Here is a 72,089-nt window from a genome sequence, read left to right as displayed (position 1 = left end):
AACACAATGTTGAATAATAGTGGTGATAGTGGACATCCTTGTCTTGTTCCTGATCTTAGGGGGAAAGTTTTCAATTTTTCCCCATTGAGGATGATATTAGCTGTGGGTTTTTCATATATTCCCTCTATCATTTTAAGGAAGTTCCCTTGTATTCCTATCTTTTGAAGTGTTTTCAACAGGAAAGGATGTTGAATCTTGTCAAATGCCTTCTCTGCATCAATTGAGGTGATCATGAGATTTTTCTGCTTTGATTTGTTGATATGGTGTATTACATTAATTGATTTTCTTATGTTGAACCATCCTTGCATACCTGGGATGAATCCTACTTGGTCATGATGTATAATTCTTTTAATGTGTTGTTGGATACGATTTGCTAGAATTTTATTGAGATTTTTGCATCTATATTGATTAGAGAGATTGGTCTGTAGTTTTCTTTTTTTGTAATATCTTTGCCTGGTTTTGGTATGAGGGTGATGTTGGCTTCATAGAATGAATTAGGTAGTTTTCCCTCCACTTCGATTATGTTGAAGAGTTTGAGGAGAGTTGGTACTAATTCTTTCTGGAATGTTTGATAGAATTCACATGTGAAGCCGTCTGGTCCTGGACTTTTCTTTTTAGGAAGCTTTTGAATGACTGATTCAATTTCTTTACTTGTGATTGGTTTGTTGAGGTCATCTATTTCTTCTTGAGTCAAAGTTGGTTGTTCATGTCTTTCCAGGAACCCGTCCATTTCATCTAAATTGTTGTATTTATTAGCGTAAAGTTGTTCATAGTATCCTGTTATTACCTCCTTTATTTCTTTGAGGTCAGTAGTTATGTCTCCTCTTCCATTTCTGATCTTATTTATTTGTATCCTCTCTCTTCTTCTTTTTCTCAATCTTGCTAAGGGCCCATCAATCTTATTGATTTTCTCATAGAAACAACTTCTGGTCTTATTGATTTTCTCTATTGTTTTCAATTTCATTTATTTCTGCTCTAATCTTTGTTATTTCTTTCCTTTTGCTTGCTTTGGGATTCATTTGCTGTTCTTTCTCCAGTTCTTCCAAGTGGACAGTTAATTCCTGCATTTTTGCCTTTTCTTCTTTTCTGATATAGGCATTTAGGGCAATAAATTTCCCTCTTAGCACTGCCTTTGCTGCATCCCATAAGTTTTGATATGTTGTGTTTTCGTTTTCATTCGCCTCGAGATATTTACTAATTTCTCTTGCAATTTCTTCCTTGACCCACTTGTTGTTTAAGAGTGTGTTGTTGAGCCTCCACGTATTTGTGAATTTTCTGGCACTCCGCCTATTATTGATTTCCAACTTTATTCCTTTATGATCCAAGAAAGTGTTGTGTATGATTTCAATCTTTTTAAATTTGTTAAGACTTGCTTTGTGACCCAGCATATGGTCTATCTTTGAGAATGATCCATGAGCACTTGAGAAAAAGGTGTATCCTGCTGTTGTGGGATGTAATGTCCTATAAATGTCTGTTAAGTCTAGCTCCTTTATAGTAATATTCAGATTCTCTATTTCTTTATTGATCCTCTGTCTAGATGTTCTGTCCATTGATGAGAGTGGAGAATTGAAGTCTCCAACTATTATGGTATTTGTGTCTATTTCCCTTTTCAGTGTTTGCAGTGTATTCCTCACGTATTTTGGGGCATTCTGGTTCGGTGCATAAATATTTATGATTGTTATGTCTTCTTGTTTAATTGTTCCTTTTATTAGTATATAGTGTCTTCTTTGTCTCTTTTAACTGTTTTGCATTTGAAGTCTAATTTGTTGGATATTAGTATAGCTACTCCTGCTCTTTTCTGGTTATTATTTGCATGGAATATCTTTTCCCAACCTTTCACTTTCAACCTATGTTTATCTTTGGGTCTAAGATGTGTTTCCTGTAGACAGCATATAGAAGGATCCTGTTTTTTAATCCATTCTGCCTGTCTATGTCTTTTGATTGGGGAATTCAGTCCATTAACATTTAGTGTTATTACTGTTTGGATAATATTTTCCTCTACCATTTTGGCTTTTGTATTATATATATCATATCTGACTTTCCTTCTTTCTACACTCTTCTCCATACCTCTCTCTTCTGTCTTTTTGTATCTGACTCTAGTGCTCCCTTTAGTATTTCTTGCAGAGCTGGTCTCTTGGTCACAAATTCTCTCAGGGACTTTTTGTCTGAGAATGTTTTAATTTTTCCCTCATTTTTGAAGGACAATTTTGCTGGATATAGGAGTCTTGGTTGGCAGTTTTTCTCTTTTAGTAATTTAAATATATCATCCCACTGTCTTCTAGCTTCCATGGTTTCTGCTGAGAAATCTACACATAGTCTTATTGGGTTTCCCTTGTATGTGATGGATTGTTTTTCTCTTGCTGCTTTCAAGATCCTCTCTTTCTCTTTGACCTCTGACATTCTAACTAGTAAGTGTCTTGGAGAATGCCTATTTGGGTCTATTCTCTTTGGGGTGTGCTGCACTTCTTGGATCTGTAATTTTAGGTCTTTCATAAGAGTTGGGAAATTTTCAGTGATAATTTCTTCCATTAGTTTTTCTCCTCCTTTTCCCTCCTCTTCTCCTTCCGGGACACTCACAACACATATATTTGTGCGGTTCAAATTGTCCTTCAGTTCCCTGATACCCTGTTCAAAGTTTTCCATTCTTTTCCCGATAGTTTCTGTTTCTTTTTGGAATTCAGATGTTCCATCCTCCAAATCACTAATTCTATCTTCTGTCTCTTTAAATCTATCATTGTATGTATCCATTGTTTTTTCCATCTTTTCTACTTTATCCTTCACTTCCATAAGTTCTGTGATTTGTTTTTTCAGTTTTTCTATTTCTTCTTTTTGTTCAGCCCATGTCTTCTTCATGTCCTCCCTCAATTTATCGATTTCGTTTTTGAAGAGGTTTTCCATTTCTGTTCGTATATTCAGCATTAGTTGTCTCAGCCCCTGTATCTCATTTGAACTATTGGTTTGTTCTTTTGACTGGGCCATATTTTCAATTTTCTGAGCATGATCCGTTATCTTCTGCTGGCATCTGGGCATTTAGTCAGATTTCCCTGGGTGTTGGACCCCACAGGTTGAAAGATTTTTCTGTGAAATCTCTGGGTTCTGTTTTTCTTATCCTGCCCAGTAGGTGGTGCTTGTGGCCCACGTTTGTCTGCGGGTCCCACCAGTAAAAGGTGCTGTGGGTCCTTTAACTTTGGAAAACTCTCGCCCTTTGGGAGGTTTGCCAGCCGAAGCGGCTTGGAAGAGTGCCAGCTGGTCTGGGGATCCGAACGCAGGGAGGGTCGCCGGCCGCCACAGCCCGGGAGAGCGCCCATCTGAATCTCCTACTTGGCCCGGGGTGCCAAGCGTGGTGGGAGGGCGCCAGCCGCCGCGGCTCGGGAGAGTGCACCATTCCCAGCCGGACTGGGAAGTCACATGTTTGGAAGGGACCCCAGTCACCGTTCTCCGCAGCCTGGGGATCTCCGATCCAATTCTTCCAGTTGGTCCGGGGGGCCACGTGTGGGGGGGGCACCAGCCACCGCGGCTTGAGGGGACCGCCTGTCCAATTGTCCCAGCTGGCCCGGGAAGGAGGAAGGGAGGGACTCTGACCGCTTGCCGCCCCGGCCCGGGGAAGCCCGCACCCCTCGGCGATCTCACCGGAGCAGGTTCTCTCAGCCAGTCAGCTGTTCCAGGATGGGGTACGCTGTCTTTTTGATCTCTGTCGTGGCTCCGGGAGCTGTTCTGTATCATTTCTACTCCCCTAGTAGTTGTTCTGGAGGAGGAACTAAGATCCGCGCGTCTTACTAAGCCGCCATCTTCTCCGGAAGTCTCTCCTCTTTCTTTTTGACAGGAGTATATTCACATACAGATATTCATAATTTTGGGTCTATATCCCCAGTAGGATGTAAAATTTGGGTTTAGAAAGGAGGAAGAGATCTTGTTTGGCTCAACTCACATTCTCCAAGATGATCTATGTGAGAGATTTGCCCAGCATACAATCTTCTTTGGGGCATGTTTAATGGGCACTTCAAAATGTGTCCTGCAGTTGTTGGATATGGAATTTTATAAATGTCAGTTACCTTAAGTTGATTAACAGTGTGGCTTAATCTCCTATATCCTTATTGAATTCTTTGTAGATTTGTTCTATCAATAACAGGGAGATGAGTGTTAAAATCTCCAACTATAATTGTGGATCTGTCGCTCTCCTTTAAGGTTTTTTTTTTCTTTTTCAGTTTTTGCTTTTGCTGTTATTAGGTGCATACACATTTAGAATTGTAGTGTCTTAATGAATTGACCTTTTTATATTTATGAAATGTCTTACTTTATATCTGGTAATAGTACTTGTCTTGAGTTGAACTCTCCCTGTTATTAATATAATCAGACCAGTATTCTTATGATTTATGTTTATGGATATCTGTTTTCATTACATTACTTTTAACCAAGTATCTTTTTAAAAAATATTTTTATTGAGATATCTTCACATACATACAGTCCATCCAAAGCATACAATAAAAAAATGGCTCACAATATCATCACATAGTTGTATATTCAGAACATTTGTATCACTCCAAAAAAAAGAAATAAAAAGAAAAAGCTCATGCATCCCATACCCATTATTTCTCCCTCTCATTAACCCCTAGTGTTTCAATCTACTCAACTTTTTTTACCCCATATTTCCCCTATTATTTATGTATTTTTGTCCCTATTTTTATATCTTCTATCCATACCCTGGATAAAGGGAGCATCAAAAACAAGGTTATCACAATTGCATGGTCACATTATAAAAGCTATATAGTTATACAATTGTTTCCAAGAATCGAGGCTATTGGAATACAGTTCAACAATTTCAGGTACTTCCCTCTAGGCACTCCATTACACCATGAACTAAAATGGGATTTCTATATAATACATTCCTATGTATATAATACATAAGAATAACCTCCAGGATAACCTCTCAGATCTGTTTGAAATCTCTCAGTCACTGAAACTTTATTTTGTCTCATTTCTCTCTTCCCCTTTTTGGTCAAGAAGCTTTTCTCAATCACATGATGCCAAGTCCTGGAGCATCCTGGAAGTCATGTTCCACATAGCAGGGAGAGCAGTGAGTTCACCTACCAAGTTGGCCGAGAGAGAGAGAGAGAGAGAGAGAGAGAGAGAGAGAGGCCATGTCTGAACAACAAAGAGGTTCTCTGAGGGCCAGTCTTAGACATAATAATAAGTAGGCTTAGCTTTTCCTTTGTAGGAATAAGTTTCATAGGGGTGAGCCCCAAGAATGAGGGCTCAGCCTATTGAATTGGTTGTCCTCACTGCTTGCAAGAATATCAGGAATTCCCCAACTGGGGAAGTTGAATATTTCCTCATTTCTCCACAGTCCCCCAAGGGGACTTTGCTAATATTTTTTTTGTTCTCTGCCCAAATTACTCTGGTATGTATTGGGGCATCACATATTAGCCAATTATCTTGTTTATAATACAGCATATAGTTGGGACTTGCTTTTTTATTGTTTTCAATCTCTGCCATTTTACTGAGGCTTTAGTCCATGTACATGTAATGTAATTGTTGATGTAGCTGGGTTTAATTAATTCATTTTGTTCTTCATTTCCTATTTGTCTCATCAGTTCCTTCTTTCTTTTTACTTTCTTGCATTTTTTTGGACTAATCCAGAATTTTAAAAATATTTAATTTTATCTTCACTTTTGGCTTTAAAACTGTACCTATTAGTTTTATTCTTCAGTGGGGATTACAGTTTGCATCCTTAAATTATCACAAGTCACATGAATTAATATTACATCACTTCATGTATAATATATACACCTTACAACAATTTACTTCCATTTATCCTTTTACTTCCTTTTTTGCTATTGTTGTCATATCTTTTATTTCTATATGTTATAAATCCAATAAAACATTGGTAAAGTTTTTGCTTGTAAGAGTAAACTGGTTTTAAAGAAAAGAAGAAAAAGTAAAATAATCATTTCTATGTGTTTAGTTATCTACTATTTTGACCTTCTTTCCATTCTGTAGATTGATATTAGTATCTGGTATCATTTCCTTTCACCCTAAAGAACTTCCTTTAGCATTTTTTATGGTATAGATCTGATGATAATGAATTCTACTGGCTTTAACTTAGCTGAAAATGCCTTTGCTCCACCTTCATTTATTCTCTTTCTTTTCTTTGAAATAAATTTACAGAAAGTTACAAGAAATATACAGGAAAGTCCTGTGCACTGTTCACCCAGCCTCCCTGAAGTAATTTTCAGTTTTGAATGGTGTGTATGTAGATATATAATTCTACATTGACATTTTCTCACTATTTTAAAGAAGTTGTTCCATTGCCTTCTCATTTGCATTGTTGTGCTGAAGAAGTCAATCATTACTCTTTTATTGTTCTCCTGTATGTAATTTGTCTTTTTTCTCTGGCTACTTCTAAGATTTTTCTATACATATTCGGTTTTTAGCAATCTGATATCATGCTTAGATATGGTTACTTTTGGGAAAAAAAATTGGCCATTATTTCCTCAAATATTTCTTCTGTCCCATTCTCTCTCCTTTCCATCTCAGAATCCAAGTGCATGTGTTAGTCAATTTAATATCATCTTATAAATGAATAGTGCTTTATTTATTTTCCTTTAAATAATTTTCTCCTTCTGCTTCAGTTTGACTAATTTCTGCTGACCTGTCTTCAAGAACATTGATTTTTTTTGTCTGCAATGTTCAATGTGCTGTTTAGCCCATTCAATGAATTTTTAACTTTTATTAGATATTGTGTTTTTCAACTCTAGGATTTCAATTTGGTGAATTCAAAATATAGTTTTATTATTCTCCTTATATATCTTTATCCATAATATCCATGTTTTCCTGAAATTCCTTAATATGGTTTTTTTTTTTTTTTTTTTTTTTTGGTATGGGCAGGCACTGGGAATTGAAGAGGCAGACGAGAATGCTGCCTGCTGAACCACCGTGGCCCGCCTCTTCATAGGTTTTCAACAGCTGTTTTAAAGTCTTTTTCTGAAAATTCCAGTATCTGCATTTGTTGAATATGTTTTCTTTTAATTTTGGTTCACATTTCTCCTGCTTATTCTAAGTTCTCAAAATTTTGTACTGTATTCTGGACATTGGGTATAAAAGCGGTGGTGATTGAAGAAAAACTTTGTTTTGTTTTGCTTGTTTCTCAAAGCATTCAAGCCCTTTCCTGTATCTAGCCATTAGGCTGAGTTCAGTTCATTCAGAGTTCTGCTAGAGTGGAGCTGAACCAGAGCTAGGCTGCAGCTTTAATTAGATTGAAAACACCTGCAATTATCCCAGGTCCGAAACTCCTGTTTCTCTACTGTCTTTTATATTTCATCAGCATATAAGCAGGGAAGGAGTTGGGCTGAAGTTCCAGATATTTTTAGTTGACCTTTGAATTAAATTCTGGCAGGCTCTAGAATCCAAGTGTAAGACTATGCAATTTTTCTCTCATTTCCAGCCCCTTTTTCTTCATTCTATTTCTTCATGAAATTCAAGGTAGGATGAGAAGAATTGTCAGGAAGTTTGCATTTGAGTCTCTTCCCGATTCCAATCTATCCTACCAGGACCATCCTTGTCCCTGAAAATCTCTTCATCTCTGGCAAGTCTAAGGCAACTTCTCCAACAATCCTCTGCAGATTATACAGTTGCCCTGGAGATGGAGGCTTCTTTGGTTCTCTTCTGATTTATGAAATACTTATTTCTCTCCGGAATTTGTTTCAACAAATCTTCCTTGCATCTTCAGTTCTTTGTTAATTCTGTTGACGAATATAATTTTTATTTTTTTCAGATGTCCTATTTTATTATTATTGCTATTTTTACAATGAAAACACAGGTCTTTGCTTTCTTCTTCATACTAATTATTTTAGATAATCACATAAAACAAATAATTCTCTCATTCATTATTTGAAATAAGTAAGACTAGGGCACACTTAATTGCAAAGTAAATCATTCTTACTATTAAACCTTTTAAATAAATTCCTATCACTATGCCATGGATGATGGTTACAATGCAATTTACCTTGCTTTCTAGCTAATAGTTGAAATCCGTGAGTCACATGAAGGCCTCTCTGGCTACATTGCTTATATAGGGCTATTGCTGATTTTGGGTGTACTGGACAGGCACTCCAGTTAGGGTGATTTCTGTGAATACCTTCTGTATTAATTTGCTAACTGCTGGAATACAACACACGAGAGATGTATTGGCTTTTTTTTTCAGTATTTCAAATTCTGATGATTTCTGTTCATACATATACTAAGCAATTTAAATGCAATATACACACATACACAGACAATGTATTAGGGAAAACAAAGAGTGATATTTAGTTTATCGTTAATACTACATTTTTTCACTTTGCTATTGTTACAAAGAAAAGACAAAATCATTACTTACAATATGGATTCATTAAATAATATATAAGCAAATAGGGCGGGCCGCGGTGGCTCAGCGGGCAAAGTGCTTGCCTGCTATGCCGGAGGACCTCGGTTCGATTCCCGGCCCCAGCCCATGTAACAAAAACGGAGAAACAGAATACAATAAAACAAGAAAATGTTTAAAAAATGTTTCCCTTTCTTCCTTCCTTCCTTCCTTCTATCCTTCCTTCCTTCTCTCTGTCTTTAAAAAAAAAAAAAAAAAAAAAAAAAAAAAATAATATATAAGCAAATAGAAAACAGATGGAAATAGGGAAGCCATAGTTTTCTACTAGAGTGAATGTATTCATCCCTCTCCAGGAAGGGGAGATATTTTATTCTGTTTATACTTTGGGAATTTGACCAAAAATCTATATCCATTTTTGCAGCAAAAGTCATCTAAAGCCCCTCTGTCAATTATTATCAAAATACTTTATGAATTCGTTTAAAAAAGGCAATATAATAGAGGATTGGCTTTTAATTAAAGGGGATTAATTTCGTTAAAAATGTGTAGTCTTCAGAGGAAAGGCAGCTAACTCTCAACTGAGGTTCTTTCTTACACGGGAAGGCACAGGGTGATCTCTGCTGGCCTTCTCTCCAGGCCTCTGGGTTCCAACAACTTTCCCCGGGGTGATTCCTTTCTGCATCTCCAAAGGTCTGGGCTGAGCTGCAAGTGCCGAGATGAGGTATGCTGAGCTGCTTGGGCTGTGGGATGTTGAGTCTCTCATTTAAGCACCAGCCAATTAAATCAAACTTCATTGCAGTAGGCACGCCTCCTAGCTGACTGCAGATGTAATCAGGAACAGATGAGGTTCACATGCCATTGGATCATGTCCACAGCAATAGAACTAGGCACCTTCACCTGGCCAAGTTGACTCCTGAATCTAACTACCACACCTTCTTAAGAGTTTTACAAGGAAAGAATCCCCTCAGGTTTTCTCCCCCTGCATCCCTTTTCTTTTACTTTTTCTATATAAAAAAAGAGAAATCTTTATACTGAAAACAGAACCTCACCCAAACCTCACCCCATAACCATCAGAAGCCTTTAATTTCTCTTTGACTGTGGATTAAGAGACAAATATCTCTCTTTTCATAACTTTCCTAGCCGGGAATGAGTACTTTTAATGTCATTAAAATTCATTTATAATTGCTCTCTTGGAAGCTCTTTAGCAATGATAATAGTCCCAAATTCAAAACTTCCATGGCTGTTTTTGGAAAGAGTATGTAACTCTATTAAGGTATACATTGAATGAAATTTAAACATATTTTTAAAAGTTAATTTATAATGGCCTTATGACATTGCCGTTTGAATTATATTCATCATTGTTATACTACTTTTAAACTGACTATGTTAATATCATTCAATTTTATGCATAATCAGAAAAGGAATTTAAAATGGAAATCAAACCCAGATATATTTATTAATAACAGTTGCTGAAAACAGCAAACTCCATGAGTTCTCCATGACCGTGAGGAGATTTGGGGCTCCTCTTCCTTTCCTTCCCATCTTGAGTCCTCTTCTGATTGTTGAATAATGCTTGCAATCATTGCCTCTTAGCTTTTTCTACAGTCTGAGCCTCATTGTGGGCCAAGTAAGAGGCAGAAAGGAGGGGATTTAGACAGAGGGGAACAAGAGATTTTTACTACCTAGTATTTAAATGGAGTCAGAGGATAAGAGCCAAATGGAAAGATTCTATCTTTTTTATTTTCTCCTCCATGTTTTCACCACCCATATGTTTTTTTTTTAATGTCATTTAAAAAAAAATGACATTAACATAAGACCAATGAGGTACTACACATCATCTCCCTTTTTCTCCCTAGTTCTTTCTTTGATATTCACTTCAATCTTTATCTTGGCTATAACCAAACCAGTGTGTCTGACACTACTAGAAAGGAATAAAAGAAATTTGAATTACTAAACATGTAGCCATAATTGCTAATTTTCAAGGAGAATATCAAAAGGATGATAAATTCTATAATATTCAGTATATGCCAGGCTAGAGTACTCTTTGAACGCAGTTATTAAGATTGTTACACAAATCAAGATATTTCTCTCAAAAACAATTGATTATACATGCATACATAATATATTTTTTACATACCCTTCTTCTTTGCAGTGTCCTTCTTTTTGTCTACTGTGAGTTTGTAATATTTTGAGGCAAGATCATTGTATGGCAGGAATAATTAAATTAGTCTCTATTAGCACTGGAGAGCACCCCCCCCCCGTATCAGTTTGGAATTGTAATGGATAATTAAATAACTGATAAAAAGTAAAACTATTAAAAGGATCATAAAAAACCATGGCTTTAGTAAAATAGAAATTTATTTCTTTCATACCTAAAAGAAGTCTGAAAGTAGGCAGGTAAGCACTGGGATGTTAAGTCATTAAACACCCAGGCCTCTCTTATCTTTCTATTTTGCCGTCCTAGGGATGGCTTCCAACCTAAAGAACACCTCTATTTAAGAGGGTTGGTGAGGCTATGACCATCATGTACTGAAAGTAAGAAAGGGAAAGAACGTAAGGAATGTTCTGCCAACTGAGTCAAGAACCATTAAAACTGTAAGTTCCACAGGTTACTCTCAATTATATTTCATTAGACAGAATATAGGTATATTCCCACAGCTAGTCACAAAGCAGGGTGGGAAATATAATCTTCTATCTAGATATAATGCTATCTTCTGCTACTAAAGAAGAAGGGGGAATGGGTAGGGGAGAGCAGGTAGCAATCTCTGCCTCATTCGCCCAAGCCTAAAAACAGAAGATGGCTCTTTGGATCATTGAAGACATCAGTTGAAATTATGCAACACCTCTATATAACTTTACCTTCAACTTTAAAATGTCTGAAGACTGAAGACACTACCAGAAAATATCTAGAGAAGGATGAACAGGAGGTAGAGAATGTTGAAAGCCTATTTCCAAAATAATAATAATCATTAGCTGTTACCAAGTACATAAAAAGTTATAGCCTATAAAGAAGAATTAGACTTATTCTATGAGAACCAGGAACAGCTTTTAGTTGAATGGGAGCTGTCCAACAATGGAAAACTTTGCCTCAAAATGTGCAATTTCCCATCAAAAATTCAAAAAGAAGTTGAGCTCTAGGAATTATTTTGAAGAACTGACTGGAAACTTTTGCCAAGATATATGATCATAATTCCAATGTTTAAAACATTAGAAAATATGAAATAAGCCATTTACCCAACATGAAGGATTGGTTGAATAAGTTATGGTAGATCCACACGCTAGGCAGGCTTTAAACTGACTACAAATACTTATCGACTGAGACAGAGGTTTGATACATATGATAGATTAAACAGATAAATTACAGAGCAAACCTTGCAGTGTGATTTCATATGTGTCTATAGACAGACAGCTATGTACCAAAGAATCTAATGGTGAAATTTTGGAGACATTTTTCTTCTTCAGGGAAGTGTTGAATTAAGAAACCATTATCTAAATGTTTAGTAATGAACAAGGATAGTAATAGCTAGGTCAGGTAGAAGAGAAAGCTGATTCTCCCAACTCTCAGATTACATGATGCCAAAAATGCATGTTCATGACTCCAGTGCATCAACTCAGAAGCCTCAACGTCATGGGAAAAAGAAGACAGTATGACTAAAATATCACCTCTTTGATGGTTTCCAACGTGAATAGTCCACATAGCAAATAATCAAGGAGAGACCCTGCGGGTTTTGCAGGCAGAGTTTAGAAAGGTTCAATACCTGATCTCTGAGCCTGATATATAGCCTGGGATCTCAGTGCTGTGTCTTTCTACATTCTCTCTCTATCTTCAGCCTAGATTCTTTAACACAGCATTGGACAACCATCAGTTGTGGTTTTCTAAGATTATTTTCAAGAACAATCTACCTAAACCTATTTTGTTAATGTCTTGTTCCCTTTTCTTCCTTAAAAGCTACAGCCCTGCACCTAAAAAGCATACTGGCCAGAAACTGAGACCTTAAAATAGTTCCCTTTGGCACAGCTGGAAGGAGAAATGCTTTTCTAATGTCCTGCTTCTCTGAGAGGGAGCCAAGCAACAACAAGCAAAGCAAAAACTATGCAGAGCTTCTGGAGGATGAACCAAAGGATGACTTTGGAAAATATAATATTCTCCTCAGAAAATTTTGTAGTTTGTGATGATAAGTTATGTACTATTTATTTTCTCCTCAGAATTGCGAAGGAATAAATGTACCCATCTTGTGCATGCTGAGGTTCTTTTCCCAGGAGTGCTGGTGGATTTCCACAGATCAGTCCACTCGTACGCTCTCACCTTGTTCTCCGCCTGACACATGAGAAAGATGACTAGTTGGGCTTACACATACATACGGCTCATAGTTACGGAAATGATTCATATTAATTCCATGTCAGGATTTCATCCATAATCTTGGCTAATAAAAGAGAATAGATTCTTTTTTTTATAAATGTAATTTTATTGAGATATATTCATACACCGTACAATCCATCCAAAATATGCAATCAGTGGTTCACAGTATCATCACATAGTTGTGCATTCATCATCATGATCATTTTTAGAACATTTGCATCACTCCAGAAAAAGAAATAAAAAGAGAAAAGAAAAGCCCAAATACCCTCCCATACTCCTCGCCCCTCCCTCTTAATAAGAGAGAATAGATTCTTGATGGCAAATATGATTATCCTTTGAATCAACACATACACCCTCATACACATTTTTTAAATAGTTAAGATTGATAAAGATATAAGAAAACATATGGAAAGGCTATTAAGTCCTTTTAGCAAGAATTATTTTACATGTAAGCTGACTCTGATTTCAATACATGTATATCACATAAGATTACTTGGGTTTGGGTACAATTGTTCTATTATTGAAGAATTTTAATGAATAGTGGGCCCATTTGTTATTTATTTTCTTCCAAATATTAATAAACAGCCCGAGTGATAATTACTGATTTTCCATATTTATGGTAAACTGGCATTTCATAAATATCAAATTGTGATATCATCTACTCGTATGCTGGTTTTCTATGAATATATAAATTTGGTAATTACCTCTAGAAGTGTGAGTTAATTTTTTGTGTGTGGATAAATCAAAAAGGTGAATAACAAATCTGTTAAAATGGTGGAATTTTAAACATTTCTCCTATAGTGCTTTTTAAGGAACTTATCTAAACTTATGTAATGGAGTGGTACAAAAAATTCTAGGATTCAAAGTTTTCTTTTAAAGCCACCAAGATGTTCATCTAAACTAAATCAGCATGCAGACATTTGACAGGGACAGTACATAGAGCTTTCTCAAAAGACCAAAAGGTTAAGAAGACTTTCTACGTCCCAAATAATCAATGTTTAAAGGAAAACAATTGTGCAGAGGTTATACTAATTCAAACCAGTAAAGGATTTCTTCTTAAAAGCAAGTTTTGGCTTATTTTAATTCCAAGTAAAGAAATTTTCACTTGATATGTTTACTATTAAAATGTATTCTCTTGCCCGGTGCCTGCCCATGAAAAAAAAAAAAAAAATTCCCTTGGATAGTATTGGCAGAAACTCCCCATGAATATTTATTTTTAGAACTCTGCTCCATTTCATGGCTCAGTAGAGAATTCATATTTAGTAAATATATATCAGCTTCTTTTTATGTATTGTGACTCAAATTCACCCGTCTTTCATATGCAAGATTTTTTAATTATATGTTTTATAATGACTGTGTGTTTTATTCCCTTTGTGGTATAACCCTTTACTATGGACTGCTGACAGCATCTTTTCTTTCAAAGTTGTCATGTTAAAAATGGAGTGAACGGGTGCACGGGTGGTTCAGTGGTAGAATGCTCGCCTTCCACGTAGGAGACCCGGGTTTGGTTTCTGGACCATGTACGCCCCGCAAAAAAAAAAAAAAAAGGAGTGGATTCATTCCGTGTTCATGGATTGGAAGACTAAATATTGTTAAGGATATCAATCTCAACTAAAGGAAAAGAAACTAGAGAGAACCTGAGTGATTGGCTAGAAGAAACTTGATCTCCTATATACGGGTTGTGACGTCCTAAAATACATGAAAATGACCAATTATGACAGGTTAATCCCAAATCATAATAACACCCGGTAAAAAAAAAAAGGTTTAAAAAGGAACTAGACCTTAACGTGAACAGTAGCAAAATTTTCTTAATAGGTAGCCCATGTTTCTTAGCAGATCACGATATTAAAGTGACCTTTCCAGGGTGTTTAAATCGAACTGGATATTGACAGGGCTGTGAAGGATGCGTTTGGTAGTGGTAGTGGGGGATGATCTACAGTAAATAATTTCCTCTGTTAGCACAGAGACCACCAACCTGACAAAATCCATGCAGTTAGGAATACAGGAAGGAGTTTCGAGGTCAAAATTTCCCTTCATCAAAGGAATGTGTCCTTTCTCCAAGTGGTTTATGAATAACCTGGATGGGACCTGTTTGTGATCCATCCTCCCATAAGCCCCTTACTCAGCAGGGGAGAGCCAAATGCGGTTAACAACCTCCACAGGTAGCGTTAGAGCCCCACGCGAACAGCTGGCTGGAACAGGAATTCAGCAAGAATTCATCATAATCAGAGGATGGCGTGCCTTTACTTACTAAGGAATGAAAAAAAAAAACTGCTTTGTATTTAAATACAATCAGGTGTGGCCCAAGTGAAATTTGGAATGCTACAGAAGACATGGTGGCAGGATCCAGGTTTCTGTGGCTAAAAACTGAGCAGATCATTAACTATGGCTTTGGTCCTCAGAGTTTAAAACAAAAATAATGGATAAAGTGGTTCATGAGATGTGTGCGAAGAGAGGGGCAGCATCGATTGTGCCTCTGAGAGTCCCCATATAATAGTTCACCAGATCTGTGTTTTCCGTAGCCATCAAATACAACCTGTAGAATATATTATTGAATACAACCAGGGCAAACCATTGACTCTCAAAGTGTGTTTGTGCTCAGGGCAAGAACAGAATTTTCCTTAAGGGAGCCCCTGAATTCTAACCCATGTGCTGCTACAGTAGGGATTTCTTCTCTTGTTTTGTGTTCTCTATTTGCATAAAATCTTTCAAGTTGCACTGCTTTTAAAATACCTTTTTTTTAAAGTTAAGAACTAGTATCCTTTATTTTATCCTACATCTTAGCTTTGATTTTATTTATGGATTTTTTTGAGTTTCAGAGGTAGATGAAATGGGTATTGACAAAGTTGTTCATGACGGGCAGAGGTGGCTTCTCTACCTGAAAACTCCGTAGGAAGGCAAAACTCCTAAAAATTCACGGAAACTATTCATTATAATGTATCACAGGAACTCTCTCTATAAATAAAAATCATGGCTAGTACCTTTCCCATATATGTAAAATGCCCAATTATTATTTGAAAATATTATTTTATTTCTCTGAGTCTCTTCATAATTCCTCACAAGTGGGCTTGGTTTGGTAAAAAATTAAAAAATCACAGCCTATAGTAAACATCTTTGTTGATCATTGTCTTCATAGCCAATAAATAACTGGTAATGATAACTGCCTCACCGGGCCCTCGGGGCACTCCTTAGGGTCCACTTTCTAAAGCTTTAGTATTGCTAAGAGAGTAATTCCTTAGTTGGCATTCTGATGGGAAACCACGAAATTTCTTGAAGGTAATGATGCCGGTTTTTTAATCCTGAAAATTTATGGGGCTGCACGTAAGTGAGATATCAACTTCTGAACCTATATTCACATATGGATTTTTAGCTCAGCTTGCCCTTAAAACTGAACATCACTAGGTAACCGAAAGTATTGACTGAATTCTAAATGACAGGTTTTTCGGGAAGAGATATAAGGCTCATTTCTCTTCATTAACTGTAAATCAATATGGGGACTACAAGTATGTGAGACCCCAAATAATAATAACAGAAATAATAGTTACTAACATTAATTGAGGACTTTTTATGGATTAGCTCTATCATCCTCAAAAAACTATATGAGTGAGGTTATATTATTATTCTAATTTTATAGGTAAGAAAATAAAACTCTTGGGGGTAAAGAAACTTATCCAAGATAAGCTAGTCAGGGCAGACTTGGCATTTAAACCTAGGCAGTCTGATCTAGGAAACCATGATCCTAATCGCTCTGCCTTCTTAACCACTATCCCTTCCTGTGAAATGGATTCTGTCCAGTCTGGAGGCTCTCACACTTGCTAGAAGGGAGCATTGATTTTTTTGGCCTTTGGTCCACTACAGGAATATATGCTGAGCCTTTACGCAGGACGTGGGGTCAGCAGGACCCTTCACTTTGAGTCAGAAGGAGGGAAGAGGTTTGTTCTAGTTTGCTAAGGCTGCCAAAATGCAATACACCAGAGATGAATGTCTTTTATAAAGGGGATTTTTTTTAACTTACAAATCTGTAGTTCCTCTGGGTTTCTGTGTCACATGGGATGGCACACAGTGATGCCTGCTGGCCTTCTCTCCCAGCTTCTGGGTTCAAATGGCTTTCCTCAGGGCAATTCCCTTGTGCATCTCCAAATGTCTGGGTCTGTGTCAGCTCTGAGCCGAGTTGTGCTTGACTGGGTGGAGTTCCACTGAGCTGTTCGGAGCTACTTCTTTCTCTTCTGATTCTCTTTGTAAGTCTCCAGCTAATCGAATTAAATGTCATTCATCATGGAAGCCACTCCTCTTAGCCGACTGCAGATGTAATCAGCTGTAGATGAACTTCACATCACATGTTGATGATTTAAGTCCACAGCAACAGATCAACAGGGTATCATCAACTTGCCAAGTTGACACATGAATCTAACTACTGCAAGGTTTATTGAGTTTCATTCTCAAAAATGAAAGCAGAGCAGGCTATCAGTGGGGTTTTCAGCTGCCATCTCAGATTGACCAAGCTATCAGGAATTTCAGCGTGGGGCCATATTTTCTGAAATATATAAGATTTCTTAAATTCTAATACATCCCATGTTTATCATTTTTCATATTCCCTGTTTTCCCATGGATATTGTTACCAAAACCCTTAAACTTAAGAGGGTCCATGTATTGATGTTTAGAAGCATCAGAAAACCAGGGCACTGGGGAAACAGGTTCTGTTTCTCAACTTATCTTGCGGGGACAGTAACTCCAAAGGATAATGTGGGTGATGGAGAGATACAAAGAAGAATGGAAATGCATATGACTACATACAAAAAGATTAAGAAACAGTAGTGATTGCGAAAAGCAAGATGCTGGATGATAATTATAGTGTGATATCATTTGTTCATATATAAATTATAAAATAACACTATATAGTGTTTGTGGATTCCTTTGGCTATGGAAGGAACAAAAAATGGAAAGGAAAGATAAACAATAAACTCACGATAGTGGTTACTTCTAGGTAGGTAACAGGGGGACTTAAGTTATAATTACAGTATTTAATTTCTTTTAATAGAAGGAAATGTGATTGTTATTTTGGGGTGGTGAAATGTGTTACATATTTTTATAATCTTTTTCATAGTCCAAAGTTTTCTCAAAATAAAGTGAAACATAAAATAGAAAGAAAGAAGACGAAGTCACTGGGAACTTCAAAAGAATGGGCTGTTTGGGGTGTTCTTCTGTAATTCTATTTTAATTTTTATTCTTATTTTTATTGCTTTTTTAGTAGTAAAAATGTTTAAAAATCTATTGTAATAATGAATGCAGTTATATGATGATACTGTGAACCATAGTTGTATGCTTTTTGATGATTATATGGTATATGAATATATAGTATATCTCAGTTTAAAAGTCACTAAAGAAAAATAAGGCATGGGGCACCATATGGGTTTGGCAATTGGTCCTGGTGTTCTTTGGAGCTGATGCTTATCTATACTTAAATAACTGAAAATTTCCTAGGCATGTTCCAGATTATTTTAGAGGTTAAAATAAAGTAGGACCCTTGTTTGTGCATGGGTGGGGTGGGGGTGAGGTAATTTGGTTTCATGGGGAAGGATATTTTTTGGAGGCAGGGTTTAGTCACATGCATGACCAGCATTACTAGTAACCCAGGTCCTTAGAAGAGTCAAAAACAGTAGCCTAGTAAATGTTTGATTTCAATATGTGATATTTTTGCTTCCTTTGATTCTTTCTACTTCATTTTTTCTAGTAAACGGCAAAGCATTTTCCAGGCTTTCTCCGTGATGCACGATAGTAAGTTCCTTGAGAGCAAGCAGGCTCGACAAATGCCATTAGCTGCCCTGGGGACTCAATGCCAGTTTCTTTTGCTTCAGTGGATTTTATACAATTCCCACTCTGTTTCTATGTTCATGCAAAATGCTCTGCCCTTTCATTTAAATCCTGATGAAAGAGCCAGCAGAACTTAGGAAAGGTCAAACCGGAAAAATTAGATATGGCTTCAGAGAACAGTGTGATCAAACAAGCTATATACAGAGTATTGCATTTTCATCTCAGCGTGCGGTGGAAAGCTAGGGGTATTTATCCTTTTTTCTTTCAGTATCTCAAAAAAAGAAAGTAAAAAGGAAGGAAAAAAAAGGAAGGAAGAAGAAAGAAAAGACAGAAGGAAAGAGAGAAAGAGGAAGGAAGGAAGAGAAGGAGGGAGGAAGGGAGGGGTAGGAACCCCAAAGCCTGATAAAACATAATGGTAGCTCAATGGAATGATGTTCCTTAATCAGCAACATGTTTTTGTTTGTTTGTTTTGTTTTTTTAGGCAGGAGCTACCCAGAAAGAAGGAGTTATCTTAGAGTATATAAACTATGACTTTCACTCTGAATATAATAATCCAAGTGAGATATCACAAGAAACCAGAAGGCAACATTTTCTAGCTTTCTCATGCCAATGCTACTAACAACAGTGAGGCTGAGAATCCAGTTGTAATCTCGGCTCTCCAAGGAATATATAAAAGGCAGCTTTGTAATGAGTTCCTCCCCCTTCCTCCCAAACTGGTCCTCTTCAGATCAAGGCTTAGCCTGTGTCCCCACAGTGTCAAACGAGGACAGCAGGCTAGCATGCAGCTCCTGCAGCGTCCCCACCTATCCTCTTTGTAGGGTAACACTCTGTAGTCAGAAGCCAAAAGCAGGAGTCAGCAAAATAGAGCCTGTGACTCCAAACTGGCCCTCCACCTGTTTCTGTATGACTTGCAAGCTGAGTCATTTTTACATTTTTAAATGGTCGCAAAAAAAACATCAAAAGACTTTTCATGGTGCATGAACATTATATAAAATTCAAATTTCAGTTTTCATAAATAAAGTTTTAATGGAATACGGCTATGACTATTTGTGTTACGGACTGTCTCCGACTGCTTTCACACTACAATGGCAGGGTTGAGCAGTTGTGGACAGAGAACATGTGGCTTGCCCCCCCCCCCCAAATGACCATTTTTAGAATAAGTTTGCCAACCTCTGGTGTAAGACATTATCTGCCACCAGTGGAAAGAACTTTGAAACAACTGCAGCCAACTAGACAAACCACTTTGAGAATTTTCTGGTTTGCTTTGGTCTTGTGGGTACAATCCCAGTTTGAGTGCTCCAGAGACTCTGCAGTGGGTCAGGCATGCTGTGCCGTGACTGAAAAATCCACAGACTTACCTAGAGACATGCTCAGACCTCCTTAAAGCCATTTTCTTAAATTTCATCCCCCACCCCCACTGGCCCTGCATGCTGTCCTGCACCCCACCCACCAACAATAGGGCTGCTGTGTAAGACCATGGATGTCACATACTGGACAATTTCAGGGTTCGCCATTCATATAGACCGTACTGCGAATGATGTGAATGGTGCCCTCTGGAGTTGTGTACTACAAAGACCTTCCTTCTAAAATTTGAGAAAATAAATACCTATTAAATAGGAGTTGGGCAGTGAATGAATATATTAGCTTAGCTTGTCAGAAAAACAGATATCATGACAAAATTGGATGGGCATGAGATTTATTGGGAGAAAAATCCATGAGGGTTAAAGTTGGGAGGGAGCAGGAGTTGGCGGGAAGAACTTCAGATTGCAAAGGAGATCTGAAGCCTATGAAAGGAGAAGGGCAGGAAGGAAGGTCATGTAGGAAGAGCCTCAGACTGTGATACAGGTGAGAAAGACTTGACCAGGCTGATAGGAATCCCCAGAGCCAAGGCTTCCCGTTAGAGCAGTGCCCCTGTGGTAGGGATGGGCTTAGTTTCCCTGCTGTGCTCAGTCTCAGCTTGGAGCAGCCCAGGGAAAACTTGACCTCAGCATGAACCACGTGGTGCCAGAGGTATCCAAATTGGATCCAAGGTGTGGCAACTGGAGGCTGTCGGCCAACCAAGCTCCTCCGGGCAGGGTCTCTCTTGAAGGGAGAGCTGAGCGGCATACTCCCCTGGCTGCTACAGTGAGATGAATGAGTTGTGTGTGTGTGTGTGTGTGTGTGTGTGTGTGTGTGTGTATTGGGAAGAGGAGTGTTGGTATCAGGGAAAAGATGTGAAGACACAGTGTGGAGTACCCTGCTCCCATCAGTCTGCAAATAATTTATGCCACTGGCCATCATGGTACAGCATCTTCCTGCGCAGCACAGGAGCAGGTGTAGAAGCTGTAGTTATTTCTAATCGGGAGATAGAAGGTCAGCCTTACTTCTGGTAAAATCCCTAATTCTACCAATATTTTTCCAAATGTACTCCTTGATTTCCCAGGCAGCTTCCTTTTCCCACAACTCCTAAGATCCCTTAGAGATGACCCAGAGATGACTCCCTGCAGCGAGTGAAGGATCCCATGAGGCTCACGCCACCCACTGGCCTTCTTATGTTGGGGAGCACTAATGCATTTGCAAAGCACAGGCATTTCCTATGGTATGATTCTGTCCTTATACAATCTCTAGAGGTGAAAATTTTCAGTCATTTTACATTCTACAGATAAGGCTCAAAGGTCAAGTGAATTTTCCAGAGTCAGAACTCAGGTGTTTGACTCCTGGTCCCGGGCTCCTTTCATTGGATCAAGCGGGCTCCTTTCACTGGACCAAGCAGCCTCCTGTCCAAGTAAGCTGCCCATCAAGTGATGAGGACAGTGTGTAAGAGTTTGTGCTGAACTCCACACCCAGGGTCCCAAATTAGGAAATATCCCATTGTAGTGCTCTCTGCTTTCCCGAGGAAGTTTTATTACATCGGTCTGTAAAATTGCAGCCATACGTGTGCCACATGGAAGTTACAAAGATAGAATTCCTAGGAGAAGAATTTTATATCAATGAAGAACAAATAGGGTGTGAAAATGTGCCCCACCCCCAGAAACTTATCCTTCAAGAGAGAAAAAATAGAAAGAATGAAACCATAAGAATGAAATGGGATAACTGGGTAACCATTTAAAAAAAGAAATAAAGTTGACTCCATAAACTGAAATATATTTTATAGGAAGCAAAGATTTAAATGTGAAAAATAAAACCATAAAATATTATATTACAATATAGGAGAATAACTTTGTAACCGTAGACAAGAAGATACTGACAGAGTAAGATTCTTCATCAAACCACTGTTTCTTTGGTTCTGTGGTCACCAAATAAACTGAAAATTATGTATCTTTTCATGAAGTTGTCGTTGTAGTAAATAATTACTGAACAACTTATGTGATAAGTATGTTATGAAAATTTAGTCATTTGCATCTCACAATAGCCTCATGAAGAATACTCTCATACTGCATCCACTGCACAGATTTGGATAATTGAGTCAGAGCATTTAATTGACCAGGAGTGGGAGAGCCAAGATGGAAAATCCAGGCCAGGTCTCCTGTTTTTCTCCACTAGCTCCATTTTCCTACAGGAGAATGTGCTGCAGAGCTGTGCTGAATTCCTGTCCACTGGGAAAGTGACGCTGCTCGTGATAAACCAGCATTCTCTTTATCATCTTCTCCTGAGCTCGGTCAGCATGAGCTAAACTCCCAAACCTGACGACACTGGGCACAAAGACCAAACTAATGTTCTAAGCTTGCAGAGATGAGGCACAGGACTTGGCATGGAGAGAATCTCTGTAGGAAAAGACTGTGGGGCGCCAGTGGCTATCGTGCTTCTCTCTTGGACAACTTTATATCCTCTTTCCTGTGACTTACCTGTAGAGTAGTACTTCTAAGAAGACAAACCACATCGCAGATAAAACATAACGTGGATAGCAGGAGATGAGTTGCTAATCTGGTGTATACCAGCCCTGGTCTACACTTCTGGCTTCAGAAGGGCCTACTATCAAATGAATGGTCCCTGGGTTGGTTGTCACATGGCATTACATAAAGCATGTACAGAGAAATGGGTTTTTTATATCAAGAGCAAAGAACATAAAATGAAGCTTGAAGTCTAATGAGCCTCCAAGGAATATTCGAGTTGCCCGGATTGTGGTGTTCTTTTGGATGATTCAAAGTGTTGACCTAAGTCAATTGAGATCTCCAGGTAATATATGTCGTCTAACAACTCAGTACACGTGGTATCATGGTTGTTTGTCACAAGCTTTCCGAAATCAATAAATATAGCACTGGCAAATTTTCCTGGCAGGGGAACTGTTTTCAGTAAATCTTAGAAGGGCAGCTGCTGAGCAGCAAGAAGGAAGCCAAAATGACAGCGCTGCCAATGACCTTAGACAAGGGTCCATCTCCAAGATTCAGTCCTGATCACAGAGAACGATGGCTGCACAAACAGACAAACAAAAATGGATTCATTTGATGGAAGAAAGGGTGTTTTGGAAAATTTAGCTAGGAAATAGCTAAGATATCTTGAACAAGTGTACCTACAATTTTATTAAATATGCAACACTTGGGATTATTGATTCATTGAATGTGTTACAAACACAGCTAGTCTTTCTGAGGTTTCTTTCTAGAGCATTTGGCTTTCTGTAATGAGAAGTCTTTATGCTCTGACTTCTTCGGTAGATATTTCCCAACCCCTTCTAATCTGCCTTCTGCCACACCGTTTGTTGACAGGGTTCTCTCGAGTTACCTTCCAACTGGTATGTTTCACATCTCTTTTTCTGCTGTTATCCTTGGCTTCTCAGCAGCATTTATAATATTAACACTCCTCTTTTTTTGGAGGGATGGGGGGTGCGTGGTCCGGAACCCGGGTCTTCTGCGTGGAAGGCGTACATTCTACCACTGAACCACCTGTGTACCCTATCACTCCTCTTTTGAGTCCCCTTATATCCCTCCCTCTCTGATTGTTATACCTCAGTCTGCTTCCCCAGCTTATTTCCCTGTTCAGATCTCATAAATATGGCAGTCCACCAAGGCTTTAACTGGTCCTCTTCTTTTTTTTCTCTTTTCTGCCTCTTCAAACCCATTGTCTTCTGTGGCTATAAAAACACTCGCCTGGAGGTCCCTCCAGCCTCCTAAACTCCTGCCTCACTCTCCAGTTCCAACAGCCTGCCAGACACATTCCCCTGGACAGGCCCCTTTGTTCTGTTACCAGTTTCCCACTTTCGCTTAACTTCCTAATAGCCAAGTTAAATGTCCTCTTGGTTTATCAACATGTCAACATTCTCATCAGCATTTTTCTCCCCAACCGCTCTCCCCACCCCTTACATGTTTTTACTACTTGTGTTGCTTAAGCGGCTTGTACTCCCAACATGGATGCAAATTGTGGAGCCACAGGGCCAGGGTTGCCCCTCCACATTAAGAGTAAGTTGCTGCACATAGCCACCTATGTGACCAGACAGAAGTTAAAGGTCAGCAGATCTCCTCAGGAAGGAGAAATGTATGGATGGTATTGTAAGCCATTTATCGTGTAAAATATTAAAACTGCTCTCCCTGGATCACTGTTGATAACAAATATCCAAAGCCCTGTGTCATGAAACTGCTAAAACTGTTCTCATACCCTATGAAATGTCTTTATCCTAAACCCTTATAAGCTGCCCCGTGTACCTTTGTGGAGAGCTATTTCCATTTTCCACATGGCTGCCCTGGGAAAAATCTCCTGCTCATAAGTCCTCATAAAACTCATGTCTGATTCTGTGGCTAGTGTGTTCTTTGGTCTTTGGGCCCTTCAAGGGCTGGGTGAGGACACAAATGCCTTGTTTGTCTTTTAAATTACCAAGTGAGGGCAGGCCATCGTGACCCAGCACGCAGAGTTCTTGCCTGCCATGCGGGAGACACGGGTTCAAGTCTCAGTGCCTGCCCATGCAAAAAAAAAAATCATGTGAGCTGATAAAGAACCAGACAAACATGGAAGGAAGTATGTAATGTCAGTATTGTCGATTTTCATCCTCCAGTTTAGAGACTAAAGGGAGAAGCTTTGTTTTATTTGACTTTATTTTATTGTGCAGGTACCAGGTCAACCTCTAACCTTTGGGCATTATGGCATCCTCTGCAAGGTCTTTCCAGCGCCACAGAAGGTCCCAGAATTTATGATTGATAAACTAGGTTCCAAGGCCTGGATGTTTTAAGACACATTCTTTATTTGAGGACTTCTTCATCAGGTCTTCTCATTTACAGATTGTCAGTTCTTTTTAGTCCTTACATTATTTGCTTAATTTCCAGTTATCAAATGTCTCTGGAAAGACTATTTAAAATATTGAAAATAATAAGGTAGGCCTCGCACTCCCCTGGGAGGGGTGGTTCTCAGTGGTAGATGACACGTTGAGAGCAGCTCATCTTTAGCCTAGAATGAGATAAGGTCAGACCAGAGCAGGGTTCTGTCACTGCCCAGGACCCCAGCTGAGAAGCAATGTGTAGAGACGACAGAGGGAAGAGCCTCTACTGCAGAGTAAAGAGCAGCCTGGCCAGCTTGAAACATAGCTGTGAGAAAGGTTCTCGTTACTGTCATTGGAACTTAAAACAGTCTCATATCTTTATGAGAAAGGAAGTTTGGGGATAGGTGAAAGTTTAGGTTAGGTAAATAACCACAGAGATACCATATTTCATTGAGACTAAGAAAGAAAAAAATGCTGTTAATTAAACTAAAATATCCCATATATTTTAAGACATCCAAAATCCTGAGATGTTAAAATGTTTTTTAAAAAGTGTCTAAGGATCGATGAAACATGGTAAATGCATTCCATCATGCAAAAAACGAAAAGACTACACCAAAGAGAAAATTCTTTTTAACCCCCTGCCACTTCAGGTGGGCAGCTAAGATGAAACAGTACTGCAGAAAATCTATAATTCATGACCAGTGACATTCTTTGGTTGCCACTACGAGTTAACGGAATCCTTTCTTCTCCTGTGATTTTTAGCTGTCTAATCTTAAAATGTAAGATAAATTGTTTTTCCTAGGAAGCAGAAATGGAGGTGTATCTGAATATAACTTTTATCTTTGGTACTTGAAGGAATTTGGGTTTCTTTAAAAATGGGGGGAGAGTGCAACAGGAAACCTTTCCAAAAATGTAGTCTCTATACTGTGGGTTAGCAGTGTGCTTCTCTGATCAGCTGTGACTCATTAAGAACCAGTTCCACCCGTAGGTGCAGCCTGGGAAGGATGCTCTCTTCACACCCCCTGCCAAACCAGGAATCATGCCATATGGTGATTGCCACGGTTTTAACTGATTTCTAGCCAAGGTGATGATAATTTCCCACTGAGCGGGCTTAGAGTGAGTACTGCCACACATCAGGCCACGCAGCAGTCAGTAGGCACAGTCTCCCTCCAAATCAGAAACCTCCAAATAGATAAGAGTTTTCAGAGCTGTTTTCCTGATGGATGTGTCTGCACCTGATTTCCATGGTTCTTGATTACAGCAGCTCTCAGAAAAATCCTTCCAAGTGCTTCCAATGCTAAGTTGCAAATGATCTGCTTGCCTCCTGGTGTTAGAAGGCTGAGTTTAGAATGAATGCTAAGGAGATCTAAACCCAAGGTTAGTCTGGACACTCTTGGGCACAGCCCAGCCCAGGAGTCTCATTTTTGAGTCATTCCTATATTGAGTACTGGATTCTGGAAAAGAGATGTTTGGGAAATTTCGTCCCAGTGAATAATGATGTGATTGATTAATAACTCTTGTCTTTTATCCCAATTGCCAATAAAATTTGGAAAACCCTTGTTGGGCACAGACAAGTCTTCCTCCATCAAGTCTCTGACCTCATGAGGGAGTGAAGGACAGCAAAATACGCCCATGACTTAGTTTGACAACTTTGAAGTAAGTGAAGAAAAAGCTCTCTTTTTCCCCTCTAAGTGGCACACATCATGAAATTATAATCTTGATCCTCCTTTTGTTTTGGTGCTATAAACCCAAGAGAGTTGCTTTCGCTGAAAATGTAATTGTTGAATACTTGATATCTGATATCAGACTGAGATAGTTTGCTTTATGGCATTTTGCCAAGCTGTGGATTCCACAGTCATTTAAGTATATTTCTCCCAAATTCTCTGTTCCATTTTTATACAAGTGTCCTTAATATCCCTGATATGTATCATCACCATATTTATATTTAGGGACTGAAAATACAAATGAAACTGAATTATTAAGAAGGTGCTTTGATCAAATTTTCATACTGGAAACTAGGAGTGATATAGCAGTAAAGGAACTGCAAGAGTATTTCAGCCTTCTCCCGTTTACTAATAAAAGCAGCACTTTTTATGCAATCAAGCTTTTGTGTTCTGAGGTGAATATAATATAATGATTGCATTTGCATTTTCAAGTATTGATCATGTAAGCATCTTCTGCAGCACACCTGTGAAATTTATACTTTGGAAAAATTGCTTTGCAACGTGAGGGGACTCCATTCTGGTTTAGTTGTCCCGGAGTAGAATTATAGAGCAGTGGTTAAGAGCACAGACAGGCTTTGGGGTCATGCAGAATTGGGCTTGAGTTCCAGTTTTGCCACACCAGCCATATGATCCTGGCCACATAATTTAACCTTTTCCATCCTCAGTTTTCCCATCATCAAAATGAGGTTAATAGTAATACTTACTCATAAGACTGTTTTGTGGTTAAATATGATAATACATGTAAAGTATTTAGCACAGAACATTCACTCAATATTAGCTGCCCTTGGTTTGTGTTATCTGTGTTGTTTATGGTATTGTCATACATGACTAGTTTAAAAATCTGACTGGTGGAAAGGAAGATGTCTTATTTTCTTTATTGCTAAAGCAAATACCATGCAACAGGTAGGGTTAAATAAAGGGGATTTATTGGCTGATGGTTTTGAGGCTAGAAGTAGTCCAAATCAAGGCATCATCAAGGTAGTGCTTTCCTTCTGAAGGGGCTGGCTGCTGGTGATCCTTGGTCCTAGGCTCCTGTCACATGAAAATACTTATGGCAACCTCCCCTGGCCTCTTCCTTGTCTTCCAGTTTCCATTGACTTAAGCTTCTGGCTGCTCTCTCCATGGCTTTTTCTCTCTGTTACCTTCCCTATAATGCCTTCAGTAGAGCATTAAGACCTATCCTGGTATTCTCTCAAGCTTCAGGGACTTCCAATTTAATAAGTTAAGTCCTCAATCATTGAGTTTGCCCGTATGAAACTTATTCCTGCAAAGGAGAAGCTAAGTCCACTTATGATTGTGCCTAAGAGTCGAGTCCAGAGAACCTCTTTTGTTGCTCAGATCTGGCCTCTCTTTCTAAGCCAAATCTGTGAATAAACTCACTCCCCTCCCCTGGGACATCACTCCCAGGAGTGCAAATCTCCCTGGCAATGTGAGACATGATTTCTGGGGATGAACCTGGCCCTGGCATTGTGGGACTGAGAATGTCTTCTTGATCAAAAGAAAAGAAAATAAACAAAATAAAGTTTCAGTGGCTGAGAGATTTCACACAGAGTCAAGAAGTCATTCTGGAGGTTATTCTTATGCATTGTATAGATACTCCTTTTAGTCTCTGGTGTATTGGAATAGCTAGAAGGAAATCGCTGACTTGAACTGCAGTCCAATGGTCTTGGTTCTTGATGATGATTACATAACTATAGAACTTTTACAGTGTGACCGTGTGATGTGAAAACCTTGTGACTGACCCTCCCTTTGTCTAGTGTATGGACTGATGAATAAGAAAATAAGGAGAAAAAAATAAATAAATCATAAGGGAGATAAGGGATATGGGATGTTTAGGGTATCAGTTTTTATTTTTTGGAGTAATGAAAATGTTCTAAAATTGATTGTGGTGATGAATGCACATCTATATGATGATATTGTGAGCCACTGATTGTATACTCTGGGGAATTAAATGGCATGTGAATATATCTCAATAAAATTGCAGTTAAGAAAAAGACCTATTCTGGGTCACACCTCATCTGAAGTAACTACATCAAAAGGTTCTATTTGCAAAGGCTCACACTCACAGGAATGGATTAAATTTAAGAACATCTTTTTTCTGCGGTACAAACAGCTCTAACGATCACAGAAAGGCCTGGACACATAGACCCATGAAGGGAAATGGTGGACAGTTTGGGAACAGAGAGCTGGGGAGGAGGTTTTTTGCAGATAAGACATGGATTCATTTGCTCTACACCATCAGAACAAAAGGGTTTTTTGGTGAAGGAAGAGGGATGGAAGGAGAGAGGCTATTCCAGAATGATGCACTGCAAATAGGACCAAGGGAGATGCGGCTACAGCTTACAGCATTCTCAGTCTTGACACCCATCTCAGGGCCCTGCGTGCAGAAAGTCACTTGGGACTCGGGACTTATTTAGACTACACCATCTTTTACGATGTCTTTTTTTTCCCAATAGGCAAACTTTTTTCTTATTTTCAGAAACCATGTAAATTGTCACTCCTTCAGCAAACTTGTCTTCATTTGGGAGAATCAAGATCTTTGGTGATTTTGATTCACACTTCATTTCCTCAGTATAAAAATAAAAGGAGCCAGTCATAGAAACTCCTTATTTCAGGAATCTTTAATCTTGGAAGTGTCATAGACTGATTTGAAAATTCACTGAAGTTTGGGTGCTCTCTCTCCCCCTAAAAAATGCAAACACACAACTATAGATAAAATTTTGTGTATAATATGGGAGTCCCAACTCCTGCTAAAGCCCACCCATGGGACTTCAGGTTAAAACTTGAAACGGTCATATCCTAGCCTCAGGAAATATTGAGGTACAGGCAGGAAACCGTCCTTATGATGCATGATTTTGATTCTCATGACTTCTGAGAACCATTGCAGCCTTCACAGTAGAGCAAGCGTCTATTTTGAACCATGATTTTTATTCTAAGATTGAAAGGAGACTGAAGGGTAGGCAAACAACAAATAACATATGATTGTTATGGATCAGAGCCTGGAAAAGAATAAGATGGGTAAAGTAGAATAATTAGAAGCTGGACGTAGATGAAGAATAAGAAAAGAGAGACTATAGCTTCTTTAAAGGTGGACAGCTGGTGGTCATATTCAAGATTGGGTCAGATGTTTGTGTCTCAGTTGAGAGGTTAACTAGATCTTAAAGGAGAGAGATACTTCAAAACATTGGTTGTTTTGCCTAGAAATTTTACAGGGTTAATTAATCCAATAAGAACTTTGTGAAAGATGTAGAGATTCTTTATAGGGAATATTAAGAAATCAACTCTGAGGCTGATTAAGTTGCATGCCTGAGGTTATAGAAAAAGAAGAGACAAACAAAAATCTACTTCTATTACTATCTACTCCTTTGTAATACGTGCTCCTTTAGGAAAGAGGGCTATTCTAATAATTGTTCAGTTGGTTTTTCAAGATAGACTGCTTTCATCTCTAGAGAAAGAAGGGAAATTTTTCCAGGGACATCTCTGTGAGAAACTTGGAAAATAAATTTCTTGAGCTTGCTGATTAAAAAGCATCCCTATTCCCTGTGAAATTAGAGACACCATCTCTTAATTTACATTTTGAGATTTAAAAATTATTGTTTTTTCTCTTTGTAAAATACGTCCTAATTAATTTCTCCTAGTGCACTATTTTAAATACTATTACTTTATAGCTTCAGGATTGGGGGAGGGGATATCTGTTAACAATGTGCATGCATTTTTTTTTCTCCCTAAAATGGGTCTAGACTTGCCTAAGGGGATAAGACACATGAGATTTTGCCAGAAAAGGTGAAAATATATTCTGGCTGGGCTGGAGTGCCAGGTTTACACAACAGTCAGCTTTACACAGGATCTCTTGGCCCTCCTTTCCCTTCAAGCTTCTCTGCACTCACTCAGCTGCAGCCGTCCCTGGCCTCACTGTAAATGTTCCAACACACTGAGCATGGGCCAACCTCAGGACCTTTGCCCTTGCCATGCGCGCTGCCTATAAAGCCCGTGTCCCATACACCGCCTATATTGAATTCAGTCCCCTGCTACATATCACCTTCTCAGAGAGAATATCTCCGGCTGTTATATCACACAGAGTGCCCCATCACTCTCCATTCTTTTCTTTGCTCTATTATTTTCACTGAACTTAACACTACAAGACATTACCTTATTTGTCTGCTTGTTTGTTCATTTACGGTCTATCCCTCAACTAGAAAGTCAGCACCTGGGGGCGGGACCACATATGTTTTGTTGCCTGCTGTGTCTCCAGTACCTAGGACAGGGCCTGGTACCTGGTTGATGCTCATAAATGATTTAAAGTGGTCAAATAGATAAATAAAGCTGTCTTTATAGTTAAAGTATATAAGAGAAAAATATAAGGTAAAGTTGAGGAAGACAACTGTAGCAACTTTAGCAGCAACTTTAACCTATAGCCATTGATATTTTAAGCTTGTGAATCTGTGAAGGGCTTTCATATCATAAAGTGCGCCACTCTGTGTGGTGCAGCAGAAAGAGCGGGGACTTTGGAATTGAATAAATCTTCATTTGTATCCTGACTTGACACTATCATAGGCGAGTGACGAGTTTGTAGAGCCTGCTGTTTCCTCATCTGTTAAATGGGAATAATACTATCTACCATACAGGTTGCTGGCAATATTAAACTTAGATTATATATGTAATATACATAAACATATATGTTAATACATTATATATAATATCTTATATTTTATACTATAATCAAATGCACTCTTCGTTGTTCTCAGACTATGCAAATTCATGTTTCATTTTCTTATTTTATGGACTGTTTACTGACATCTTCAACCATAACCACACCACTCCCTTCCCCTTTGTCCACTGGGAAAAATTCTACTCCTATTTCAAAGCCCACTTAAAAATGTCACCTTCTATTCTTAGCTTTCCTTAAGTTCTTCCCCAGGAACCACCATGATAGAAATTAATTGTTCCTTTGTCTGTTTCCTTACTGTTATAAGTATTAAAAGAAAATCAAACGTATCACCTGGTGTCATAATTAACTCATGTGTGTTTCTCTCTGCCCTGCCAGGCTGTGAGCTTGCTGAGGGCAAAGAGCTGGGCGTTCTTTCTTTTGGTAGCTCCTGTGCCTTGCATTGGACACGGCCCGTAGCAGGCTTTGGAGAGAAGGTAGACTTGTACGGAACCTGAAAACAGACATCTGTGTAGACAGATCCACCCAGGTAGAGTGAGCTGCACAGGCAAAGGTACTGAGTGTGGAAGAAACAGCTTGTGTGAGCTCATTGGTGGGAAAGAAATTTTGCCAGGGGTGGAGTCTGATGGAGTGTCTGGAGAGGTAAGTAGGTGTTTACCATCAAGAGCCTAAGTGCCATATTGTAAGTATAATGAACAAAGTTGAGAGTGAGCATGGCTGAGAATGGAAGGCTAGGAGCATGTATGACCCCAGAAGAAAAGATAAAGGATTAAAACTGGGGTTGTATAACTTAGTGAAACCTAGAATGGACAATGATGTTGATTAAATATACGAACATAAGAATGTTTTTACATGAGGAAGAACAAATGAATGTCACCATTGCAAGATGTTAAAAATCGGATGGTATATGGGAAAATACAATTAATGCAAACTAGGGTCTATAGTTTTAACAGTAACATTATAATATTCTTTCATGAATTGTAACAAAGGCAATACACCAAAGCTAAATATCAATAAATGGGGGATATAAGGGAAAGGTATGGGGTTGCAGTTGTTGTTTCTCTGTTTTTTTCCCCTTTTCTTTCTTTGCAGAAGGAATGGAAATGTTCTCATACAGATTGTGGTGGTGAATGCATAACTATGTGAATATACCAGGAGCCACTGATTGCACGCTCAGGATGGACTGTATGGTGTGTGAACAAAACCATTTTAAAAATAAGCAGAAAGATACACGTGCTGGGGAGAATGTGGAGAGAGAGATACAGCTATTCCTACTGTTGGTAGGGAAGTAGAATGATGCAGTCCCTCTGGAGTGCAGTGTGGTGGTTCCACAGGAGGCTAAGTATAGGGTTGCCAAATGATCCTGCCACCCCATTGTTCGGTATATACTTGGAAAAACTGAAAGCAAGGACACGAATAAGCATTTGCACACTGATGTTTATGGCAGCATTACTCCCGATTTGTAATGGATAGAGGTGGCCTAAGGGTACATCAACTGATGAACAGAAGGGCGAACTGTGGTTTATATATATACAGTGGATTATTGAGAGTGGCTGCAAGAAGAAATGAAGTTGTGAAGCATACAACTAGGTGAATGAACCTTGAGGACAGTGTGTTGAGTAAAATAAGCCAGAAACAAAAGGATAAATGTTGTATGGTCTCACTAATATAAACTAATTATAATGCACAAACATTGAGAGCTGAATTCAAGAGCATAGGTTACCAGGGGATAGATAGTGGGCAGAGAATGGGTAATCAATGATTAAGGAGTACAGGGTGTTCAGTAAGGCTCATTGTAAAAGGTCCTAGATTGTGAGCTCTTACAGCACTCACATCTATTCCTGAGTTTTAACAGTTATTTCTAAATTCTTAGGTGCTGTGCTCTTGTGCATAACCCGGTAGTTCCCTGGAACTTTGGGTATCTTTGTGACCCCTGAGACTCCGAGTTAGAGTTCTGCAGCTCTGGAAGTTAGCTGAGAATGCTATAGTGTCAGATTACTCCATCATAGCAACTGTCAAAGGAGCTGGAAAAGCGATCAGACTTCAATTAGAGATGTGAATGAAATGGACCGCATAGCATTAAGGTTAATACAAACACAGTATAAAAGATGATATTGTCTGTATTTTAAAACTTCAGCTTTGGTGCGAGACCGAAGGAAGAGATGTTTATTTTGTCCAAAGTTTAAATTTTCTGCAGCACACTTTCTAATTTAGGTTGGCTGGTCAGTTTATTTAAACAACCAAATTACATGGAACCTAGAATAGGGAATCAGGTTTTGTTACTCTATATAGGCTAATGTAATACCCTGATACATTCTAGAGTATTTGGGGCAGAAAATAAAAAAGTATTTGCAAAGTCCCCTTGAGGGACTGGGGGAAAATGTGGAACTATTAAACTTCCCCACCTGGGGAATTCCTGATATTCTCTCAAGCATTAGGGACTCTCAATTTAATAAGACAAGTCCTCAATTTTGAGGCTTGCCCTTAAGAGACTTATTTCTACACTGGCAAAGCTAAGCCTACTAGGAGCACCCCCAAAGAATCTCTTTTGTTGCTCAGACGTGGCCTCTCTCTCTAAGCCAACTCTGCAAATAAATTCACTACTCTCTCCCTACATGGGACGTGACTCCCAGAGATGAACCTGGCCATGGCATTGTGGGATTTAGAAAGCCTTCTTGACCACAAGGGGGAAAAGTAATGAGATAAAGTAAAGTTTCAATGGCTAAGAGATTTCAAATAAAGCCAAGAAGTTAGGCTGGAAGTTATTCTTATGCAAACTTTCAGCCAGATATTGCAAAATTTCCAGTATGCCAAGCCCCAACCAATAGTATTCCTGAAAACCCTAAAGAATTCTCTGGGCTCTATCTAAGACTCTATAAATGTTTTACTTTGTAAATTTATTTCTTCAGAAATGCAAGGCCTCCAGATTATTCCTATGCCAGATCAGCCCTGAAACCCAGAGGTAGCAGTCTCTCCAAGAATATCAACCAGTTTCATACCTCTACTCTATAAGGTTAGCACCCCTTTCAAGCACAAAGAAGTTGAAACGGTCATTGCTCAGATATCCTTCAAGATTGAGAGAATGATCAAATGAGAGGGAGGAGGTGTAATTGAGACATTAGGATTCAACAAATGATTATGACTGACTCATTATATAGATATTTCTTTTTAGTTTTTAGCATATAAGAATAGCTAGAAGGAAATACTTGAAATTGTTGAACTGTAATCCAGTAGCTTTGATCTTTGATAATGATTGCTTAACTATGTAGCTTTTATCATGTGACTATAAAAATCTTGACTGACACTCTCTTTCTCCAATGTATGGGTAGATGAGTAATAAAGACAAATAATAATAATAATAGTGGGGGATAAGAGGTATAGAATATTTTGGGTTTTCTTTTTTATTTCTATTTCTTTTTTTAAATAATGAAAATGTTCTAAAATTGATTGTGGTGATAAATATGGGAATATATGCTGATACTGTGAGCTAGTATATATACCATATAATCAATCAAAATACATAAGAGGCTGCTTATGTATTTTGGATCGATTATGTGGTATGTGAATATATCTCGATAAAATTGCATTGAAAGATATTTAAAAAAAAAAACAGCCTACGTGCTACCCTAAGGAGTTTGAAAGCTGAGAGAGAAGTGAAGAGGAGGCAAAGGGAGGAGAAATAAGGCTAATATTGATTTTACAAAGGTTAATCTCAAAATGGTGCTGAGATAAATACTTTTGGTGCAATTGACTGCATAGTATTTTTTAACAATTAAGAAAAATAAATTTGGTATTGAAAAAGGAGTTGGAGTTATAACTGTGAAGAAAATGTAAAACCAGCATTCATTGTGGATAAGCTTTTTATCTACCTACTCCTATTGGAAATTGATGATAAAGACCAAAAGTGGTGAGGAAATCCCAAACACCTTCCTCTCCTTTACATCATGTTCCTCCCATCACTTTTTCAGGCTGGCTGCAAAGCCCCTTGCCAGCACTGTGGTTCTGGGGCATGCCTATCTGTCTTCTTCATCCAGGGGCTGGAGAAGGGCTGAGCTCACTGCTAGCCCATGCCCTCAGGACTGGCCCTCAGCCACTTGCCACTGGGACCAGGGGCCCTTGCTTGCCAGATTGAGGGTCTCATCTTCTCATGTGGCACCCAAGTGCAGACACATTGTAGATGGTCCACAAATAGTTATTAAAGGAATTTATATCCATTCCGAAACCTATTTCCTTCTCTAAAACTCTTCTTTCCAAACTGCATGCCTAAATTCCACCTATGGCCTCCCATAGCCCTTTCAGAGAGAAAACCAGCCATTTGCAAGGGCCCATTGTTTTTATTATAGTACTAAAACTCACAGAACAAATCTGGAATTTCCAAAGCAACCTCTAGGTAGCACTTTAGAATACCCTTGGGTTCCATATTTTATTTTTATCACAATGGACTTCTTTCTCTGTTTTGCTGTTTCTGGCCAATGCTGATGTAGCAGTTTTGAAAGATTAGACTCCAAATACTATGGAAGAACTGGGATTCATTTCTCCCCCATGGGGAGAAGCTACATCACTGCTCCTGCCCAGGCATTGCATGACCTAACCCTTTATGACTACTGAAGCAGCATCTCTTCATCAAGTGTGGCCTGAAAGGAAACAAGGGAGGGGAGGGAGAGACAGAGAGAGGGATATGGGAGACAGAGTGCTGAGAAAGACAATATCTCAGGCATGAAAGATTTGTTTTATGGCGTTGTCTCCATAAGAAAGTCATGTTATCCACAGGGAGAAAGAAACCATTAAAAGGAAGAAACCCTTTAAAGCAAAGTTATTCTTCATAGACCACACAATGTTACTATTTATGCATTGGTTTAAGAAAGTTGCTTCTTTTTTTGTATTTGGGAATTGGTATAAAGTACAAAGAAATCTAGAGATCAATTAAATTAAATAACAGCCTATGTACAAGGCAGCTACTTATCAAATTGGACAGAGCCCTTGTCTTCTTGACCCTTTTTATTTTCCTGGGACAGTGGTTAATACGGTACCCCGTATTTTAAAGTGTAAAGCACTGGGCTGGACGGCACTTCCTCACCACTTACAGTTTCTTGGCTTCACGTGTCTCTTATTTTATCATTCCTAGGGTGACCCCTTCCAAGAGGGTACCAATAGGATTTTATACAAGTGCAACCTGACAGGCTCAAGAACAGATCTCTGCTGTCTACCTCTACTTCTTAGGAGGCCCTGGCTTCCCTTAGGCAGGGCTCTTCAGAAACCCACCCATCTAGCACGTGTGCATATACAATCTGGAAATGTCCTGTAGGTGAACTATTAGCAAGGGAAGGCCAAGAGCCAACACACAAATGGTGCCCTCTTCCTTCTCTGAAAGCTTGATTCTGAGCCATCACATTGCAGATGGCTCCTTAGACTGTCCTGCAGGATCAAGCAAAAAGGTGCCCAGAGCATAAGGCAGCTGTATAATGTAGTATCTTTGCATTTTTCTCCTGCCTCCCTTGTTTTGCTTCCCAGTCCCTCACTCTTACTCCCTGGACTACTCTCACTATTAAATGAGGTAATAATAAGTTCTGGCTTTACCAGGGTGCCTCTCTGAACTGGGGTTATAATAATTTTTTTTATCATTTCCCCGTTTACTCTCAAAATTGCCCCAATTTGGATGAGCCATTATATAATCTATGTAATTATGTGCGATATATTTTAACTTCAGAAAATTTTAGTCTGGTAAAATCTACCTGGGTAAAAGGGATTCAGATTGTACTTATTACAAAAAAAATGTGCAATGAAGAGAAGTTATTGAGTACCTACTATGTGTCAGGCACTATTTTAATCACCTGGGATTAAACAGTGAACAAAACACAGATCCCTACCTGGTGCTTACAGTCTAATGAGAAGAAACATGCATTGAAAAATATAATAAAAAATTAAGTTGTATAGGGTATTTTTAATGTATTAAGAATGAAAAAGGAAAGTGGAATAAAAAGAAATCAATGGTAATGAAAGAATAGGTAGCAATTTCAAATACACTGGTCAGAGTAGGTCTCGTTGAGAAGGTAACATTTGCACAATGATTTGGAGGTGAAGGAGTTAACTTTAGTGTGTGGGGATGATCACTCCAAGTAGAGGGAACAGCTCACAGAAAGGCCTCAGAGCAAGTTCAAGAAACAAGAAGGCTAGTATGGATGGACTTAATTAAATAGTGTAAATGGAGTAGGCAAGAATTCCAGGTCTAGGAGCTAGTGTAGAAGAGAAGACAGTCCCTGAACCTTTCAGTTCCTGTCATGAGATTAATGCCTTGTGCCGAATGGTCTAAGCTTGGATTTCTGAAGCAATTATTGGCAAGAGGGATCAAATATGTCACCACAATTCCACACTTGGCTTGTGTGTCTCAAAGACCACCTTTGGAGCTGGAGCCCTTCCCTCAACCACAGTGCTGCCACACATTTGAGAAAGGAGGAATGAATGCTGGGGACTCAATCACAATTTCCTCCACAGTGACCAAAACTATAGCAAAAATTCCTAGAGATTTTTTAAGTCTGAGTTTCTCTTGGCCAAATAGCTTCTATGTATTTGGCTATTTTTACCACTAGCTCTCATCAAATGTTTTTCAACCCACAAAAGCTGGAAGAAGAAGTAGAATGTATATAGGGAGATACATGAGAAAGAATTTACTGGTAGTAAATAGTTATTTCAAAGGTCATTGTCTCCCCCTCTCTGGAAGTCTACAGTACTGGGTGCTCTGCCTGCATGGCTTAGGAGAGAGCCTGACAGGGGCATCTCTGACAGTCGCTGTACTAACTCTTCCACTTCTTCCCAGCTTCTATCTTTTTGTGGCCTGGAATTTAGGGTGAGGGGTTTAGAGGAATTACAGGAATCAGCTCTGTTCTTGCTAGCCTCCTGTTGCCTCCACATTGACTGCTTTCCTTTAGATCTCAGCCCGAATTAGCAAACCTGTAAAATGTGAGAGGCTAGAGATGATCTAAGAGAATTAAACGCCCTTGTATTTCAGATGTGAAAACTGAGCTAACAGAAGGGCAGTGACTTGTCTAAATGTACACTCTTGGTGATTCATTTTTGCATATGCTTAACCCGGTATTGTGTGTACAATACATACATCCTAGCTGTAATTCAATTTCTTTGAAGTGGTCTATTACTGTAGATTGGCTGAATCCTGATTATAAATGTCAAGGATAATCTTAAACCTATTTAGATGATGACAGATGACTCCTGTAGATAGGATGAATTATCTAAAACTTGAGTCATTGTGGTTGATTATTGAGGTGGTTACCTATTTAAAAGCCAGAGGGAGGACATGGGAAAGTATGTAAAATATACATCATTATGAACATTTACCTTTGGAAATGAAAGTAAATAAAGATGAAATTCTATCTTAAGTTACACCATACTACAAAGTATACTAGATTTTGAGACAGAAAACTTGAGTTTGGGTGTCAAATCTGCAGTTTTTGTGTGATCTTGAACCAAGACATGTCATCTGTCTGAACCACAATGTACTCATTTGTCATTGGAGACAATGGGAATAAGCTTCCAGAGTTTTCATAAAAGTTTAGCAAGTAATGGATGTAGAGACACTTTTCAAACTTGAAAGCTTCTCACAAATGAAAGATACTACTAATTCCAAGTGTTGACTGTTGATCTGGTGAAGGTAGAAATGTGGTACAGTCCTCATGCTGATTTGAAAGGATGTATGTACCCTAGAAAAACCATGTTTTAATCCTAATCCCATTTTGTAAAGGCAACCATCTCTTCTAATCCCTATTCAGTACTGCATATTTGAAACTGTAATTAGATCATCTCCCTGGAGATGAGACTCAACCAAAAGTGGTTGTTAAACTGGATTAAGTGGAGACGTATCTCCACCCATTTGCATGGGTCTTGATTAGTTTACTAGAATCCTATGAAAGAGAATGACAAGAGAGAAAGCCAGAGAGATTCAGAGAGAGCAGAGAATGCTGCAGCACCATGAAGCAGAGAGTCTATCAGCCAGTGCTTTGGAGATGAAGAAGGAAAATGCCTCCTGGGGATCTTCATGAAACCAGAAGCTAGGAGAGAAAGCTAGCAGATGATTCCATGCTCACCATGTGCCCTTCCAGCCAAGAGAGAAATCATGACCGTGTTCACCATGTACCTTCTCACTTGAGAGAGAAGCCCCGAACTTCATCCGCCTTCTTGAACCAAGGTATCTTTCCCTGAATGCCTTAAATTGGACATTTCTATAGACTTGCTTTAATTGGGACATTTTCTTGGCCTTAGAGCTGTAAACTAGCAACTTATTAAATTCCCCCTTTTTAAAAGCCATTCCATTTCTGGTATAATACATTTTGGCAACTAGCAAACTAGAACAGTCCTTATGAACTTAGGTTGAAGACAAAGTAAATTACTGTAAATAGTTTATTGTCACAACTTCTGAGTCTGATGACTTTACAAAGTAATCTGTGTAGTTCAAAGGCATGTGTGCCTCCAATCAAGACCTGCCACTCTTCCCTGAGAGGTAGTTTGATATAATTCCATATGTTTTACTTCAAGAGCCATTGGTGAGACCTGAATATCCACTCTGATGAAGGCTGGGTGGCAAGGAAGAAATATGGCCTCTCTCATGAGATGAAACATATGTGGGATGGTGGGAGGTCAGAGTTGAGCCTGGGACATTTGTTGGGCAAGAGGAACAAAATCTCACAACTAGTAGGCTTGGCCACCATTTTTATAAAGGCCTATAAATCAGTGCCATAGAAGACATTCTTTATACTTGCAGGCAGGATAACACGATGGTAAGAGTTTAGGCTGCTTAGGGCTAATCTTGATCATAATAATTTTTAGCTGTTTAATATGGTGCAAGTTATTGAACACTCCTAAGCTTTAGCTTTATCATTTGTAAAATGGGGGTAATAATAATACTATGGTTTATTGTGAGAATTAACTGAAATCATTAAAAATAGTTATGTCAGCACCTGGCAATTAGGGAGTAAACAGTTTTGCGATCCTTACTACACTCATTCAAGTAGTTTCTTTCTCTGTGTATAACAGTAGGTATGAACACATACAGATTTCAAAACCCTAAGTATTTTTCCTTCTTATGTTTGAGTATTATGCAAAAAAAGGGCTGATCCTAAGGTTAAATTGCTAAATCTCTCCTTCACCTGTAAAAGAAAGTAGAAACTTACAAACAACTTTGCTTTAATACATGAAGTTAACTCAGTGTAGGTTTTTGCTAGATGGATGCTTAGGCATATAATGACAGCTATCTTTTGCTTGTGGTTTTCCTCCTGTAGACCTTTGTTGAGAAGTTCCACTTTGGGGGAGCAGAGACTTTTTATTCTGAAAATCTGAATTAGAACACACCACTTCTCCCACCAAGCTTTCTGATGCTCCTCCAGGCCTATCTGAGAGAAATCCAAAATAAAAGCTCTTCAGGAGAGGGCTATATGCCCCTCAGGAAAATCTCAAATAGAGCCTCAACTGGGGGCACTGTATCATGATATTTCAGTCCTTTCATTCTGGGGAAAGACTTCTGGAGGTGAAGATCCCCAAACCTCTCCTTTCCACGATAACAGGCTGCAGCCTCTGAACCACCTGCATGTGTGATAATCTGCACACCTTCCCCACACACCGCAGTATGTTCCTCCTGGGCCAGGAGTCTCTGTGTAAAGAGAATTAGCTAGAAATGCCTTTACATCATTCAGTCTAGGAAATAGCTGAGTGTGGTTAAACTAGTTAGTTAAGAATTGCGTTCAGAGCCTCCCTTCGAGTGGGAGAATTCTACCTACATCTTATAATCAACTGAGGTGAGTAGAAGGAGAAATTACAGGTAGCTGTCTCTAAATTGACTAGCTGAGATTGTTTTTTAATTGGAAAATACAGAATAAGACAATAAAAATATGTGAAGTTTCCATAAAAAGAAATCAAGAAGAAAACTGAACCTTCAAGAATCTTGGGTGCTATAGGTGAACGGGAAAACAGCTGTACCCTGCAAGGAACCACCATGAGAATCGAAGGAGTGTGCATCCTCCCAGCACATTCCCATAGGGCTGCCCCATCACTTTTCCGTGAACCACAATAAGCTCTACTCTGGGGAGTAATTCACATCATTGCCCTTGCATATGGAGCTAGTGACTCAGAGATGTTGCTTACAGTGTAGGAATTAGAAAATACAACCTTGCTCAAGTTCTGGGTAAACAGAAGCTAGTAAGCCTGAAGGTGAACACAAACAGCCTCTTCCTGGGCAGAACCATGATTAAAGTCATCTTCAACACTTCACTTGCTGGCCCCCAGTTAGAAAGTAAAATATGTAAACACTAACTCACTGCTTTACCCAAGTTCTCTGTAGTGTGCAATGCTCTGAAGTACTTAAGGTTTCCATGGTAAAGCCAAAACACCCATCTTCCCTTCAACTTTATAACCCCTTTAAACTAAAGTAATGAGTTCACCATTAAGGTGTCTTTTTCCTTAAGGACAAGTTGGGTTAATCTGGTGCTGTCTCTTTGAATCAGTCATCTCCAAATGTGGTTGGTTTCTCAAATTCCATCCTTTCTTGGATTATTTACTGCCCACCCCACAGAAAAGTAGAGATGAAGGAAGTTTCCTGAGAAGTGGATAACAGGAGTCCTGCACAAGGAAGAAGATGAATTCCCAATTTCCTCTCTAACCAGAGGTTTCTCAAGCCTCCATTTCACCCTCCAACTGGAGGTTTTTTGTTACATTAGATAAGGACATACTCAGATAACAGCACTGGTCATGCCGTGGGTTATTGGTCTTGTCCAGAGTTCTTGGGCATTGTTTTTAAAATTGGGTTGCAGAAATCCCACCTTTATTATCCCTGCCCCAGTGACACATCCTGAGTTGTGGCTTCTGCTCTGCCCTTTATTAAGAAGAACACACACGAGCCATGAGATAGGAGAGAGACAAAGCTATTTGTTGATCACTTTATTTACTATTACTTTTATATATCATTATATACAAAATTAATAGCTAACATTTCTGAAGGCTTATTTCTGTTAAGTGCTATACTAAGTGATTTTTTAAGCATGGTTGAACTCATTTAATCCGCCTTAAAACCCTGTAACACAGGCAGACATAATCTTATTGTTCCTAATTTTGTAAGTGAGGAGATTAATTTTTAAACTAGGAAACTTGTCAGAAGTCCCTTAGGTGGTAAGTGGTGGATCCAGTTCAGCAGCTACTCTGTATCCTTCAGCACTGAAATCACTGTGCCAGGCAAAGTTCGTTGAGAAAAATGGAAACCAATCTAGGTATTCTGAGCAGAAAGAGATTTAACATGGGGAATTAGAGGTTTACATAAATATAGGAAGGACTTGGAGAGCAAAAGTCAGGGAGGTCAATACTGATTTTCAAAAAAATCCAGATGCTTGGAAGCTGATGGCAAAACTCCATGTGTCCTGCTGGCACCAGTCACTACCAAAAGATACTGATTTTTCCTTCTCTTCTACCCTCTGAATCTCATGGGACTGTCTCTCATAGGCAGAATCTGAACTGTAACCTTCAAACAAAAGATTCTGGGAAGTATAATCCCAGGCTTCTCCCTTGTGATGCAGAAGTAAGTGTAGAAGGGGCTGGAGATGGTGCTGAGTTGACCACCATTCAGTCCAACCTCTACTCTCGACTGTCTCCCCAATAAAAGGAACCCTCCCGTGGTAGTGACAAATGCTGCACCCATTCTCCCATCAAATACTTATTGAACATCTACATGTGATACACATAAGGATTTGAGGTATTTAAAAGTCAATATCCTTGACCTAGCACTCATTACGCTACCCACTAATCCTTATTCAGATGACTTGTTTTAGCTTCCTGGGCTGCTCAAAGCAGGTAGAACTTATTAATTTATAGTTTGAGGCCAAGCAAATGTCCAAATCAAGGCATCATCAAGGTGATGCTTCTTCCTGAAACCGAACACCTGTGATCCTCAGCTCCTCCATCACACGGCAGGGCACATGACTGCGTCTGCTGGTCTCTCTATTCTCTTCTGGGTTTTGTTGATTCCAGCTTCTTGCTTCCATGGCTTTCTTTCCTCTCACTATATATTCATTCCATTTATAAAGGACTTTGCTAAGAGGATTAAGATCCATCCTGATGGAGGTGGTCACAGCTTAACTGAAGCAGCCTCATCAGAAGATCCTACTAGTGAGTGTGCAACCACAAGTACGGATTCAATTTAAGAACATGTTTTTCTAGGGCACATACAGCTTCAAACCACCACACTTTTTATTGGAAACTAAAAGCATTTCCCACTGTATCATCATCTTGTACCATATAATTTACTTTATTTAGTGAAATGCACCAATTCACATCAGAATAGTAAGAATTTTAATTATTGCAAACATATTGTTTATCCTTCACCCCTACCCCAGGTTTCCTTATTAATTGTTTATCTCAAATGGTCTTTTCCAGCAGTAGAGCAGTAAATATGGGAATTTCTTCTGTTAGATTCAACTTTTTAGCACTAGTGGCTGAGGTGGTCTGCGACTTGCTACTTATGATTGTATCGGTGGCTGAGATATTAATGTTAGATCCTTCATCTGTTACAATGTATTGTTCCCATATTTTCTTCTGGTTTCTGAATTCTGGAAAAACACCAAAGAGCCAAGTCATACCTCAAGTGTCAATGGAAGACCTAGAGTATGAGTAACAGCAGAAGGAACATTGGAGAAAAGAATAATGAATAAAGTGAATGAAAAGTAGAAGAGAGAGAAAGGAGAAGGGAAAAAGATCACAAGTCATGGGAAATGAGTACAGTTTTACCACCCACTGGATTGAAGCTGACCAGAGAAATTGAAGCAATAACCTTGCCCTTAATACTTAATGTCTCTCCACTCTGTCTACTTCCATCTCCTCAAAATCCACCACTCATCATCTCCCTCCTAGATTATTGTTACATCCTCCTTACTTGTTTCCATATCTCTAACCTTGTTCTCACCAACCTTTCTCCTTGGAATAATCTTGCAAAAATTGAAATCTAATTATTTTGACCCACAAACCTACTCACAACCTGTTCGTATTTACAAAGTTTTAAGTGGGAAAAGAGCATAAGGATAACTTTTAAAAGCTCAATATAAGATTGTTTTTATAGTAAAATTTCAAATAAAAACAAAAAGTATAGCAAAAGATAAGAAGGTAAAAATATTAGTCTCTGTGTGGTAAGATTATGGATGCTCTTTTTTTTTCCTTTCCATTTTTTCTACAATGAGCATGTATTACATAGTTAGTAAAGTGAGATTTTTAAGAAATGACACAAAAATAAATTAAGGTACCATGTTATGATAAAGCTAAGCCATTGTCCCCTCATTAATGAGATAACATCGTAAAGGCAGGTGTTCAGCCTCACTGGTTAATTCATTTTTGAAAGACAGAAAGAGACATTAGGCAGAATACACTTAAACTTTTGGGTCATATTTTCTCTACTGTCTAAAGAAATTAGCAACCCAAGGTGAGAAGAAATACACACATGCACAAACACATGCATACATATATGTGCGTGTATTAGCCAGATCAAAACCATCATCCACGTCCTGTCTGTGTACAGAGTAGTAGTTCCTACAAATGAGAGGGAATGGAGGCTCTGAAATCTTCCCAAGGTTTCCCTTAGGTATTGCCTCGTGAACATTATTCAGTTCTCCTGACACCAGCCCTGAGTTAGTTAGTCCAACTGATCTTTGCTACCTGTCAGGAAGAAGAATGGCAGAGGTCTCTAATCTTGAGTCACATCGATCAGGTTAAAATTTATTGGCGGTATTTATTATTCTGGTCAGTCTTTAAAATCCAGGAGATAAAAAATAATCTGATCCAATTAAAAGGATGTTTCTCCTTTACTGTGAGAAATTAGCACCTTTGTTCCAATTTTCCAGGAAGTTTTAGAATAGATCCTAGCTCAGGGCCAGTTTATGACTCTCTTGGTAGTAATTGATTCCGACTAGCAGATAGAGCATATTTAGAAATTCTTCCTCTCTAAACAAAGAGTTAATAGGGATCCACCCTTCTTGCCTCAATTTTGATTCAATTCATTCCATAAGTAGTAAAAATTAGAAAAAATACAGAAAAATAAAAACGATTTCTTACTAAATTCATAGTGCTATATATACAGATCTCTTAATTCCAAAGAGTCCCCAACTTTTCTCATTTTATTCTCTGCTTGCATAGCTTTGCTACCTAATCTTTATTTCTACTCTATTTTTAACTCTGTATTCAATTACATCTTTTCTTTTTTATTTGCAAAAGTAACCAAAATTAGGGAACAGTTTTGAAGGTGAATTTTTAAGGTGAATACTGTTGTCTCATTTTTCATGTTATTTTCTATCTCTAGTTAAACATGAATGCTATTTTAAAAGAGGTTCCAAACTATCATGATGTATATTAATGTCAAAAGACTGTTTTCACACAGAACAATCATTTAAGTTAGTGCCTCTCTCATCTCAGCACCTTTGGGTACATCTTTCTCCCTTTAGAAGTGATTGTTTATACATAATAAGAGCCACTCCAACCTATTCTAATGAAATGAGTCACTTCACCAGATGTTCCAGAAGAAACATAAAATTAAGGTTGAATTTATTTGCCTAGTAGTAGGATGGGTTCCAGAAATCAATTTGAGTATCACATTTCAAGGAATCATTTTATCACAGGCACCCTTTAGAGTAAGAAATTTTATCTATACCATCAAAACAATTTGTGTTTGAGGCCTTGCCAGTTCCTGTTGCTATGTAAAAGATCTTTAATGATAATTAATGTTGATGTGAACATTAATGAAAGAATAGCCCTGGAAGTCTGACTAACATGATACTAAAAGTTGATTTCCTAGTGCAAAAATAGGAGGGAAAGAAACCTCCAAAGAAATGGGTTGGGATTTCTGAATGTGCATGTTAGGATGATTACTTTGGATTTTAAAATATATTTCCCCTCATTTATCATTTTTCCTTCACTTTATTTTTGGCTTCACATTTCCATTAACTATGGGTCAAATGTCATTGAATTTTTAAAAATGCCTAGGAGATTGATGGATTTTCTTAAGAAAACCTCTGAATTTGAAGACATCATTATATTTCAAAGGTTAATTTTCCCCAAAATATATCACAAATAATCCAATTTTAAAGAAAATTATAGCTTTAAAATCCTGCAGCTGAAAGATGAGATTTCTAGTTTATATATGCCTTGATGAAGGAGGCTTTAGGGAAATTAACTTACTTTTCCACTTAATTCAACCTACCCATTTCTCCAAATAGAAAAGATTTTCTGGTTACTGAAAAGTTATTGTAAGAATGAAGAGTCACATCTTCATATCTGAAAGAAAAAATAATCATATGTGGGATTAGATTTTATAGAGAAAATAAATTTGCAATATTTTTCTTTTACTTCCTTGATTTGTTAGTAAGACAGCTCTTTTTTTTTAGAGAAGCTATAAGTTCACAAAAAAATTATTCAGAAAATTTGGAGTTCCCATATATTCCCATTCATACTCACGATTTTACCTATCATTAAACACTTTGCATTAGTATAGAAATTTTCTTACAATTGATGAAGCAATATTATTCTAATTAAGCTATGAACTATAGTCCACAGTTTACATTGGAGATCCCTATTTGTGTTGTACGGTTGTAAGCTTTTTAAAAATTTTTATTCTGGTAGCATATTACAGCTCAGAATTTCCCATTTTAGCCACTTTCAAAATTACAATTCATTGGTATTGATTACACTCAAAATGTTATGCTACTACCAAGTCCATCTATTACCCAAACTTTATCATCACTCCAAACAGAAACTCTACCAATTAAGCATTAATTTCCTATTCCCTACCCCCACCTTGGCCCCTGGGAGCCTGTATTCTGATTTCTTTCTCAATGAATTTCCTAATTCTAACAATTTCAAATAAGAGAGAGCATAAGATATTTATCCTTTTTCGTCTGACCTAATTACACAATATGATGTCACATGTTTCAGAATAATGATAAATACTCTTTTGTATGTATGTGCCACATTTTGTTTATCCATTCATCAGTTGATGGACATGAGTTGCTTTCATCTTTTTGGCAATTGTGAATAATGCTGCTATTATCACCAGTGTGCAAATATCTGTTCAAGTCCCTGCTTTCAATTATTTTGAGGATATGCCTAAAAGTGGGATTGCTGAGCTACATGGTAATTCTACACAAAACTTTCTGAGGAACTGCCAGAAACTGTTTTCCACAGCAGCTGCACAATTTTACCTTCCCACCAAGAATAAACATGTATTCCTATTTCTCCACATCCTCTCCAATGTTAGTTATTTTCTGTTTTTTTTTTTTTTAATGTAGCTGTTCTAGTGAATGTGAGGTGGTAACTCATTGTTCTTTTGATCCATTTCCCTTGTGGCTAATGATGTGCAGCATCTGTTTGCATGCTTTTTGGCTACTCTCCCATCTTTTTAGAAAAATATTCATTTAAGTCTTTTGATTTCTTAACTAGGTTGCTTGTCTTTTTTCTTTCCAGTTGTAAAATTTTCTTAGATATACTGGATATTATGCCCTCATGGGATATAAGTTTCCAAATATTTTCTCCCATTGTATAGGGTGTCTTTTTACTTTTACGGTAAAGTCTGCTGATGCACAAAAGGTTTTGATTTTATTAAAGTTCCACTTACATGTATTTTTCTTTTGTTTCTCATTTTTGTTCTCATATTTAGGTCTTTGAACCATTTTGAGCTAATTTTTGTGTATGATGTGAGGTAGGGGTGAACAGTCATTCTTTTGCATATGGATATCCAGTTTTTCCAAAACCATTTGTTGAAGAGACTATTCTTTTCCCATTGAGTAGATGTGGCACTCTTGTCAAAAGGCAATTTGCCATAAATGTGAGGGTTTATTTCTGAACTCTTGAATTGTTTCCATTGGTCTATATGTTTATCCTTGATCCAATACCATGTTTTGGTTACTATAGCTTTGTAATAAGTTTTAAAATCAGAAAGTATGAGTCTTCCAATTTTGTTCTTTTCCAAGATGTTTTTGGCTGTCTGGGGGCCCTAACCCTCCATATCAATTTGATGACTGACTTTTCCATTTCTGCAAAGAACACTGTTAGAATTTTAGTTGGGATTGGATTGAATCTATAAAACATTTTTGGCAAATGGACATCTTAATATTTTGTCTTCCAATACATGAACATGGCATGTCCTTTCATTTATTTAGGTCTTCTTTGATTATTTTAACAATGTTTTGTAATTTTCCATGTACAAGGCTTTTATTTCCTTGGTAAGATTTATTCCTATGTATCTGATTATTTTAGCTGCTATTGTAAATGGATTTTTTTTTTCTCATTTACTGCTCAGATTGTCCATTACTATTGTATAGAAACACTACTGAATTTTCTGTGTTGATCTTGTATCCTGCTGCATTGTTGAGTTCTTTTATTATCTCTAGTAGCTTGGCCATGGATTTTTCAGGATTTTCTATATATAATATCATGACATTTGCAAATAGTGAAAGTTTCAGTCTTCCTTTCCAACTTGAATGTGTTTTCTTTCTCTTTTTTTGGTCTAATTCCTCTTTCTAGAACTTCCAGTGCAATGTTGAATAACAGTGGTGGCAGTGAACATCCTTATCTTGTGCCTGATTTTAAGGGGAAAGGTTTCAGTCTTTCACCATCTAGTCTAAAAAATGTTAACTATGTGTTTTTCATATACGACATATTGAGGACGTTTCCTTCCATTCCTACTGTTCTATGTTTTTTATCAAGAAGAGGTGCTTAAATTTTGTGAAATGCCTTTTCTGTGTCATTTAAGATGATCCTGTGGTTTTATCCTTCATTCTGTCAATGTGCTTTATTAGATTAACTGATTTTCTTATGTTGATCCACACTTGCATACTTGGGATCAGTCCTGATCATGGTGTATAACTATTTTAATTTGCTGTTAGATTTGGTTTGCTAGTATTTTTTTTTTTTTGAGGATTTTGGCATGTATGTTCATAAGGGATATTGGTCTTTAATTTTTTTTTCTTGTCGTATCTGTATCTGGCTTTAGTATTACAGTGTTGTTGGCCTCATAGAATAAGTTAGAAAGTGTTCTCTCCTCTTCAAATTTTTTTAAGATTTTGAGCAGGACTGGTGTTAATTCTTCTTGGAATGTTGGGCAAAATTCAGCAGCAAAGCCATTTGGTTCTAAGCATTTCCTTGTGGGGAAGTTTTTGTTTACCGAGTCAATCTTTTTGCATGTTATTGGTCTATTGAAATCTTTTATTTCTCCTAGAGTCAGTGTAGGTAGGTTGTATATGTCTAGGAATTTTCCTATTACATCTAGGCAATCTAAAAATTTATTGGCATTCAGTTGTTCATGGTATCCTCATATAATCCTTTTTATTTCTTTGGGGCGGTAGAAATGTCCCCTTTTCATTTCTGATTTTAGTTATTTGTGTCTTTTTTTCTCTGTTAGTTTAGCTGAAGATTTATCTATTTTATTGATCTTTTCAAAGAACCAACTTTTGGTTTTGTTTATTCTCAATTTTTTTTTAAATTCCCAATTTCACTTAACTCCTCTCTAATCTTTGTAATTTCCTCATTTTGCTCATTTTGGGTTTGGTTTGCTCTTTTTATCTAGGTCTTCCAGTTGTGAGGTTGTGTCTCTGACTTGAGATCTTTCCTCTTTTTAGACATAAGCATTTTGAGCTATAAATTTCTCTCTCAGCACTGCCTTTGCTGTGTCTCATAAGTTTTGATATGCTCTGTTTTCATTTTAATCTGCTTCAAGATATTTCCTAATTTCCCTTATGATTTCTTTGGCCCATTGGTTAAACATGCATTGTTTAATTTCCACACATGCATAAATGTTCCAGTTCTGTTTCTGTTATTGATTTCTAGCTTCATTTTCATTGTGGTTGAAGAAGATACATTGAATGATTTCAATCATTGAAAACCTGTAGGTTTTAAAATAATATGTATTCTGCTTCTGTTTTGTTAGTTGTTCTATAAATGATTCTCGATTTAAGTTAATAAACCTAATTCTGCTTGCCACTCCCAGAGCTCCTTTAACATCATGATTCTATTTCAGTAAAATTTTGACTTCATGAATCTCAGTATTTTTGAAAGATCTAACATGCGTTTTGGGATTAATGCTCACCACTTAGCAAACCCTAAGATAAATAGTATTATTATTGTTCTCTTAGAGAGGAGGCAATCAGGAGCCAGAGAAATTGACTAACTTCCCCAAGGTCACACGGCTAGTCAGGGGAGAGTCTAGAACTGCATCCAGGCTTCTGACAGCATGCTCCCAGACAGCTCTAGTTCATTGCTACACAGCAGGAAAACTACACGTGGATGATCTCTTTTGCTTCTGTTAATTCTTTAGAGGGATGTCCAAAATGATCATCTGTTATTAGTTACGGTTTTTGAGCTCCTAATAGGACAATTAAAAAGAAAACACAAGATCTTCTATTCTTTATAAGAGTGAAATCATTGCAATGTTATCTGCGTTTTGGGGCATTAGATAGTATTATCCTAACTCCATGGTATAATTGGGTCCTTTTGAGTCAATTAGTGCAGGGAAAAATTCAAAGCTGAGATAAGTCATAAAGTTTCTGAGAAAACATATATTTAGCATCAGGGTCAAGTTGTGATTTGTATAGCAATTTTACCTAATAATTCAGAAATGGCATTTAACATAAAAACTGAACCTCAGATTATTTTTCAAAAGTGTAGTTCTCCCCGGTCTGCAGCAGGACTCCCTCCAACAGTCCTTAGGCCTTAATTAAATAAGAGCAAAAGAGAGCACTGGGCTTGGGTTCAGGATAAATATCCTTGGCTTGCACAGGGGATGTTGCTTTAATGACTTGGAATATGTCCAGAAAGCTCAGACTGGCTAGCAGGCAAATCTGACAGCTACTGGATCTCACAGTAATAACATTCTAACCAATTAAAAGCTGAGCTAGAAATAATGGTTTGTCACTGAGTGGTGTTTCAGAAACCAACTGGTCCAGATTAACCAGAGGATTAGCTTTTCTAACTGAATTTAAAGGTCATGGGAAGGTGCCATTAACGAAAGACAGAGAAAAGCACCCAATTAAAAGAGGGAAAATTATATAGAAATTATGCTAATAGATATTACTGCATTATTTATAGACAACCAAACAAATTGCTGTCTCATTTTATGGCAGGAGTTTGTAATAAAGGATAAATGTATTTATTATTTTTAAAATGTTAAATGAGCAATCAGGTACTTCTAAGGGATTCCTCTAATGGAAAGAGCATAGGTAGGTTACAAACATCCATTCACAGGTACATTCATTTTTAAACAGGATTCCTGGTGGGTTAATCCATCCTGTTTTGACTGATCCTTAACTCTGATGGAATCAAAGTCAAGTTAATGATTTGACTGTCTCACTTGCCAGTGCGCTTGAGATCAGCAATTCAGATGGCAGGTGTGATATTCACAGACTTGTGCGGATAGGACCAGCCAGGGGCCCATTCTTATCAGGGCTCTTGAAACTGGTGTATGCAGAAAGGAGGCTTCAGTGCCACTTGTAAGGCTTTTCATGGGGTGGGGGTGGGATATCAGGGATGACTTGTCCTCACTGAAAAGACCATTCTTCTAAAATTCACTCTACTTGAGCATCCCACAGCATGCATCCCCTGTGGGAAAGTGGGCCCATCAGCCCCTATATGCAAAGTGAAAATAGCTTGCTGTAGGCAGAAGAATCTTGGGATAGCTCTTAGTTAAATTATTGGTGTGCAGTCAGGGGTTAAAGTTATCTCCTGTTTCTAAGGCTATTTCCTGAGCCTAGCACATTGCCTGTCACACACTTCAACAGACAAGAGAAGGAGGGGGGTATTGAAGGGAGAGAGGGAGGGAGAAAGGCTGGTTGTAGGGATGCAACATTTTGCTACTCTCTGAAAGGGATTAGAATAGCCAGAAAACCCAATCAATTTCAGTTCTGCCATACATGTGTAGCACTTCAGCTGAGCTAAGTAAACTGGTTTTAAAAAATATTCATTAGAGAAGTTGTGGATTTAGGGAATAATCATGCATAAAATACAGAATTCCCATACACCACGCCACCACCAACACATTGCATTACTGTGGAATGTTTGTTACAACTAATGGTAGCATGATTTTATAATTTATAATTGTACTCTTTTTTTTAACAGTAGTAGCCAGCATTTATTGGGAGATTCTATGTTCTATGCACTGTAAGAAGCAATTTACATGGATTACCTCATTTAAAACACCAAATACACAGGCCTGTGAAATATATTATTTTATTATTGTTTTATTTTTAATTAGAGAAGTTGTAGGGTAACAGGAAAATCTCGTAAAACAACCCAGCATATATGGAAATATATATATATATATATATAACCCCCTTTTATTGAAGTTTTGCATTAGTATGGTATCTTTGTTACAACTGATGAAAGAATATTAAAATATAGGTCATGGTTCACATTAGGCATATTTTTTACCCATATACCACCCTGATTTTAACACTTTGTATTAGTTTGGTATATTTGTTATAATTCATGAAAGAACATTCTTGTATTTATACTGTTAATCCCAGTTCATCATCTACAACAGGGTTCACTGTGTTATACACTCCTGTGCTAGTTTGCAAGCTGCCCGAATGCAATATACCAGAACCAGAATGGCTTTTAAAAAGCAAAAGTATTAAGTTGCAAGTTTGCAGTTCTAAGCCTGTGGAAATGTCCAAACTGAGGCATCTAGGAAAAGATCCAAGGAAGACCGATGTGTCTGCAGCACCTCTGTCAGCTGGGAAGACACACTGGTCCCTGGCTCCTGGGCTCCGTTGCTTTCAGCCTCTGTTCCTATGGAGGTTCCTCACTCTACTTCTCCAGGGCTGGCTTTCATCTCTTGGCTTCCCTTGGCTCTCTCCAGGTTATGGCTTACTTAACATCTCATGGCAATGTCTGCTGGGCTCCAGGCATCTCCAGACATCTGTGTCTCTGTTCTCCACATGTCCACATCTCTGTCAGCTCTGCTACGAAGTTTCTCTTGGCTGTGAGGCTTGTGTCATTTCTGGCTCTCTCTCCTAAGTGTTTCTTATTTTAAAGGATTCCAGTAAGCTAATCAAGACCCATCTGGAATGGATGGAATCACATCTCCATCTCATCAAAGTTAATACACACAACTGGGCGTGTCACATCTCCAGGAAGATCGTCGAATCAAAAGATTCCACCGACAGTACTGAAGAGGGATTAAAAGAAACAGTTGTTCCCACAAGATTGCATCAGGATTAAGATATGGCTTTTCTTGGGTACATAATAGATTCAAACCATCCCAACTCTCATGTTTTATCTTCTAACTTTCATTGTAGTAATATACACAACCCAAAGCTTCCCCCTACAACCTCCTTTACAGATATAATTCAGCACTGTTAATCATACTCACAATAATGTTCAAACTAAATGGAAATCTTTTACAAATTAAGTATTAACTCCTCATTCTCTATCTCCAATCTATCCCCTGATAACCTATATATTCTAGATTCTAACTCTATTCGTTTGCTTATTATAATTAGTTCCTATCCGTGAAAGCATATAACATTGGTCCTTTTGGGTTTGGTTTATTTCGCTTAGCATAATGTACTCAAATTCATCCATGTCATCACATCATCAGGACTTCATTCCTTTTTTGATACTGAATAATATTCCATTGTATGTATATACCACATTTTTGTTATACATTCATTAGTTGAGGGACTTTGGTGGAAAAGAATTAAATAACTCAAACATTTTGAGGCGCTTAATAATGATTCTGCATATTTATCTTTTATCTTATTTTCCATTCATTGTACTGATTATACTTCTCCATTCTGTATTATATCCTGAATGGATTGGAGAGAACTAAAAAGAATAACACCTATTTCTGGTTATATTTAGTGTTTATTTATGCTACCAACCACTAGATGTACTCCTAGAACAATGCTAACAAATGACTTCTATGTGCATTTTCACTAAGGGAGCCCCTTGCATTGTGTTGAGGTAAGCCAGGTGCTGGTACTTCCGTATGGAAAGCTCTTCCCTGCACATTTCAGTCTGTGAAAGGCCTATCTTCCTGGTTATTTGTAGACTAACTCTTTTGCTGTATACTTTTCTTCCACATACGTTATATGCTTTAACAATCAAGGATGTCACAGCCACTTGGAGACCAACACTTCCTTCAAAGCCTTGCTGAAACCCTGCCTCTTCCAGAACCCTCTTGGAGCTTCTGGGTTGGAGCTCACCTCTCTTTTTTATCTCCCATGGCACATTATTTAGCACATCCCAGAGTTGATCCTGAACGAGGGGTCTTTTGGATGTGTCTGCCTCTTCCTTTAAAGTGTGAGCTTCTAAAGGACTGAGGCTGTATTGTAATCATTTTTTTTATTTCCCAGAGCATCTAGCACACAGAATAGTCACTTAATAAATGCTTATTGAATTGAATAGTATAAAATAATTTCATGTCAGTGCAATCCTTTATCACTGACTTGGAAAAAATGCCAAGGGGGAAAAAATTGAGTTAAGCTGAAACATATTCATTTTTGCAATATACTATATCAGACGTAAAGATTGCCCAATATATCTGTTTCAAGTTTCTTATAGAACATTCCTTCAATTCATAGATATACTGTATATTGGAATACTGAAGTGAATTACTCAGGAGGCATCCGTCTAAAGGATATGAAACTTATAGAATTGCATATGCTTTATGAGACCCCCAAAATGTGGAATATAAAGCCCATCAAACTTTTTGAAAGCCGCGGGAGAGAAATAAAATACAAAAAGGTAATCATGTAACAGCAGCGGCAGCCAGACTCCCTAAGTTGTGTCAAAACTGCCTGACTAGTTAGAACATGTCCGGGGCTTCTCCTCCGCCTTTTTCTCTAACTCTCCCTATTTCCTCTGCTGCCTTGGAAAACTTGCTCTCATTAAAAGGGACGGGGAACTAGCCACCTCATTACGTTCACTTAAGGCAGAATTTCGCTGGTCAGTTCTGGACACTGTTAGTTGCAGCTGCCACTTTGGGAGTTTGAGCCCTTCTTGGCATCACGGCTTGGGTTGGGATATTTATTTGTCTTACTTTGAAATTTACATGTCTTCAGAACAACTAAAATTCACAAGAACAAACTAATTAATGGATTCCATTTTTGACAGCTACAAGAAGACGGATGAGAAAGTAACATGCTTCTGGCAGCGTGTTATCAATTGGGAGGCAACAGTGCATTCCCTCTATGTGGAACAGTGAGCTGGAACCGACCCTGACAGATGACATGGCCCTCTGACAGTGACGCCTGTAGGAGCTGACAGCTCCACTTGCAGTCAGTCAAGTCTGCGCTTTGCAGTAGAATTTTAACGGGCTTGATTTGCAGAATATGCTTTGCCTGCTTCCCAGACTGTAGTAGAAGTGACTAAAAATTTCAAAGCATTCACATTAAATAGTGGATTTTTGATGTTACCCCCAACTTTTTTCCCCTCAGAGCTAATAATAATAGTAGTAGTAAATGAATTATAATCTTGAAAATTAAAAACTGTAGGACATCTAGGGAAAGGACAATTCTCCCTTTAAAATTAGGTTTTCTACAAAGCAAGATAATTCATCTACAGTCAAAATCCCTTGGGAAGCCCGAGATGCCAAATTTCCCAAAGTAAGTATAATCAGAACAATATATGTATATTTATATATATTCAAATCACAGTAATGGGGGTGGGCTGGTTTAATTATGCTATTAAAACTTTTTGAATGTACCCAAAAATATTTTTTTGAAAGAGTCTTGCTCATTTACTCCCAGGTTTTAGATCATGATTTTTATTTCACTGATTTTTTGCAAATAGCTGCTCTTCGTTCAAGATATGTGTATGAAGCCAATTCCCTGGAAAGTTACTATTCTGTGTTTCAATTCTTTCATGAAGAAAATGTAGGTAATCATCGCTGTCACCACCGACATACCTTACAGGCTGGGAGCAAGAAATAAGGGCATTGGGGTTGTCAATGAGGGGCTGGAAGGCCAAATTAGACTGGCAGGGGTTTTGTGCATTTTTTAATTTGAACGCCCCTAGGCTGGGCAGTTACTGTCCAGTTTGCACAGCCTCTGCTCCCTGTCTAACACTGTGCCTCTTTGCACATTTATGTAACTTTCCAGACCCACAAAAACAACTGAGTTTGTGACATGGTGTTGCCAGCAATGTATTCTCATTACTCCTCATAGAAACACATAATTTTCAAATTGTTGGTTTCAAAAGACTTGCCATAAGTGGAAGAAATAAAATAGAATTTAATGGTGGAGACAGGCAAATATAAGTGAAATAAACATACAATTACAAAGAACAGCTGAAGAAAAGGGTAATACTGACATATGATGCAGACCATGTTCCAAGGCTGATAAGCTATCAAAATTGAGCTGCACGTACTTGAACATACTTAACTAGTCCTTTCTCTCCAGCCCACCACCCCTCTTCCAATAAATACACACATACTAGAAAGCTAAGACTAGGGATCTCATCTCTGCAAAGCAAAGGGACTTATTTGTTACTTAGGTTATCTAGCCAGTTACCATATGTGACCGAAATTTCACATCTGTATAATTATAAATGATCGAGGAAGTGATAGGAAAGGCACGTGTAGGAGAGATGAGTTTCTGAAATGGTTTGATGGAGGAAAGGTTCATAGATTGGTAATGGAGAGAAAAAGTTATTTTAGACAGAGAATGGTTTAGGCAAAGATTCAGAGATGAGAAAGACCAAGTTATCACTGCTAGAATGGAGCCCAAGTGGTTTATAATGAGGAAAAGACAAGGCTGGGTTCACTGGCTTAACTACATGTACAAAGCATTACAGCATGCCAATTTGTAAGACAATGCATTTCACAGACTGCATACAAAAGCCGAGTAAAATATAATGACCTTCCATTTGTTTTATGGTAATTGGACATTTATTTCATGAAGTAAGTACCGCTATTATACCATGACCCATGATAAAAAGGAAAACTTTTCAGTTTACATTTCACCCATCATAACCTCGAATATTAAGATAAACTTACATGCTCCATTAACTAGAAAATAATTCCCTTGCATGCTTTGAATTTGCCTAGGGTGTGGTTCTCAGTGAGAACAAGTTCAATTGATATGCCTGAAGAATTCTAATTAAGAAACAAGGTAATTTCAAAGGTACGACATTTACTGCATTACTGGCATCTTTTTAATGCATGCTTTTATTCTGTCCTTCAGTTTCTTGAATCTCCATATATTCTTTTGAGGTTTAACTTTGTGATTTCTATATCAATTAAACCTTACTGGCCAACCTCATATCTCATAGATGAAAATGAATATAGGCTAATAATGATGTTGGTTAGTGCCTAGTAAGCTTAGATTAATGAATCAATGATTATTAGTTAGATATCTACATACTAGATCTCTTGACAGTATTCAAAAGAATTATTGGATATATTTTTTTCCCTCTAATGAAGGAAGCCAGTAATAGAATGAAGAAATTAACAATATAAAATAGATAATTATAGATAATAGATTTCTCCATAAAATTAACATTTCTTGCCAAGTTCCTCTTTCTCGAATCTTTGAATAATCATTTATTACATTATTATTATTATGAGATGCTTAACCAATTATATGACACATAAATACGAAGTGATTATAATCTCAATATTCTTGCCTTCCTAGCTGACAGATGTGTTCCAGACAGCATCAACCTTTCTTCAGAGAAGGTAACGTCTTGTTAGGGCTTTAATTTGAACATTCTCATGGCCTTAGAATGGTCAACTTGCAACTTATTAAATTGCCTTTTTAAAAGCCATTCAAGAGTTTTAAATATGATGGGTAGATTGTAAAAGAATTTTCCATTTTAGATGGGAAGATGAAGGAACCAAACTTCACATAAATAACTGTATTCAGGTTATCAGGTAAATACCTAAGTTAGATATGCTCCAGGTGCCCAAGACTCTTGCCAGCTCTCTTGCTGCTGCTGCCTTGGCCCACAGACAATTGCATTCACTATGGAGTTGGGAACCTGTTTGCAGGAAAGTCATAACCCAATACCACATTTTATTGCAGTGAGAAAATTAAGCCAATAGGGAAATAACGTGGTGAGTGGGGTCCCCTTAGTACCTATGGATGAATTTTTTCCCCCCCCTTTTAACTAAGATCTTTGTTGGGACATCATCTTGAATATGTGAGCTGTCAAGATAGGATTACAAGTGACAGAGATCTAAAGTAATAGCTTCTGGTCTAAATGGGCCTATTTCAAACATGAATCCTAGAATTAATTTAAAACTCTCCTTTTGATAGTTTCTGTAGACCCATATCATGTTATTTGTTCTACAAATCTCCTAGGGAATAGTTGCATGGACTCATGTAGGTTACTGTGCCAGTTTGAATCTATTATTTACCCAGAAAAGCCATGTTTTAATCCTGATCCAATCTGGTGGTGGCAAAGAGTGATTCAGTACTGTAGGGTGGAAACTTTCAGTTAGATTACCTCCATGGAGATGTGACACACTCAGTTGGGGGTGTGACTTTTTGATTAGATGGAGGTATGACTCCACACATTCAGGGTGGTTCTTGATTAGTTTAAAGGAGTCTTTAAAAGGGGAAACATTTTGGAGAAACCTTAGAAATGACAGAGATGCTAGCCAATGCAGACACTTGGGGAACAGTTGCTCCAGAGCTGACAGAGCCCACACAGCCAGAGATGTTTTAAAATGCAGGAGGAAAACACCCCCAGGGAAGCCTAATGAAATGAGAAGCCAGAAGAGAGAGCTAGCAGATGATGCCATGTGCCTTCCCACTGACAGAGGTGTCAGAGGCCAAAGACCTCACCAGCCACTTGCCTTCCTTCTGACAGATGTGTTCCAGATAGCATCAACCTTTCTTCAATGAAGGTAACATCTTGTTGGTGCTTTAATTTGGACATTCTCATGGCCTTAGAATTGTCAACTTGCTACTCATTAAATTGCCTTTTTAATAGCCATTCAATTTTTGTTATGCTGCATTCTGGTAGCTTAACAAACGAATACCAATTTTGGTACCAGGAGTGGGGTGCTGTTGTGGTTTGCAAATACCAAACATGTTGTAACAGGTTTTTTTTTTTAACGGATAAGGGAAAGATTATGGAAAAGTTGTGAAGAGCTTGATATAGAAGGCCTAGAATGCTTTGAAGAGACTTTTGGTAGAAATGTGGACTCTAAAGATACTTCTGATAAGGCTTTAGGCAGAAATGATGAATGTATCATTGCAAACTGGAAGGAGAGTGATTCTTGTTTTCAAGTGGCAGAAAAGATGGCAAAATTAGGTGCTGGAATTGGATGGAAGGCAGAATTTAAAAGTGATGAACTTGGATATTTAGCAGAAGAAATCTCCAAACTGAATGTGGAAAATGCAGTCTGGCTACTCCTTGAAGCTTATAGTAAGATATGAGAAGGAAGAGATAAGTTGAGAACTAAACTCCTGCATACAAAAAACAAGCAAACAGAAATTGATGGTCTGGATGATTCTGCATTTCCAGAAAAATGAGACTCCTGTGAATAGGACCCCACCTGAGAATTTAACCAAACATGGAACCAGTGAGCCATTTCAGAAAAAGGATTGGAAATGGAGTTATCCAGAAAGGATTTGTGGAAAGTCCTATTGTCTGATAGTTATGATCCATGCATACTACATAGAAAACCAACAAGAGTCTTGCAGGATCTATATAAATGGAACCACTGCCAGTCTAGACCAAGATGGATAGGAAAGGACATATTGAAGGAAAAATTACTTCAAGACAGCAGAGATCCCAGGTGCTGCCTTGATGTTGGAGAGGGTGAAGCCAAGAGAAGGTGTTCCTCACAATATTCTCCAGTGTTGGAAAACTTACCCCAGTATTTGAAGAGAGCAGAGCCACTGAGTAGGCTCTTGGAAGAGGTGGGACTGTTGCTTTCTACAACCCGGAGGATAAATGGCTCTCAAATGTTGAAATCCAATGGAGTCTTCCCTGCAGGTTTTCAGAACTGTTTGGGTCCATTGACGCCTGTTTACCTTTTGGTTTCTCCCTATGGCAATGAAACATGTATCCTATCACTGTTTCTCCTTGAATATTGGCAGTAGATAACTTGTTTTGAGTTTCACAGGATTATAGCCAGAAGAGAATTTTGAACAGTTTCTGATTTTGCATTGCATTTATGTTGCTACTGAAATGTTTTAAACTTTGTGATATTGTAATGGAATCAATGTATTTCGTATATGGAAGGAATATGTCTTTTGGGGGTTCAGAGGGGTAGAATGTGCCAGTATGAATCTATTTTGTTCCCCAGAAAAGCATGTTTTAATCTTGATCCAATTTTGTAGGGACAGCCATTTCTTTTAATTCTGATTCAATAGTGTAGGGTTTTGATTAGATCTCTGTGGGAATGTATCATGCCCAGTTGTGGGTGTAACCTTTTGATAAAACGAAGATGTAATTCCACCCATTCAAGGTGTGTCTTGATTAGTTTGCTAGAGTCTTTAAAAGGGGGAACATTTTGGAGAAACCTTAGAAATAACTGAAATGCTAGCTGATGCAGATGCTTGCAGAACAGTTGCTTCAAAGCTGACAGCTCATACAGCCTGAGACCTTTGGAGATGCAGGAGGGAAAAGCCTGTGGTGAAACCTAATGAAATGAGAAGCCAGAAGAGAAAGTTAGCAGACATTGCCATGCACTTTTCCAGCTGACATAGGTGTTCCAGATGGCATCAGTCTTTCCTGAGTGAAGGTAACCTCTTGTTGGTGCCTTAATTTGGGCATTTTCATAGCCTTAACAAACTATTGCAGGTGATAAATACCTCTTTCCCCATAATTCAGAATAAAACTGAAAAATGGGACAAGAATTTTTGTCTAGTATTAAATGACCATTTTATTTAATAAGAGCTACTTCATAATATAAATAACCAGTAATTAGTGTATTAACTACAATTAATATTTGATTTTTCAAAGCCTATCAGTCTTATGAGAAATCATTTACCTTTATTTCTTCCCTTTCCCCAATATAATTTTGGGCACAGCTGATTCCATATTGACCTTCCCGAATCTTTTGGAACTCCTCTGAACATCTTAAAGGACCTTAAAGGAGCTAGGAAAACCAAGCCAACACCACCTCAGTGTATCCACCATATCTCTGCGGGCATCATCCCATTATGTTTGCTCAGAGTATCGATTAATTCCATTTCCCTTTTCTTTTCTTCATTCATTCGTTAAATAAACATGTATAGACTCTGTATCGGGCTGTGCTCAGTCCTGAAGAAACACTGATGACAAACAGAGGCATGGTCACTGGCCTCTGAAGCTCACAGTCTTGGCAGAGGGGGTAGCCCAGGCAACCACACAGCAATCACAATGTGATACAGAAGGTGCCATAATGGGGGGCACATGGGAGAGGAACCCAATCCAAAGGCTTAGGAAGACATCTTGGAGGAAATGATATTTAAGCAGACATCTAAAAGATGAAAGGGAATTGGCCAGATGAAAGAGGTGGAATGTGCTCCTAGCAGATGACACAGCATATGCCAAGGTCCGTAGGCAAGAATATGCAAAGGAAATTAGGAATAGCTGAAATGTGGGATACTTGTGAGGGAGTAGCAGAGATGAGACTGAAGCTAAACAGGTAGCAGTGACTAGATCACGCACAGCCTTGAAAACCACACTGAGTTAAGACTTTATCTTTAGAGCAATAGGAGAGCCATTCCAAAAAACTTCCATATGAAGGATATACATATCTACACTCCCATTGTATGAAGGACATCCATATCTACACTCCCATTGATGTTGTACATAAAGAAAGGGAAGAGAGATATAATTACTTTCGTCCACAACTGCCATATTGTCCTCTTCCCCTCATGTTTTGTCTGTATGTATGCACACTGCACATGTGCATGCTGGCAAAAAGAATTTCCCATCTACATGAGATTCTCTTTCCCTGAAATGGTCTTGCAACGGCTTCTCTGTCCTCTTTAGTCCTACAACCCTCTTACAATGTGTTTTCACTGACTGGTTAAAAAATAGTTTTAAGCACCTCCTACTGGCAGTCATTGTGTAAAGTATGGGGGATATAATGGTGGGTAAAAAGACACACGTTCTGCTCTGTTGGATTTACATCTTTGTTTACAGTTTCCTAAGGAAAACCTTAAATAAGTAAATAACAGATATTTTACTGGTGATAAAGGAATATAAGTTTGGAAGCAGAGACCAACCTTTTTTCCTAAAAAGAATACTTCAGAAAACACAGATCTGGATTGAAATGTTTAAGCCTTGTTGACATGATGACAAATAAATATTTAGTCAAGTTACAAACTAATGTGTGAAGGCCACAGCAGTATCTTAACTTCCCCATCCCCTCTCCCTGCTTCACTCAGAAATATTTTGTGAAAATCTTTCTAACTCCTGTAGTATACTGTCACACCAAAGGCATGTTTCCAGAAAGGAAAAAAAAAATGAGGCAGCAGCTTCTCTGCTACCACAGAGATGAATCTTTTTCAGTTATTTGTATCCGGGAGCATGTGACTCTATGACAGATCTGAAGGTATTAACAAGAAAGAAGGGTGAAGTACTTTCACTGAGGAAAACGTGCGAGTGAGGATTAAAACACAGGACTAGTAAAAAGGGGAGAGATGAAGGTGAGGAAAATAAAATGTATGCCATTTTTTGTAGGATTCAATGAGGATCCACATTAATGAAACTTCATTGGCTGAATTCACATCCCATAGGTGACATGTATTATGGGCTGATAAAATGTGAAGTGAATTCTCTCCAAGCTAACGACAATGACTCAATGAGTATTTATTGACAGCCTTTCTATCAGATGACACAGAGAGATTCAAAGAATAGAACCAATGAGGAGGTGGGAGATTTTTGTCTTGTTTTAACTCTATGCCACATGTTCCAGCCATCTGGTTGGGAGAAACTGTGGATCCCTGATTTGGGGGCACTGACACCTCGGAAAAGGCACAGGGTGATGTGAGCATCCTGATGGTTTAGCTCAGACCATTCTGGGATTTCTTCAGATTGGCCAAACCTTTAGATAATTATCTAAAGGTCACTCCAGGAATGTGGCTGCAGATGCTGTGATATGGACTTTCTTAGCCAGAGAACACTTGGGATCAGGTTTCCCTCTAGGCTGGGGGAACTTTTTATTGAATTAAAAATTGCATTTTAGGCAGTGTTCCCAAATCTGACTGTCCATCAAGATTCCTTTAGAGGGTGGTGCGAGGATGGGTCAGTGGCAGAATTCTTGCCTGCCCAGGTTCGATTCCCGGTGCCTGTCCATGCAAAAACAAACAAACAAACAAACCGCGGTAGCAGAGAAGCTGCTGCCTCATTTTTTTTTTTTTTTCCTTTCTGGAAACATGCCTTTGGTGTGACAGTATACTACAGGAGTCAGAAAGATTCGTTTAGGGCCTTTTGAAAACACACATTCATGGCTCAGTCCCAGACATATTGACTCAGATTCTCCAGAGACCAGAATCCTCTGTTTTAAAAAGCTTCCCAGGGAAAGAGTTCCAGGAAGATGGTGGAATAGGATAGGTGGAGTTCACCCCTGCCCCAAGGAACAGCTAGAGAAGGGACAGGCAGGTGACTGAGACAGCGATCCCAGGTGTAGGCGAACTGGACGAGTCTTCTGCACCACATTGGGCAGCCCTGGTTGCAAAAGCTGAAGAATTGAGATGCGGAGAACCAGAGACCTTCCCGGCTGCTGCAGACAGCCTAACCCAGAAGCCCAGAGCCATCAGGAGTGCACAGACAGGGAGACTGGGATTAGGAAGTAAACCAAGCCGCATTCCTTGAACATGCTACCCTCACCAGTGCAGACCCATGACCTGCAACCCCCACACCCCACACACCTGAACCCCGTTACCCGCCCAGCCCCCTGCCCCTGCTCCAAGCACCTCTGGCCACCACCCCTACCCCATGCGTACCCGCCCCACACCCCCCACCCCAAGTGCGCTCATGCCTGCCTCAGCCCACCACAACCCACCTCTCCTGCACAAGTGCAGTCTCGCCCTGCCCTGAGCTGACCCTCCCGAGACCCACTTCTCCCTCCCTGCCCCCTGCAGGCGGTCGCCAGGGGTCGTTATGATCACACTATAAATACTGTGGAAGCTCACCTCCATACTCAGGCCACACCTGCCCACAGCCCATACAGCCACCCCCTCCCCCCAGCTCTGCACACGTGTACATCAGTTTATAGCCCTCTCAGATCCCCACAACCACACAACCCCCAGTCACGCCCCCAGGTCTGGGCAAGCACTGACCTGCACATCTGAGCCACACCTGCTCCCAGCCCACAGAGGCGCAACCGGACCTGCTGCCTCTGAGCTTTGCGCAGATCAGCACACGCCGGCGTCCAGCCCCTCCAGACCCGAGCATCTGCAGAGCCACATCCTCCCTATCTCTGGGCGCCCACACATTCATACATTGGCTTCTTGACCCCTGCACCCCAACCCCCTGCCCCACAAATGTGCACACTTGTACACCCCCCACCCCTGGCACAAGCACCCTGCTCCCATACTTGGCAGATGTTCACATATGCATTTGTGCTACATAGCCCCCATCCTGCACATGTGTGCACACCTGCTCCAACCCCCGCCACAACTGTGTATCCACGCCAGGGCACTGCCCACCCAATGCCACCCACCCCTGACCCACATCCTGCAACCCCTGTGACCTGTGCCTGCCCCTAAACAGTCCCACATCTGTATCCAGGGCCTTCTAGAACCCTCCCCCCTGCACAAAGATAAACTCGTGCCCTGCACACCCCCCACCCCCATGCCCAACCTCTGAGTCACCTATCCTACACCCTGCTACCTATGGTCCCCACCCCCCACATGCCCACCCACATCCTACCTGCACACCAGCCCCCAGGCACCCACACAGCCTCCCCATTCACCGCCCACCGTGCTCTACCTCTGTGTCCCCCACACTGCACCCTGCTCTTGCACTTCAAGACCTGCCTGAGCTACACCACATACCCATGGCCCCTGCACTACACCTCTACAATACTGCAACCACATCCCATGCTCATAGGCACCAGCGTAGCATCCCCAATCTGTGCCTATGCCTGTGCTGTAAAGCATCACTGCACTGTTGTGCCCCGTCCCGCACCCCACATCTTGCTCCACATCCATCCTGCAAATGCAAAGCTTTACGCTACTGAAGAAAATCAACTTCCAAAGTAAACCTATCAAGATATTTACACGCCATGAAGACAACAGAAGATCTCTAAGCACATCAAGATGCAGACAGATAGAGCCCAGCCTAACTGCCAAATTAAACACCCAAGGAGACACAGACTTTGGAACAATTAATCAAAGATGCTCATACAACTCTACTAAAAAAAATAAATGGGATGCTAGTGACATAAAGGAGACCAAGAAGACAGTAGAATATTATAAAGAGGAATTTGAAAGAGTAAATAGAAAAATGGCAGATATCATAGAGATTAAAGATGCTGTAGACCAAATCAAAAATATACTAGAGACACACAACAGCAGATTTGAAGAGGCAGAAGAAAGAAGAAGCAAACTAGAGGACAGAGTAACTGATTTCAAACACTCAAAACAGAAAATGACAAAAAAGATGGAAAATTTTGAATTGGATCTCAGGGAAATGATGGACAAAACAAGGCACCCAAATGTCAGTATCATAGGTGTCCCAGAAGGAGAAGAGAAGAAGAGTAAAGGGCTAGAAAGATTAGTTGAGAATATAATGGGGGAAAACTTCCCATTATAAAGGACATAAAGATGCAAATCAAAGAAGCCCAGTGAACTCCAAATAGAATAAATGCAAATAGGCCTTCCCCAAGGCACATACTAATCAGTCTGTCACATGTTGAAGAGAAGCAGAAAATCCTGATCCTCTGCTGCCTTTGTGGCCTATAAATAAATACCTTGATTGGTTTACTTGGGAAGTTGATTTTCTTCAATAGTCTAAAGCCTGGTATTTGTGGGATGGATGTGGAGCAGGATGCAGGGTGCGGGGCGGGGCACAATAGTGCGGTGGTGCGCTGCAGTGCAGGAATAGGCACAGGCTGGGGATGCTACGCTGATGCCTGTGAGCCTGGGTGCCCAGCAGTGGGGAGGATGTGTCTATGTGGGTACACAGGTCTGTAGGGTGGGGCCCTGGCGTGTGCTGGTCTAGGGCGTGTGGCCCTTGGTGCACATGTGCAGAGCTCAGGGCAGTGGGTCAGCACTGTATCTGCGTGGGCTGGGGGTGGCTGTGGCCTGGCTGTACAGGTCAGTGCTTGCCCAGAGCTGGGGGGCACGACTGCGGGTCGTATGCATGCCCAGATCTGGGAGGGCTGTAAACTGATGTACAAGTGCGCAGAGCTCAGGGGGGGATTGCACGGCTGTTTGAGCTGGGGGTGGGTGTAGCCTGGGTATGGAGGTAAGTGCCTGCAGCCTTTATGCACTGGTGACTGCCTGCAAGGGGCAGGGACTCAGAGGTAAGGCTCAGGAGGGGTATGGCAAGACTGCACTTTTGCAGAAGAGGTGGGTTGGGCTGGGGCAGGCGTGCACGCACTTGGGTTGGAGGTGTGGGGTGGGAACACATGCATGGAGGGCTCGTGAGGTGAGGGTGCATGGGGCGCGGGGAGGTTGGAGAGTGACGGGGTTCAGGTGCATGGGGTGTGGGGTGGGTCGTGGATTGCAGGGCTGCGCTGGTGAGGGTAGGCGTATAAGGAACGCGGCTTGGCTTGCTTCCTGGTTCCCATCTCCAGTCTGTTCTCTCCTGGGGGCTCTGGGCTTCTGCATCAGGCTGTTTGCACCCTCTGGAAGGTCTCTGGTTCTCTATTTCTCAGTTCCTCAGCTTTTGCAACCAAGGCCACTCTATGTGGTACAGAAGACTCACCCAGGTCACTTACACTCTGGAATCGCTGTCTCTGTCCCCTTCCCCTCCCTCCTCTAGCTGTCTCTTGGAGCAGGGCTGGACTTGATCTATCCTATTTTGCCATCTTCCCAGAACTTATTTCTAGTATAGGGTTTTTTGAAGGTGAATTTAAATTGAAGTATGTTTCAGTAAAAAAAAATTTCCCAGGGTGAGTCTTAAGCAACCAGTCTCTGAATGAGTTTGGAAAAGACTAAATGGCATCCGTACTAGGACTATACTGCTTGATTCTAAACAGTCTCCTTTCTGATTTTCAATTTAATTCAACAATGATAGCTTAAACATCTACCAAATACTATTTGGGAGTAATCAATAAACACATTAGAAATTATTTTTAATGTAGATTAACAATAATAATCATTAACCTGTATTGAGCCATTTGTAAGCATTATCATATTTAATGGTCACAAATGACTCTAGGACATAGATACTATTTTTAACCCATTTTACAGATGGAGGTACTGAGGCTTAGGCCACTTAAAAATTTTGACTAAGTCATGTCAAGAGGTGAATCCAGGTCAGCCTAGTTTAAAAACTTGAACTCCTAACCCTCTGCCTACTGAACCTCTCTAGGCATTTAATGAAGATGAGCTGCAGAAAGAATTACTGTCTAATACTGTCTAGCACATTATTTAGACAACTGGAAAAATTGACTTTCTGTGAAAAATGCTTTAAGTGGGCTAATTGCTTAAAGATTTTCTTTTGGTTAAATTAGTAAGTAATGTGTAAGCTCTGTTCAAAGGTAAGAATCCAAATTTAAACTATTGCTGAATTGAATATTTATGAGTATGAGCAGACAGTTTCTTATTTACATAGGTAGATGTGAATAAGTGACTATAACCAAATATAGATGTCTATGATTTTTTTCTCAAACTTCCCTAGAGTTCCTACTTTGATATATTTTTAGTGATTTATATTTTTATCAATGAGTGGATGTGTAGGCATTCCAGACCTTGCAGATTTTAACTATTCTCTAAAGTTTAATATGTCCAATAGGAGCTAATAATAAAATGACTTGATACAAATGACACACTTTATTGAATTGTATGAAACTGGATATATGATTGCAAAAGAGGTTCCCTCTATTAATTGATTATACTTGGACGATTATCTTAGTACATACCTATATAAAACAAATGTTTTCATACAATATGATGCTCTTTGGCTAACAATTTTGTTTTTGATCAGAAAAGAGTGTATTAAAGATAAGAAAGCATTTAGAACACACTCGTTAGAGAAATATTATGTCATGATATGAGAAGCTCCTTAATATATATTTTTAAGTACAAAACTTATTGTTACCACTTGTTTTTTACTTAATCTCTTTGTACTTCAATTTTGTCATCAGTAAAACAGGGTTAATGGTAACCTTCTTCCAGGGGGTTGAGGGAATTAAGGAAATAATAAATATAAAGCATTTCCAATAGTGCTTGCACATAGTAAGCATTTAATATAGTTGGTTCTTATTCAATTCAATTCAGAAAATACTTACTGAATGCCAATCATAACAAAAATAGCTGACCATGTTCAGGATGGTGTGTGTGTGTCAGGCACTCAGCCACAGGCTTTACATGCTTTATCTCATTAAATTTTCACTATCAAGTCAGTATGCTGTTTATCCTAGTTTACAGATGAGAAGACTGAGGCTTAGAGGGGTGACACAGTTGGAAGCTGCTGATGCCAGCGTTCTAACCGGCAGTCTGAACCCAGAGCCCAGCCACAACTCCACCCTAAGCAGCATGCTAGACACAGGGAAGCCATGGGGAGAAAGAAGTCCGGGCTCCTTGCCCTTGGGAAGACCACAGTCTAGCAGGGAAGACAACATTAAGCAAGCCATTACAAAAATAATTACGGTTTAGCACTTCTTTGAGAAAGTGCCAAGTGCCATCTGAACTGTTGGAAGAACCAGTGGCTGGGAGAACGTTCATGGCCAAAAGAACAGCATAAGCAAAGGCCCTGGCATGGAAAGGAGCACATGGCTCATTCCAGGGAATATTATACCAGCCTGAAACTGGAGAACTTTAAGGCAAGCGGGACACTTTTAATCCAAGTCAGAACTAGATGATGTTGGAGATATTCCACAAAGGAAGAAGTTCTGAATAAGGAGCAAAAAGAGTCTTCCAAATCATGTTCATCCAGAGAATAGGTAAAACCTAAGCTGGAGAGAGCTATACATCCCCTGTCATCATAGGCATCACAGACATTTGTGGGCAAGGGGCACTCACAAAACTCTAACAGGCAGCAGGCATTTTATAGGAGGCATTTGCAAATGAATTTGCATTTAACGAGTCTGGCCTCTAGCCCAGGGGTCAGCAAAGTATGGCCAGGGAGGCAAATCCTTTGGCTACCTGTTCTTTCATAGCCCACAAGTTAAGAATGGGTTGTGCATTTTTTAATGGTTGAAAATAAATCCAAAGGGGAATAATGTTTTGTGGCACATGTGAAAGTCACATTTCAGTGTCTATAAATAAAATTTTAGTGGAACTCTGATGCACCCGTTCATTTCCGTATTGTTTCTGGCTGCTTTTGAGCTATGGCAGCAGAGTTGGGTAGTTGCAACACAAACCATACGGCCCACGAGGCCTAAAATATTTACTATCTGGCCCTTTCCAGGAAAAATGTGCCAAGCGCAGCTCTAGCCCATCATCATTCCTGGGAGCCATGCAGTTGCAAAAAGGAACATAGAGTAATACAAATGCTCCAATGTTTATATTATATAAGGCAAAATGGGTTTACATTTTAAAGCCTGCACTTAGAAACACTGTAGATATAGAAAGGACAAACTCAATGCAATTAGTATGTAATCATCTATACAAGGAAACAACCAGCCCTGCACGTACTAGTGTGCTTCTGTGCCACAAGGCAGAGACTGTAGTTATTTTGTTTTCCTTTTATATTTAATGCCTAGCACAGGGCCTGGCACATAGTACATGTTCAATAAAAATTTGATGAATGAATCACTGACACATAAAACAGATGAACAGTTGAGGCAATCAAGATAATGAAGGATAAAACTTTTGGCCAGCATTAGAATAGAGATACAAACCTAGCTGAAAGGCTCACTGATTCCCCAGCAAGGAGAGACCATGATTATATTTGTAATCAATAGCTGGACTTGATAGAGGAGAAACATACTCTTGAACTCTCTTCTACCAAATCGCCTTTCTTATTCTAAAACAATATCTTCAACAACCTCGTGGTTAAAAAGAAAATGTCCAGTCTAATTTAAACCTTTAGTCTTATTCAATTTGGTGTTCATCTCATTTTTCCTCCCCAGCATCAGCCAGGCTTTGATGGAGGGGCTTGGCTTCTCTGGCTGGGTCCCCTTCTCTTCCCACGGGGTGGGTGTAGGGAGGAGGACAGTGGAAAGGCCTAGGACCTCTTACCTGGCTGTGGCCATGTCTCTGCTTCCCAGGCCGATGTTATGGCCATGAGGCCCTCTGGGTGGGAGGTATCCATTTGCTGGCTCTCTCATGGGACAAAGGCATTCGGGGTCTTCTTCAGTGAGGGCTCTTGTCCTTTGGGGAGTTCCTGCAGGGACATTGTATTTCTCATGACTTCGTGCCCTGACCTGTGCAGCGAGGAAGGCCACTTGCCTCGATCTTTCCCAGCATGCCCTACCCCATAACTTCTTAGAATACACCCTATTGCCTCTTGCTTGTGGGGTCCTTTCGCTCCTGGCTTAGTCTCAGTCACCTCCTGTTATGTCTGTTTGATTCATGAGAAACAACCGATGATACACCAAATGAAGGGAATTAAGTCATTGTCAGTTGTCCATGCTTCTCACCTTGCCAACCCTCTTTTTTTTTTCCTGCTCAAAAAGGCACCAAGGATAGTACACTGCATAAAAAAAAAAAAAAGAGGAACTGGGGACTAGTAGGAAGGCTTCCCTTCCCATGGGAAAGACAAAGACAATTCATACAGTTATCCCCATTGAGCAAAGGGCCCATGACTCTAGTGATTCCTTTTAATCTCCTTAATTTAGTAAACTCTTAATTTGCTCTAAGGAGGTAGTTGCTTCTGATTTTCCTGCTATCTTTATAATATGGGGTCAATGATCCCTCTTTAATTTCAATCTGGGGTCTTAGAAGTCAATTCTTGGGGAAGAAAAGAAATTCTAAGCAGTATTTTCTTATAAACCTACATATTTCTCACAGATTTATATTATCACCTGATAACTTGTGGGGAGCACTTCTTCCAAGCTCTGGGACTCTTTTGATGGACAGGGGACAGCAATGAACAAAACAGACAAATTGACTGCCTTTAAGGAGCTTACAGTCTAGTGACGGAGTGAACACTCCATAAGTAGGTAGATTATTACAGATGGAAACCTGAAAGGGGTTGGGTCTCACTCAGTGCCTTGGGCTGTTCCAGATTCTACAGTGAGGCTACTGCTTCTTTCTTTCTCTTTCTCTCTGACCTTGATTCTCCATCCATTCTTAGTTTATCTAAGCTATACTCCTCTGGCCATCTATGGGACCTCTTTCTTTCTAAACCTTTCCTCTGCCTCTCCACTGAGTTTAATTTTGAACACTTGTAACCTGAGATTGGAACCATTGGGAACCCTGAGTGAGCCATACATCTTCCCCATTTTTAAAAATAGATGTCCCCTGCCTCTTTGCTCCCACAGCCCTTGGCTATGCCTCCTGTTATAGCATTTACCACACTTGAGGGCAGGGACCAGGTCATTGCTCATTGTAATTCTCTCACCCTCACACACACACACACACACACACACACACACACACAAACACACCCCACCACCACCACCTCCCTCACCACCATTACCACTGCTCATGCCACAGTTGCCAACACTACCATCTTTATGCCTTGTACAAAGTAGGTATTCAACAGAAATTGTTTGAATTGAATTGTTTATCCATTAGCAATTAACCTTTCACAATGCCAGTGCAGTCTTTTAATAACTCTACGAGGCCAGGCAGTAGAAGGCTCTCCTGCTTTAAGCTAGCAACAGGGATAATTCATCACAGATGATTCTTCATGAAGTGACTGACCTTCGCTGCCCAGCTCTCTGTTGCCTGTGGCTATTGTAAGAGTGACCAGAGGCCTTCAGATTCCATGTCCTCTCGTGATCCATGAACTCCCAGGAAGATGCATAAAGGAGAGGTCTG

General features: G+C 39.1%; 1 long non-coding RNA gene across 1 annotated transcript; it reads right to left on the bottom strand.

Moving 5' to 3' along the window:
• Positions 1–43,364: 43,364 nt before the first annotated feature.
• On the bottom strand, positions 43,365–61,370 carry LOC143682831 (uncharacterized). Its single transcript, XR_013175310.1, has 3 exons — positions 61,046–61,370; positions 46,310–46,383; positions 43,365–43,676 (listed from the first exon to the last, which is right to left on the bottom strand). It is a non-coding gene; the product is annotated as an uncharacterized LOC143682831 (long non-coding RNA).
• Between the last annotated feature and the right edge of the window lie 10,719 nt (positions 61,371–72,089).

This window comes from Tamandua tetradactyla, chromosome 5, assembly GCF_023851605.1.
Source record: "Tamandua tetradactyla isolate mTamTet1 chromosome 5, mTamTet1.pri, whole genome shotgun sequence".
Taxonomy (NCBI): Eukaryota; Metazoa; Chordata; class Mammalia; order Pilosa; family Myrmecophagidae; genus Tamandua; species Tamandua tetradactyla.
The sequence above is the reverse complement of the archived record's forward strand: the minus strand, read 5'-3'. Positions and strand labels throughout refer to the sequence as shown.